Source organism: Bos taurus, chromosome X, assembly GCF_002263795.3.
Source record: "Bos taurus isolate L1 Dominette 01449 registration number 42190680 breed Hereford chromosome X, ARS-UCD2.0, whole genome shotgun sequence".
Classification (NCBI taxonomy): domain Eukaryota; kingdom Metazoa; phylum Chordata; class Mammalia; order Artiodactyla; family Bovidae; genus Bos; species Bos taurus.
This window is the reverse complement of record NC_037357.1, coordinates 105,572,600-105,644,688: the sequence shown is the minus strand read 5'-3', so window position 1 is coordinate 105,644,688 and position 72,089 is coordinate 105,572,600. Positions and strand designations below refer to the sequence as shown.

At 40.8% G+C, this 72,089-nt stretch overlaps 1 protein-coding gene and 1 long non-coding RNA gene across 2 annotated transcripts; one reads left to right on the top strand and one right to left on the bottom strand.

The window, feature by feature from the left end:
• The first annotated feature begins 11,681 nt into the window (after positions 1-11,681).
• On the top strand, positions 11,682-44,609 carry CYBB (cytochrome b-245 beta chain). Its single transcript, NM_174035.4, has 13 exons — positions 11,682-11,794; positions 13,953-14,048; positions 15,422-15,532; positions 22,485-22,569; positions 23,359-23,504; positions 25,929-26,119; positions 30,018-30,147; positions 32,530-32,622; positions 35,292-35,545; positions 36,825-36,987; positions 38,923-39,069; positions 41,560-41,684; positions 43,124-44,609. Exons 1-13 carry the CDS (start codon positions 11,750-11,752, stop codon positions 43,248-43,250), a joined length of 1,713 nt encoding a protein of 570 aa, NP_776460.1. The 5' UTR covers positions 11,682-11,749; the 3' UTR covers positions 43,251-44,609.
• On the bottom strand, positions 26,118-34,030 carry LOC107132077 (uncharacterized). Its single transcript, XR_009493599.1, has 5 exons — positions 33,398-34,030; positions 28,802-28,849; positions 27,587-27,765; positions 26,560-26,596; positions 26,118-26,222 (listed from the first exon to the last, which is right to left on the bottom strand). It is a non-coding gene; the product is annotated as an uncharacterized lncRNA (long non-coding RNA).
• Positions 44,610-72,089: the final 27,480 nt, after the last annotated feature.

Genomic DNA, 72,089 nt, shown 5'->3' with positions numbered 1-72,089 from the left:
TCTGATTAGAGGAAACAAAAGCAAGCGCTTGTGCCAGTCCTTCATGGAACCCCTAGACCAATCAAAACAGACAAATGCTGTCCTTGGGATTAAGGTCTGCTCTGGTCTCTCCACAACCAGGTACCCACAATGGGAATGCAGGCTGCTGTCTTCAAAGTCACTGCCATCCTGCACAGGGGGATGGGACTAAGGTAAATTAAAATGCCACAAAGCTCTCCTACTGTGTTCTCATGGCCTTTCTCTTAGTTAAGTATTCACTTGTTGCTGTAAACATTTCTTTATCATCCAGTGTTCTGATGAGGTTTCTGCTGACACTTTTTCCCCAGGTTTTTCAATGATTCTGGGCATGGACAACCTCCCCAGTTTCCTTATTATACCTGTATTAATCTACTCAGGCTGCTAAAACAAAATACCACAGACTGTGTGGCTTCAGTAAGTGAATTATTTTTTTTTTTTGCACAGTTCAGGGGGCTAGAAGTCTTAAGGTGCCATCAGGGTTGGTTTCTGGTGACGCTTCTCTTGCTGCTTCCTCACTGTATCCTACATGGACTCTTCTCTTGCACACAGGGGAGAAGAGAGAGCTCTCTGGTGTCAAAGTCTTCTTATGAGGACACCAGTCCAATCAGATTAGGGCCCCATCCTTGTGGTCTCATGTAACCTTAATTACCTCCTAAAGTCCCTGAGTCCAAATACAGTCACAGTGGTGGTTAGGGATATAACAGATAAGCTTTATTTTTTATTTATTTTTTTAAATTTTATTATTGGGTTATAGTGCTTTACAATGTTGTGTTAATTTCTGCTGTATAACACCATGAGTTGGCTATTTGTATAATAATTCCTTCTTTCTTAAACCTCCCTCCTACCCCTACCCCCAGATTTTAGAGGGACTGAATTCAGTCCATAAAACCACTATTTTCCCTGACATCATCCTTGACTTCATTATTATTACAGTTTTTCAATAAAAGGAAATTTTTTCCCTGTAATGTCTTACCTTCCATTCTCCTGGAAGATACTTTGTAATTTTTGGCCATGCTGAGTTTTCATTGCTGTGCACTAGCTTTTCTCTAGTTGCAGTCAGCAGGACTACTCTTCATTGCAGTGTGTGGGCTTCTCTTGCTGAGGAGCACAGGCTCTAGGTACATGGGCTCGGTGGTTGTGGCACACAGGCTTAGTCACTGCACGGGCAGGTGGAATCTTCGTGGACTAGGGATCGAACCCCTGTCCCCTGCTTTAGCAGGTGGATTCCTAACCGCTAGACCACCAAGGAAGTCCTGGAAGATTATATTTTAAAGTCAACTTGCGAGGAAGTTTGGGAGCTTCCAGAGACCTTGTATTTGTTTTTATTTCTGTTTTTGTTTTCATTCTCTATATTGGGAGGCAGTGGGGGAGAAGGGAATTAAGAAAATCTTGAGAGTAATGAAAACAGTGCCTGCTGTGCTGGTATTTAACAGGTTAAACCATCCTGGGGAAATGGATCGAGTTAGAGAGTACCTCATTTTGACTCTGAGTTTGCATTGCTCATGGTGCCTCTTTGATTTCAGCTATTTCATTAATGCCTGCAATGCAGGAGACCCAGGTTCAATCCCTGGGCTGGGAAGATCGTCTGGAGAAAAGAATGGCTATCCATTCCAGTATTCTTGCCTGGAGAATTTCATGGACAGGGAAGCCTGGCAGGCTATAGTCCGTGGGGTCACAAAGAATTGGACATGACTGAGCGACTAACACTTTCTCTTCATTTCGTTAATAATTGCAATTTTATACAGTCACTTAAGACCCAAACATTGTTCATCATTGCACCATATTGCTAGATATTTTATGAGAGTTTTAGCATCTAGAGACACATATTTCCATGGACACTATCAGCTTTGATGGGCATGTGTTGTTTTTAAGCCCAATCAGTGCTTTTAAAACTGAATCACACTCTCAGGACTGATATTTATCCAATTATATGTGTATAGATATAGACATTTAAATTTCTAAGGCAACTGAATAAATGTTAAATAGCATCCAGAGTCATCAAATCTTTTTTTAATTGTGGTTTCATTTCCACAAAAATGTTTGCCTTTGTTCAAACTCATGAATCCATTGAGTCCAGGGAAGTTTAATAAGGGAAATAGATGTGCTCTCTGAATTATATAACAGTCTGAGTTGTGTCTGAATATCTTCACTTCCTTGAACTGACAACAGTATTTCACATTTTTAGCCTGCAGTTTCAAGTTCAGTGTGTGCAGATGTCTTCTCACATAAGTGAGAAAATAAAACTTCATGGTTCATTTGAACTCTTGTTGTAGAGCTTCTTTGACTTTTTAAATTCCTGAAATCTCAGTGTCAAGAAAGCAGTGCAGTAAATCTCACAAGTAACCACAAATTAATAATCTCACTGTGCTAAAATCAAATAAATAGTCATTACCTGCCTTCTTATTTTTACACATGGTCCCTAAATTAGCAAAGTTTGAAAGTGCACACAAAGGAATATTCTCATTCTTGATCCACCTCATATGCAAGGGATGAATTTGCCTAAAAAAATCATTATTCTCCTGGTGCTTGTTGTAGTAGAAGTTAGGCACACCAACTCTTCCTTTGGACTTGAATAAACCACTCAAGCATATTTTTTTAACCATTTATTGTACATGACCCACATGTGGCCAATGAACTCTACTTTCCTATATATGCTCACATTCTCTAGAGTTCTGCAATTTTCTTCTCCTTAACAGCCAAATCACTACAATTCAAACACCACAGAATGCCTGGAAGTCCAGTGTCTTTTCCCAAATATTTCCAGGAATTTTTCAGACTGTTGGTATCCTCCTGATTGTCTCCTGCTCTTCCTTTCACGTCTGATCATCTCATCTTTTTTTTTTTTTTTTCTCCTTTCTGCCTCAAGCCCTCCTAGTCTATTTCACCACATGGCCAGCTTCCACTTTATCCCTCAAGATGACCATTAATTCAAGGCTGATGCTATGTCGTGCTGGTTTATCAGCTGTAGTGAAGACAGAGGAACAACATAAAGGAATGACACTATAGAAAAGGGAAAACCAACAATCATTATCATGTGGCCCCGTTCTCACAGATTATTACCATGAACAGGAAAGTTCCTTATTGCCCATGTCCTCTTTCTCTTTTTAAAAATTAGATGACTTCCCCACCCCCACCCCTGCCCCCACCCCCCGACCATGCCACAAGGCATGTAGAATCTTAGTTCCCTGACAAGGTATCAAACTGGTGCCCCCTGCATTGGAAGCATGAAGTCCTAACCACTGGGATACTAGGGAAATCCTGCCCATGTCCTCTCTTGGGCCAGATACTCTGTTCTGTTCTTGGGCCTGTTACTCATCTCTGTGAGAAACACTTCTGTCCTCCAGGACATTCTATTTCATGGTCTCCAGTGCAAGCCTCATATCAAGGTAACACTGTAAGTTTCTCCACTCAAGGACATCATCCTTTTGTTGTATTATGCTAAGCAGCTTAGCTTTTCTCTGGCTCTACCTCTAACCCCTTGACCAGGCAATACCTTTGAATCACCAAGAAGCCCATTGAAGTGCCTTCCCTCACAAAAAGCAGCATCCACTCCCCAAACCAATGCTGTCCCCAAGTGCCAGAGCAATCTGTACACACTGAAGACAGCTTCTAATATGTCAGATTTTTAAGCTGCTTTATTTAAAAATGATGTCAAGCCTGCAGTAGAGTTATCAGAACAGGACAAAGAAACCCAGTGTGCTGTTGACCCAGATTTATCAGCTATTACCATTTGGTCAGATTTCCACGATCATGGTTATTGTTTTTAAACCATTTGAAAATAAATGGCCTACATTTACTCTTAAAGATTTCTGTGTGTATTGTCTAAGAGTAAGGTCATCATCAGCAATGTGACAGACTGACATCATGTGCCTCCCTGATGTGATGCTCTAACAAGGACACTTGCCATTTCTAGCATATTCCCACCCAAAAGGCGTAAATTGAGTCTGCTGCTACTGCTAAGTCACTTCAGTCGTGTCCGACTCTGTGTGACCCCATAGACGGCAGCCCACAAGGCTCCCCCGTCCCTGGGATTCTCCAGGCAAGAACACTGGAGTAGGTTGCCATTTCCTTCTCCAATGCATGAAAGTGAAAAGTGAAAGGGAAGTCACTCAGTTGCATGTGACTCTTCAAGACCCCAGGGACTGCAGCCCACCAGGCTCCTCCGTCCATGGGATTTTCCAGGCAAGAGTACTGGAGTGGGGTGCCATTGCCTTCTCCAAAGTTGAGTCTAGTCATAAACAAATGCAGTACCTCAAAAGGAGGGACATTCTATGCAATAACCAGCCTATATTCTTCAAACATGCCACAATCAGGAAAAATTAATAAATAAAAACTCAGGAACTGGTCCAGATTAAAGGAGCCCAGAGATAAATGACAACTATATTCCGTACATGATATTAGACTAGATTCCAGAGCACAACAACAAATCACAAAAAAGGCAGTTGGTAAACTCCATGAACTGTAGATTACACAATAATATTGTATTTGTATTGTATCTCCTAATTTTGACAACTGTACTGGATTATATATCTTAACAGATTTTTGCATGTGGCTACAAGTATTGACCTGAAATATTTTCAGTTTCTCCTTAGCAAGCAGTCAGATCCTATTATTAAGTTTTGTTAGGCTAGACATTATTTGGTGAAACTGTCAAGGGAACTAGACCTCAGGCTCACATGAAATGAAGATGCTTTTTCTCTTGGAGAGAATCCTATTTCAATGCCAGTGGTCCTACAAGAACTGACACTTGCTTGTCTCATGTGGCTGACACTTATGATGACAATGATGATGTTTAGTTGCTCAGTCATGTCTAACTCTTTACGACCCTATGAACTGTAGCCCGCCAGGCTCCTCTGTCCATGGGATTCTCCAGGCAAGGATTTCCTGACCCAGAGATTGAACCTGCATCTCCTGCATTGGCAGGCAGGTTCTCCACGCTCTGAGCTACCTGGGAAGCCCGGCTAACACTGAAGTGACTGATTAGCATCTTCTCCAGAATGAACCCTTGCTAACTGCTGCAAGTGGGGCTATGAGAGCTCAGATACCTCCTGGGGCAAGGAAAGGTGATAGCAGAAACACAGAAACAGAGGGTGAAATAGGCAGAAACTGGTAGTACGGAGTCACCCTTGTGGCTCAACAGACTCCTTCAGGCTTCTTGGGTGGAGCCAGTTCTGCATGCCAATGGTTACTGCAGGAAACCATCTGCAACATCTAGACTGTCAGAGGGAGACTGGAAATCAAGGGCAATTCTGGTCAGTCCTAGGTGGGAGAGCCATGTGTTGCAAACTAACAGCAGGATAGCAGAGTTCAATCCAGGGATCTTGGGACAGCAGCTGATGCTCCAAAATAAATGATTTTATTATTGACAATGAAAACCTAGCTTTACAAAATGATTCTGGAGGTGCGAATAAGCAGTGATGCATCAGACTGCCTGCATTCAAATCTCAGCTCCAGCATCAAGCAACCGTGTGATTCTGGGCGAGCTACTTTATCTCCTCACGGCTCTTATCTCTGGTCTTTAAAGAGGGATGTGAGTCTTCTATTGCTGCTGTAACAAATTTCCACAAACGACTGGCTTAAATCAGCACAAACTTACTTTCTTGCAGTTCTGGAGGTCAGAGGTCTGGAATCCCTTTCATGGGGTTAAAATCAAGGTGTCAGCAGGCCTGCATCCCTTCTGGAGGCTCCAGAAGAAAATCTCTTTCCTTGCCTCTTACAGATTCTAGAGCTGCGTTCCTTGCATTCCTTTGTTCAGGGCTTCTTCCTCCATCTTGGAAGTCAGCCACATAGCATCTTCTCTGCTCTCTGAATTCTAGCTCATCCCTCACATCCTCTCTCAATGCATCTGAACCTCCTGCCTCCTTCGAATAAGGGCCCTTGGGATTACATTGGCCTACTCAGAATAATCCCTAATAATTTCCCCATCTCAAAATTTTTAACTCAATCATGTCTTCAAAGCAAAGTTAAAGTTACTTTAACCATGTAAAGTAACATATTCATAGGTTTTGGGAATCAGTACCTAGACATTTTGGCTGGGGCGGGGGGCAATACCTTCCCTGGTGGCTCAGATGGTAAAGAACTCGCCTGCAGTGCAAGAGACCTCATTTTGATCCTGGGTCAGGAAGATGCCCTGGAGAAGGAAATGGCAACCCACTCCAGTATATTTGCCTGGAGAATTCCATGGACGAAGGAGCCTGGGGGGCTACAGTCCATGGGGTCGCATAGAGTCAGATGCAACTGAGTGACTAACACACAATATTCATCCTACTTCATATGGATATGATAAGTTTGCACACTTCATAATAAGACTGTGAAAAGTGAATGAGATAAGGCACATCAGGCACTTGGCATGTGTAAAATGCTTTACAAATGTTAGCTATTGTTAGGACCTAGCTAAAGTCTGTAAAAATAGATTTTTTTCAAGAAAAAAAATTATTTACTCAGGAAGCGTCCTCGCAAGTTTTAAATTCAAATCAGTGATTAGTGAGAGAAAATAGGTAAGCTTTCCTCATTTTCTTCCTTATTCTTGTGAATAAATGTATACAAATCACAATCTAAAGAGTTAAATTTTAAATCATCACCAGACATTTTCACTTTCTAATAAATAAAGTATCAGGTAAAACCATGTTCTTAATGCCTCTAATCACCTACATCAGTAAATTACCCCTTCCTCCGTGTCTCTTCTTTTGCTCTTTTTTCCCCTTCAAACAAGAAATAGAATATCTGGATCCCATTCCAGCAGCCTTATTCAACTTTCACTAACCTTTGAGCCTGTGGTTATAGAATAAAAGTGGTTTCCATTACAACATGCTTTAGTAGGAACCCTTCTAGGTATAAGTGGTAGAAAGCCAACTCAAACTGTTTTTTCTTCCCCTTAAAAATAGGAATTTATGGCTTGTGTAACTGAGTTGGATACTATAATGTGGCAACTTCAAAAGTGAAAGACTTAGTCCCCTGCTGTCTACACCTCCAGGGAGTGTCTTAGTGAAGAGCAACTGTCTTGCCCAAGATCATCCAGTCATCGCAGCTTCACTTCTCCCCACAGGGTTGCTGAGGCCTTCTTATGACCACATGATAATTCAGCTTCTCCTTCTGCCCACTGCTGTTTTCTTATTTTTCCTTCCTTTATGTGGGTGCGTGCCTCCAAAGACACTCTCAGATCAAACTCCTCAGCACTAATCTCCAACTTGTAATGTACTTCCAGGGAACCCAATCTGTGAGAATAACTGAGATATCCAAGTGTCTCAGATAGATCAGACCCAGAAAGCAAATGCTGTTATATTTGTCTCCAGACCTCTCACTCCTTCCCCAACTACTGATCTGATTTTGTGTTGGCATGATTCTTATGCAGCTTCTTGGCACAAAGTAGTAGAGATGGTCAGTGGCAGCAGCAGACATGCATATTCACAAAGAACAAAGAAAGAAGAGCTTCACTCTCTCACCTCCATAGACCCTAAAAATTCCCTCATTGTGCAAAAAGAACTCTCATTGACCTCATTTGGGTCAAGTGCCCATCCCTGAGACAGTTACTATTTCCAGGAGGATGAGGTCCTCTCATTAGTCACCCTTAAGCAAGGGAAGTGGGGCCACATACCTCATGGATGGATAGCGAGTGGGAACATGGTAGTTCTGAAAAGAATAGTTTGCACGGTAGAGATAATCCATTTTTCATCATTACCAGGAATGAAATTTTTCAGGAATCTTGGTGCAGTAACATACCTATCTTTCTTCACCATTCCATACATCCTTCTGGAAATAACTTTAGTATACTTTTTTTTTTTTTTAATTTGACAAAGCTTCCCTGGTGGCTCATACAGCAAAGAATCTGCCTGCAGTGTGGAAGACCCAGGTTCGATCCCTGGGTCAGAAAGATGCTCTGGAGAAGGGAATGGCTACTCACTTCAGTATTCTTGTCTGGAGAATTCCATGGACAGAGGAGCCTGCCAGGCTGTAGTCCATGGGGTCACAAGGAGTCAAACATGACTGCACAACTTTCACTTTCACATACTTTTTTAATTTGACAAATCGGGAAAGAATTATACTCAGAATGCAAAATCTAGGGATCCCCTAGAGACATGGGTCTGTCTCTCTTTTTTCCCTCTGCAAGAGGTGTCTAGGATTTCAATCACAAGCTGATGGTGTTGGTCATTGTCATTACTGCCTGCTAGAAGGGTTGAACACTTTCTTGCATTTATCACAGTCTAACTTGACACTAACAGCTTAGGAGGCAATGGAAACCCAAGTGACCGGGAGAAGATAAACTGTTAGCTGATGCATAGAGGTTCAATTTTCTTCATTCTCCATGTCCAGTCAATACCAGTCAGCCAATACCTGTTGCTCCTTTATCAAACTTCCTGCTTGTCTTTTCAAGAGCAGAGAACATTGAAATTAACTTGAACAGTGTTCTCAAAAGGGAAGTTACTTGCTATAAAAGAAAGATTTCACTCTTCATTGCAACTGAGCTCTCTTCCTCCAACTGTGAAACTGATTGAGGTTCTTAAGTCTCTCAAGACATCTCTACTCACAGCCCTGTGATTATTTTTATAAAGGAGAAAAAAGAAGCCATAGGAGGGAATGGTTGATCACCCATAAAAATATTCTTTCTTTTTTAAATTTTCTTCTCAAACTGTGGAGGGAGGAGAAAGGAGTTAGGAAATGTTCAAGGAGCATTATTTCCTAGTATATGAGTATCTATGGTCCCCTTGCAATTGCTGCCCCAGCAGAGCACGGTCCTTGGGAGGTAGATGACAAAATGTGGGAGAGACTTGAAGTTTAAGATAGGTAGGGTAAAGGGACGATCAGCCAGTAGGTTAGAAAAGAGAGAAGCAGGGAGGGGTGGAGAGGGGAAGACTTTGGCAAGTTGTTTTTTTTTTTTAATTGGGGTATAGTTGCTGTACAATGTAGTGTAGGTTTCTGCTGTACAATGAAGTGAATCAGCTATATGTGTGTGTGTGTATATATATATTGTCTCTCTCTTGGACCTCCCTCACACACACACCCCCTCCCCCTCTAGGTCACCAAGACCTAGACCACCTCAGACCACCAAGCTGAGTTCCCTGTATGGCAGCTTCCCACTAGCCATCTGTTTTACACATGGTAGTGTATATATGTCAGTCCTAATCTCCCAATTCATCCCGTCGCCCCACCATGTCCACTCGTCCAGTCTCTACATCTGCATCTCTATTCCTGCCCTACAAATAGATTCATCTGAACCAATTTTCTAGATTCCACATATATGCATTAATATATGATACTTGTTTTTCTCTTTCTGACTTACTTCAGTCTATATGACAGACTCTAGGTCCATCCACATCTCTATAAATGACCCAATTTCTTTCCTTTTTATGGCTGAGTAATATGCTTCCCTGGTGGCTCAGATGGTAAAGAATCTGCCTGCAGAGGAGGAAACCTGGCTTTGATCCCTGGGTTGGGAAGATCCCCTGGAGTAGAGTATGGCAACCCACTCCAGTGTTCTTGCCTGGAGAATCCCATGGACTGTATAGCCTGGTGGGCTACAGTCCATAGCGTCACAAAGAGTCAGATACAACTGAGCAACTAAGCACAGCACAATATTCCATTGTATTTATGTAGCACATCTTCATCTGTCGATGGACTACTTTGGTAAATTTCAAAGACCCTGATGGAGCAGGAATCCTCCCTGTGGAAGAGTTTGAGAGTGGCAGGAAGAGAGAGAGCAGATTTTAAGGTGTTTATTCCTCTTTAGGCATACATGCCTCACTTCTTTAATTCCATGAGAAAATGAGTACAGGTCTGAATTACTTTCTGTATCAGGCAAAGTTCAGTCAGAAAAACAGAAACCACCCTGTTTCAACAGAGGGAATTTCACACCAGGGATTTGTTACATGGATGATGTGAAACTGGAGAATCCCAACGTGGGTACAGAGGCAACATAAAGATTAACAGCTACAGGAAGTGGTGACCACCCTCCAGGTTGGAGGGAACCTGGGAGGAGTTGGTGTAACTCAAGCCCAGAAGCGATGGCCATCTGGTAGGAGCTGGACCTATATTGGTGATGGCCAGCAGGAGCTCAGGCCACAGGGAGAAAGGGTGACTGGTGGGAGCTGGAGTTTCTGGTTAAAGGCAAGCACTTCTGAGACCCCTCTTGAAGCTGAAAGCCAGGGGAAGAAGCACTCTGACTCCTCGCCTGCTCCTCATCCTCCAGTTTAATTGAACATCCCAGAAGCCAGTGGGCCAAGGAGCCTGGCAAATACAACTCTCTCTAAAACAGAACAGAACAAGGAAAGGGTGAGGAATAGATCCCAGAGCAGAGAGGCAAATTACTGACACATAACTTGATTGTCTGTGTTTCTTTGAATTCATCTCTGTGTGTAACTGAACCATGAAGCTGATTGTCCTTGATGTGGGTTACGCATGATTCAAGAGCCATGCAGAAAGTCACGGTTGAGTACCTTTCCTTAAATATTAAAAGGTGAAAAATAATTACTTTACTCATGGTCACAATTCTGCAGGTTGTCTCAAGTGCTTCAGTAGACACCAACCCAAATAGTTCAGGCCTCTCTCTCTCTCTTTTTTCTTCTTTTTCCCTTTTGCTCCTCCAGTTTCTTCTTTTACCTCTCTACTCTAGCTGTTCTACAATTAGTGCAATTAGTCAACTTTGAACTCATAGTGGCGTTACCACCCTACCCTTGTCTCTTTCATGTCCTGAAGACTGGGTGGGAGTCAGGCGGGGGTTGGGGGGATGCTAAATCTGACTTTTGACATCCACCATGTCGAACATACCTTTCTGACCCTGTTTACCTACCCTGCCTAGAAAAATGACCTGTCAACCTGGGACTACTACAGCCATCCAAACATTTTGGCCTATTTGTTGTTTTCTTTACCCATAGTTGTATTGGAAGTGATTTGGGATGAGGTGCCACTGTCAGGCTTTCATGGTCAAAAGATGGCCAAATGACTTGGCTTTCAAGTCCCAACTCCACAGTTTCTTAATTGTATGACCTTGGCCAAGCAACTTAACTGCTCTGGGTCTCAGTTTCCTCATATGTAAATGTAATCATAATAATAGAGACTACTTTATAAGGTTGAATATTAGAATTAATTTATTTACATACTGAATTTATATATGTGTGTATATGGGTGCCTTTGTGTGTAGACACACACATAGATGTGTATCAACTTATATATATATATGTGTGTGTGTGTATGTGTATGTACATACACATACACACACATATGTATCTTAGAAAATTGGCGTAATGTAAGCATGGTATAAATATCAGCCATCACTATTGTTATTATTTTTCTCAGTAAGATTATAAATGCTGCTCCAGCCTATCAAAAAAGATCACATCTATCTAATTTTTTTTTTTAACCTAACACGAAATCATGGCTAGTTGGGTGACTTTTTAAAAATTGCCATTTGCTAACCAGTCAGTCCAAAAATTAATTCACTGTGTAATTCACTATGAATTACACTGTTATTTGTCTTTAAGTTGTAGAAATTAGTTTCATTTCTCACTATGTTTAATTGTGATTGGATCATTGTAGACTTTTTTTCTGTCTTTTTTTTTGTGGTTTAAAAATTTAAATTTGTTATGGAAACAAGCTTTTCAGTTGACCAATGATTAGCTAATTTCTGATAATAGAAAAGGAAACAGATTGCCCCAAGGCTGCTGTTTTCATTTCCTCATGGGAAGAAGAAGCATAGCAGAGAAGAAAGGCAAACTCAAGGCATTGAACCTCTGCTACCATGGGGAACTGGGTTGTGAATGAGGGCATCTCCATCTTTGTCATTGTAAGTACCAATAAGAAAGAAATTACAAATTCTCTAACTTGTCTATGTTCTCTTGAAAATGAAAATAGAGCAAAGCTTTATTTCATTCATTTGAGAAATTGTGTTGAAACTTATTTATGTGAACATGCATCCATCTGATGGATATAGAATGAGTCCATTCTTCCAGATTTACTCATGGAAGGAATGTATCTAGGGGCTCACTTTGCCTAGTTTATTTCTGGGATTTTTTAGAAGTACTAAATTAGCCAGCATTTCACAGTGGGAGTAGAAGACATTTCATGATGACGATCCCTGAATATGAATTGGTTACAATGTTTACTTAGAAGCAAGTTTTTCTATTTTTTATGTACTTATACCACCTAAAAATGGGCAATTGAAACTTTATACAGTTTTCCAAATAACAAATACAAGATTGGCTGATGTACGGGAAATTGGCCTGTATTTTCAGTAATTACACCAAAAATAATTGAATTTTTCAATTTTCTCTTTTTAAGAAGTATCTTCTTTCTTCTGAGGTAAACTTTAGTTATTTATGAAGTTTTTTTTTTTTCTAAGTCAAGGAAAAGGAATTGAAGTAAACTATCTAGATGTATGTGTATAATGTATGTATGATATATATTACACAGTTATATATAAATTAATATAATCTATCATGAGAAACAACTTTTAAGTAAAGATATGGCGATTTTTCTAATAGACATGTTGATTTCTTTAGTTTTTAACATAACACGTATTAACTATTATTTTAAGGTGGTGGTCTCAGCAAAGCAATCACAGATGGTTGGGAAGATAGAAATATGATTTATAAGTAGCTTTTCCAGTAGCCAATGAAAGTATTATCCAGATTTTTTAAAAGGACACCTATGAATGAAATTTTTGAAAGAATTGTCATTAAGTAAATATGACTTTTTTAGCTGGAGAGGTAGAAACAAGTGGCACAAATAAAATAAAAGCCACAATATTTTTTTCATTAAAAAATCCAAATTAACACTAACAAAATACAGAATTGTTCTGAGGACTCAAAGCTCTTAAGTTGATTTCTCATTTCTGTTTTAAGAACAGATGACTCCTATAGAAACTAAGTTCAAATTATACTTTTAGCCCTTACCACAGTTTTCCCAGGGAAATGACCTCCATCTAAATTATGCATTCATATACTTGAAAGTGAAGACACAGCTTGGAAATCAAGAGTAAACATGACAAAGTTAGGAAATGGAGAAGTGGCTTTAGCACCTTCTTCTTTGTAAAGAGAGACTATTTTCCAGCATTGAAGGACATTAAATAAACTGAAAGCTCAGTTAAGAAAAGATAGCCACTGGGGACCTGAAGGTGGAGCACCGGGCAGAGTCATTGTTGGATGCAGTCAGTGCTTGAGATGAAATCAACACTCACAGTCTAGAAGAATCTCCTTTTAATAATAATAATAATAAATCCCATGCCTCTCATCCCCTTGGGCTTCCCAAGTGGCTCTATTGGAAAAGAACCTGCCTGCCAATGAAGGAGACACAAGAGATGCAGGTTCATTCCCTGGGCTAGGAAGATCTCCTGGACGAGGACATAGCAACCCACTCCAGTACTCTTGCCTGGAGAATCACATGGACAGAAGAGCCTGGCAGGCTACGGTCCATAGGGTCACAAAAAGTCAGATACGACTGAAGCAACTTAGCATGCAGTCATCCCCTCATTGATGCTCACTTGAAGCAAAATTCATCAAGTAGAATTAAAGACTTGCCACTAACTGGGGCAAGATGCTGTGTGATGGAGGGAGATCTTCCACCTGTGAGAATTGAGAATCAAACACAGAGTCTTCCTGATGTGAGAGACAGCATAGTAACAGATTCCTTTCCCTTCAAGTCACTTGCTATCATCTATCAACCTAAGAGAAGGAGAAACAAGAAGAGATAGACAGATAATAACGGCATAGTGGCCAAGTAATAGAACAATCACAGGGGACAAGACAGAGTGGAAAGGTTACTACCAAAGTGCAGAGACACCTTTGCAGGAAAGAGCTGGTTCGAAGCTGGTTCCACCCAGCTTTGTAACCACCTTTATTGAGAGCTGTCCATGGGGAGGTCTTGACCCTGGTCTGACTCCAACCTGGTGTGAAATCTGCCTGTTGAAACTTGAAAACTTTACGCAACCATTTCTATTTGTGCAGCTGGTATGGCTGGGGATGAACGTCTTCCTTTTTGTCTGGTACTACCGGGTTTATGATATCCCAGATAAGTTCTTTTACACTCGAAAACTTCTTGGGGTAAGTATAAGTTCCATTTCCCATGGTATTGACTGGCTCCCATGTCTAATCAGAGATTCTTGTTCCTATTCCTCTTAACATTTTAAAGAAATATTCTGACCAACCCAACAGCACCATTGGCCTCAGTCCCTCCATTGCAACCCCCTGAGCAAGAGTCTTTAGGTCTTCCAGTGTGGGACAAACAAAAGGGTGGCAGAAGGTCCCAGCAGCAACCTTCCCCTCCCAAGAACTACTGTGCACCTGTTTAGCTTAAAGGAGAAATCTAATACTCACTCTGGAATAGATGGCCAGGTTGAAGAGATCCATCCAGGGTGACACAGGTAGCACAAGTGGGACTTCCTGTATTCTCTAAATCATCTGATTCCTACTACTTTTTTCATGAAAAGCCCTAGTGACATGTTATGAAATAATCTTCAGGAAATAAGCCTCTCCCTACATATGGAGCCTTTGAGGAACTTGCCCAAAGGTCACATCCGTTGACTAGACTGGCGGAGCAAAGGCCCCTGCGTTTCCTTGGGTCCACTAGCATTCTCAGTTTCCTTGAACTGCCAGAGTTCTTCTTCATAAACAAAATAATTACAATTAGGGCTGCCTCAGAGGATGTCATTTGTTACATCATGCTGAAACCACAAATTGATTACTTAATGATACTAATTATAATACGTATTATGCATCATATGCATAAATATTATAGCATATAATTATACTATGTTATTATAATTGTTGTTAATTTATTCAGGTTGATGCTTAAAAGGATGATTTCCTTTTGCATTTTCCTCCCCCCTATTTAATTGCATATATGCAGTTTCTTTAGGCATTACAAGGAACAGTTTTAATGCCAAAGCATTACACCATACCTACTTAGTTACTGTTGAGGTTAGTCTAAGTGCTAAGAAAATCTTCTTTACAAAGCCCCAGTTTCTATATTGAACTCTAATTAATGATATGCATACCAAAGTATTTAGGAGGAAGTGAACTGATGTCTGCAACTTGGAAATGCATCAAAAATAAGATGCACTGATGGATACAGAGGTAGGCAGATGAATGGATAGATTAATGGACATGTGCTAAAGCAAGCTTCATAAAATGTAAAAGGTAGAATCTGGGAAATGAATAAACAGGTATTCATTGTGAAATTATTTCAGATTTTCTTTGTGTTTGAAAATGTTCATAATAAAAATGTTGGGGTGGGGAGCAAGACCTTCAAAATAAATCCTTGGCTTTGAAGAACCTTCGTTCCCAGATAACTTGATGTCTCTGGAGTGTGGTCCTCATGTTTGCTGGGAAGCCTGGGGGTTGGGGGGCCGGAGTGAGATGGGGGGGGGTGTTCTGGGCTCACAGGAGTCACCTGCTTTTCATCCTGCCCTTTCCAGTCAGCGCTGGCCCTGGCCAGAGCCCCTGCAGCCTGCCTGAATTTCAACTGCATGCTGATTCTGCTGCCTGTCTGTCGAAATCTGCTCTCCTTCCTCAGGGGTTCCAGTGCGGTAAGAACCAACGTTTACAAAGTTTGAGTTCCTCAAAATTTCGAAGGCCATCAAGCTCAACGCCCTTTTATAGGAAAAGCAAACCAAGGGTTTATGAGAATTCCAACCACTGTATAATATTCATTATACAAGCAAGCCATGCTTGATTCTCTAGTTTATTTTTATATTATCTGTCGATGGAGCTCCCTGAGACAACCTTTTAACCTGGAACAGACATTGAAAACAAAACAAACCCCCCAAAAAAACAAAACAACCAATCTACCTATACCTCCACAATAGCAAAAAAGTACATGTACACACACACACAGATATACATAATATGACATATATATATATGTATACATATAGAAATTAATGAGACTGATGTGAAATTTGGGGATTAATCTCATAGTGTCATGTTTTTAAAAATGTTTAAGTCAGAGAAAATCTCTTTGGTGGATAATATACCAAGAAGATGGGAACAATGAGCCATGAGTCACTGTGCAATGAATGTGACAGGTGTTTGGTCCATGGAATTGAGGAGTTCAGAGCTTTCTAAATGCCCCAGGCTCCTTCACCCTCGCTTCAACAGTCTACTGAACCCCTAATATACTATGCTGGAATAAAAAAAGATTATGTAGGAAGGACTTTTGTAATCTGTAAAATGGTATACAAATTTCTTATTGTTATACAAAGATGAGAAGCAAGGAACTTGGAATCTACATACATACTCAAATATTATACAAAGCAAAATGTGATGGGTCCCACAAAATGTTACAAAGAAGGAGCTACAGGGAATCAAGCAAAGGCAAAGGAAATTGTATCAGGTGGTGCAGGGGATGAAAAAAGAATTCTTAGAGAAGGTGGCATCAGATATGGGCATAAAGGATAAAAATAAGCCTGTAGAAGATATAAAGCACAGGAAATGGTGAAGAAATCATATTGAAAGTCCTGTGTGATCATGACTTATGGCTTCTCTTTGGCAGTGTTGGCCATTCCTGACCACACCACAGAGGGTAGCTCTTCCAAACTTAGGGACTGATGCCTGGGAGGACCCATTCCACTGCTCATTAGTGACTAGTTGCCTCTGTTTGGGGGCTTCCCTGCTGGCTCAGTGGTAAAGAACCTGCCTGCAATGCAGGAGACCCAGGTTCAATCCCTGAGTCAGGAAGATTCTCTGGATTAGGAAATGGCAACCCACTCCAGTATTCTTGCCTGGAAAATCCCACGGACAGAGGAGCCTGGTGAGCTACAGTTCATGGGGTTGCAAAGAGTTGGACATGACTTAGCACGCATGCAGCCTCTGTTTTTCCTTTTAATAAAATGTTCCTTTTATATTAAATAGCTTTTTAAAAAATTACCTATTAAATAGAAGTCATTTATAGTGGAGAGAAGCAAGCAATCTACTTTGATGAGAGTGAAGGATTTTAAATGGTAGATACCTGAGGTCAAGTTGGAGCTTTGCTAGTAAACTTGGATCTGAAATGTATAGCTTAGGTGTTAATCTTAATTGATAATCAGTGACTCTGTGGGGGAAGGAAAGTGATCTAAACTGTCAATAACAATTAGAACTTGCCTTGAACTCTACCTCGCTTTTCCTTAGTCTTACTAAATTCACATTGATCCTAAGGAGATTTTTTTTTTTAAGAACAATACAACACTTGATTTACAAATATAGGGTTAACAAGCCATAACTAACACATTGATCACAAGGATTTCTAAAATAATCTTCTCAACCTAAGAAACCACAGAGGTAGAACTCCATTTGATGGAAAAGTTTTCTTTTTTATTGAACTATAATTGATTTACAGTGTTGTGTTAATCTACACTGTATACCAAAGTGACCAAGTTATACATATATATACATTCTCCTTTATATTCTCTTCCATTCTAGTTTATCACAGGACACTGACTATAGTTCCCTGCTCTCTACAGTAGGACCTTGTTGTTCATCCATTCTAAATGTAATGATTTACGTCTGCTAGTACCGAACTCCATCCCTCCCCAACACTCCTCCCTTTTGGCAACTGCATGTCTGTTCTCTATTTCTGCAATTCCATTTCTGTTTGTAGATAGCTTCATTTGTGTCATATTTTAGATTCCACATATATGGGGTTTTTCTTTCTCTTTCTGACTTCTTTCACTTAGGATGATGATCTCTAGGTGCATCTAGGTGCATCTAGGTGCTGCATTTCGTTCTTTTTATGGCTGAATAATATTTCATTGTATATGTGTACCACATCTTCTTTATGCATTCATCTGCTGATGAACATTTATTTAGGTTGTTTCCATGTCTCAGCTACTGTAAACAAATGCTGCTGTGAACATAGGGGTACATATCTTTTTGAATTATAGTTTTGTCTGGATATATGCCAAGGAGTGGATTTGCTGGATCATATGGCAATTGAAAAGTTTTCTTGAAGGGCGGCCTGTAAAGTACAACATCTGGACATTTTCTAAATGAAGTTCAAGGACTGTAGCTGTTTTATTCTCCCCCAATACCTCCTGTTCAAATAGTTTCTATTTAGAGGAAGTAAACCCTGAGAAACAGGCAGTGTTTTCACCAGGACAGCCTGTTAAGAAATCCTTGTTACTCCACAGGCTCAGATTGCACTGCCATTTCGTGGCTATGATCAGCACATGTTGTAATGGCCACTTTTAGGGTTCCTGTGACCTTAAGGGAGTGAAGATTCTAATGAGGGTCTCTAAAGACAAGGGTGAAATGAGGCTGTTCTTCAAGTTGCAGAGAAGTTCAGCTCTCTAACGAGAGAGACCTGTACATCAAAGAACGCATTTTTCAAAAATGAGGAAGTCACATTCTTTTATAGATGGGGTGTGTCTTCCTTCCAGATTTCCCAACCTGAAATGTGAACTTGGCAAAGAACCTTCTTTTTTGATTAGGATTAAAATGAGTGGACATACTGTGACTCATTGGAAATGGTAACAGCTGCCACTTACTGAGTCTTCATAAAATTACCTCCATGAAATCTGCATGTCAGGCCAGTGAGGTGGGGATGAAATTCAGTGAGAGTGTTGAGGTTCCAACCCAGGTGTTTGTGCCCCCCAGAGCCTGCTCATTTTCCCACTTGCCACCTAAACTCAAAACTCTTGTGGTGCTGTTATAGCCTTAGGAAGTCCATCAAATATATGAATGTTTGGGCAGGCTTAATAACCTAACCTAGAAGTGGCAAGGATGTCATAGATTCAAGGATTTATTAGTTGGCCTTTATGAAAACTAAACAGTCACAGAACTTCAGTGTCCAATGGTCTTACTCCTTTAGAGCTGGTTTTATAATCCTTCTGGTTAGCTGGAGAAAGAAAACCCCAGGGTTGGCCTTTCCCAGGGAAGATAGGGATAAACACTCTGAGCCTGCTCTGTTGAGGGAAATGGGGAACAGTGGGATTCAGCAGACAGACGTCCCTAAAGAAACCTTAACAACCTCAGCTTGGATGGAAGTTCTAGTCTGAAGATCAGAAAGAAATAGAAATGTGAGAGAGTGAGCTCTTTTCTATAACCTTATATAGCCTGAGAGTCAGAAGCTCTCAACGTAGCCCTCTATCCAACATGTGATCCAGGGCAAGGCTCTTAGACTTCCTGTCTCATAGTCATTGTTGTTTTTTTCCTCTTTGTTGTTTTTAGCTAAAAAGCAAATGAAATAATGTGAATGTAAGAACAGATATGAATGATATTCTAAAATTGTATTAATTGACTAAGTCTGTCAACTAGTGAGTTGTCACTGAACAAATATTTGTTGAGTGCTAACTATGTGCTAGGCACGGGGACACACAGTGAGTAGAGGATAAGACATGGATGAGCCATGAGCTCAGAGAGCTTAGAGTTTTATGGAAGGGATAGAAGATAAACATGGATTTTAAAATTATAGACAGTGCTATATGAATCCAGTGGTGATCTTCATATTTATCGCACATTCTAATGCTTCCAGGTTTCTGTCAGCTTCTTTGCCTGAGTTCTGTAGAGTCAAGGCTGGCTTTGCAATTTCTCTCAAATTGCATATAGATATCTAATTCAGATTCATTTATGGCATTTGTGGTGAGACCAGGTGAACATAAAATAGAACTTTAAAGTTTCCGTAACACTCATGTTACAGAAGCTTATGTTACGCTCCATTAAATATGCACTTCTTTGTAGTTCTGTTTCTCAACTTTTTAAAATTTTTTTATGCTTGCAGTTTGAATCAAGTGTAGAAATCTGCCAAGGTGACTCAGTAATCTCGCTAGCACTTGAATGTTAGCTTACTGAGATTGAGCAAGGCTCTAGCTGACAGTAACAGAGGGCCTCCCCGTTATAAGTCAATGGAGTGGAAGTTCCCTGATGGTCCTGTAGCTAAGGCTCCATGCTCCCAATACAGGGGCCCAGGATTCAATCCCTAGTTAGGCAAGTAGATCCTGCATGCCTCTACTGAGGATCCCTCATGCCACAACTAAGACCCAGCACAGCCAAATAGATAAATATTTTTCTAAAAAAAAGAAGTCACTGGTCATTCAGTGAAGAAGCTATGGTGCATGATGGAAGCTTGGGTCATTAGTAGGTGGCTGGTGGTAATTCACAAGTGACTCAAAAGCATAAAAATGGTATCTGCATGGTAGCGAGGAAGAATAAAGCCCTGGGCAGTCACAGGCATCAAAGCCCTCCCTTCCCAACCAACCATCTCACCACCACCCCTCCTTGTCAGGAAACAATGAGGAAATTGTATCTGGAAGCCTGGTATAATCATGATATATGGCTTCTCTTTGGATGTGTTTGCCATTCCTGACCACATTATAGAGGGTGGCTAGGAAAAAAATGAGGGATTGGTGCCCTAGTAGGACCCCATTTTACTAACTCATTAGTGACTACAACTCTCTGGTTTTCCTTTTAATAAAATGTATATGGTGGTGGTTTAGTCACTAAGTCATGTCTGACTCTTACAACCCCATGGACTATAGCCCACCAGGCTCCTCTGTCCATGGGGATTCTCCAGGCAAGAATACTGGAGTGGGTTCCCATTCCCTTCTCCAGGGGATCTTCCCTACCCTGGGATCAAAGCCAGGTCTCCTGCTTGGCAGGAAGTTGTTTTTTTTTTTTTTACCACTGAGCCATCTGGGAAGCTTCAGTTTTGTTATCTGTAAAATGAAAATAGTAATATTTATCTGGTTATATTAAATGGTGTAGTGATTATGGATAAGCTGCCTGTCTCATAGAAGGCACTCAACAAAGCCTAATTGTTTTTTTCCCTTTTTCTGAAATAGTAATATTTATCTGGTTATATTAAATGGTGTAGTGATTATGGATAAGCTGCCTGTCTCATAGAAGGCACTCAACAAAGCCTAATTGTTTTTTTCCCTTTTTCTGGAATCATGCGTCTTCCTTACTAGTATTTCTGCAGTTTCAGGAATCTGCTTTCATGATCCAAACAGCCTGACCTCCCTAAATGTAACTAACTCCAAGATAGTGGAGTAAGCACAATTTTCCATATAATTCTATTTTTTCTGTAAAACCAGAATATTTTATTAAAAATAAGTAAGTCAAATATTTAATACCCCTGTATTGAAATTAAACATGTTTGCTGCTGCTGCTGCTGCTGCTGCTAAGTCGCATCAGTTATGTCCGACTCTGTGCGACCCCATAGACGGCAGCCCAACAGGTTCCTCTGGCCCTGGGATTCTCCAGGCAAGAATACTGGAGTGGGTTGCCATTTCCTTCTCCAATGCATGAAAGTGAAAATTGAAAGTGAAGTCGCTCAGTCGTGTCCGACTCTTAGCGACCCCATGGACTGTAGCCCACCAGGCTCCTCCATCCATGGGATTTTCCAGGCAAGAGTACTGGAGTGGGATGCCATTGCCTTCTCCGTAAACATGTTTAGAACCAGTTATTTATAATACCTAAGTTTTTTGTTTTGTTTTGGGGTTTTTTTTGCTTTGGTCTCCTTAAAAGTTTTCTGAATCTATATGCCAGTACATCTACCCTTGGAAACAAAGCAGCCAGAGCGAGCACTTGACCCCTTTTCAGGAAAACAAGGTTCTGATTCAACCAAAAAGCAGAATTTTTCTCTATTTTGGGCGATGACCTGAATCCAGATTGAAGCATTGAAACCCACAGCCTCTAACATATGTTCATAAGAAAACTACACTAACCAATTGGCCATAATTCCATTGTAATGCCAAGGTAATCATAAAAGGTATGAAATATCAGATTGTTGATATCTCTAGCATCAGGGAACTGGGGTTTAGACACCAGCCAACTCTGTCACTTATTAACTATGAAACCTAGGGGAAGGTAACCTCTCTATGCCTATCATATGGTGATAATAATGGTACCTCCCACATAGAATTAATATAAGAATGAAATGAGTCAATGCATGTAAAACACTTCCGCACAAGCTCTTTGTAAATACCCTTGGCTATTATTATTTTTGCTGTGATTGCTTTAATGATTTCCCTTGTTTTGTTGTCTCTATCAACATGTGCAGGTGGACACTTTTCTACCTCTCATAGTGTGTATTTCCTGGAAGGGTGCTATTCTAAAACTATTCACTTGTAGAACTGTTCATTTGTCTGTGTCCCCACTGGACCTTCAGATCTTTTGAGGGCATCCCTGTCCTTATAGAATTTCTATATCCTCTCTTTATTGAATAAATTAATCTGAACTAGAAGCTATGTAGTTAGATGCTTTCTGTCCAAATTCATATTTTATACAATTAAGCAATGAATTCCATGCGAGGCTTTTTATGTTAATAGTATGAGAACCTAAAACATTGCTTAAGCCAACCATGCTACTCATTGGCTATTTGACCTATCTGAGCCTCAGTTTTCTTATCTGTCAAATGGGTAGGATGATATAGGTTTGGTTTTGTTTGTTTGTTTGTTTTTTAGAGAATTGGTTGTAATAATTATATGAGAAAATATGTGTCTAATATCTGGCACAGAGAAAATTTTCTTGTTAACAATTACTGTTTTTCCCTTTAATCCAAAGTGCTGCTCAACAAGAATTCGGAGACAACTGGACAGGAACCTCACCTTTCATAAAATGGTGGCATGGATGATTGCACTTCACACTGGTAAGTTCATTCAGATATTTGAGATTGCAAAGAAAACTTGGAACCAGAGTTTTCCCTCTAAGATACTTTTAAAATAAGAGATCAGCCTTTGCAGGTAGGTTGAGGTATTTTTTTGAACGAGTTCTGTTAGAAAAATATTCAACACTCTTTCTGCCATCCCAACATTAGGATTTATTCCTTCAAGTCTTAAAACGTTATTCCCTAAGGCTCTTCTGATAAAATCCCAGTGCACTCTCCCTTTTCCACACTTTTTAATGTAAAAATTGTTTGTTAGTTCACATATAAGAGTTTTGTTCATTCATTTTTAAAAAAAATACTTGGTTGAACATATAGATTCATGGATTTCTTGCAGTAACCCTACAAGGACCATAGCCCATAAATTGAGAATCTAAGATAGAGATTATAAGCTAAATGTTTTATTTTTATTGTTTTTATGTATGTATATATCATAGTATTCATGTATTTATATGTGTTAAATATTTTGTTTTATTATTATAATTATTAAGAAAGTGGTGTTAGTGTAAGAAGGGATCCTTATCAAATCTCCACTACTTTATTATAGAGTCAGGAAATGGCAACCCACTCCAGTATTCTTCCTGGAAAATTCCTTGGACAGAGAAGCCTGGCAGGCTACAGTCCATGGGATCACAATGAGTCAGACATGACTGAGGGACTGAGCACCACACAGACACACACACACACACACAGGGACTGTAGCCAGAAACTCAGCTCCAAATAAAATTATGTACACCACTCACCCTCTTTGTTTCTCTTCTCTGCTCTCTTTAGCAATTCATACCATTGCACATCTATTTAATGTGGAGTGGTGTGTGAATGCCCGAGTCAACAATTCTGATCCTTATTCAATAGCACTCTCTGACATTGGAGATAAGCCTAATGAAACTTACCTCAATTTTGTTCGACAGAGAATCAAGGTAAGCCTCTAATTTCCTAATTCAGATGTTCTCTAGACTATTAAAACTGAGGATTCGATTTCAGTGAGTGAACAGTTTTACTTGATCAGAACAGCAACAATGACAAAAGTAGACCAACTATATCAGAGGGCCGGGTCTGTAGGTTCTAAGAATGTGGGCACAGAAAAAAATGCCTCCCATACTCCTGATGCTAAATGTGGAAGGTCACGAGATGTTTTCCAGTTTCTTAAACTCACCTGTAAGAACAAGTATACACGAAGCCTGGAGCAACTCAGGCTTATCCTTGACAAGGCCCAGCAGTCAAAGAAAGCCAGGAACATCGTCTAGTCAAACAAACTTGGGTTTATTACTTACTGCAGCAAAGAAACCTCACACTCTGAGGAAATCTGGGGTTTCTCAGGAGGATGTTGAGAAAGGCTTGTTGTGGGATTTGTGTCAGATGATTTGGGAGGGGTTTCAGAAAACAAGCATTTGCTCTGGGTCAGATTCAGTCCAGAATTGGGGATAGTTCCAGCATTAGGTATCTTAATAATTTTTTTTTTTAGGAGGCAGAAGAATGGGGCTAAGTCTGTAATAGGCTAAGAAGCAGCAGTCTTGCATGTGTTTGTCTTGACTGGTCTTGAATGACAAGGTCACAGAATGACCTTGTTTGATGTTGGTGTTCTATGAAACTGTTTATGTGAAATAGGGAAGCTTCTGGCTGAGGTGTTAATACCAGGTCAGCCACCAGCTGACACCCATCAGCAATGCTTTTCCTCTTCCTTGCTTACAACATCTGAGAGGTGGCCTCTGTCTGCTAATTGCTCCAGCAGCAGCCATATGGGCAATCCATAGGCAAGGATTTCTTCCTTTCCAGTAGTTGCTAGAGCCTTCTACACTCAGAGGGGAGAAGGTCAAAATCATCTTCATGTGCCCAGTGGTTGGGTAGGATAGCTAAATCAAATCACTCACTGTACACTGAATTCTAAACACATTTTCTTGTCTGTTAGATTACCAAAAAAGTCCTTTAATTTTGCAGAAATCATTATCCTCAGGCTGATATTAAAAAACATGATCTATTTAGGGACAGAATTAAACAGCATCAAATAAAATAGGAATTCTTTTCTCTGATGTCTTGGATGACTTTTCTTTTATGTATACAATGATACATAGAGGTGGCACTGCGAACATATCCAGCGAGCTGGCACTGCAGTGCTGGGCCCAGATCACTCTTCTGATGTCTGTGCTCCCCCGCCCTTCTGTGTGCTTTCATTTTCAATTGTCTGTATTTGTGTTTCTTCCTCAGAGGAAGGGGCTACTGGAGGCCCTTTGCCCACCAGCTCCAAGATCTGAAAGGGCCTAGATAGCTATCTTGCTGAGCTGATCTTAACCAATAACTGATGGGTTCGGGCCACAAAAACCCAGCTTCTTTGCCTCTAGTCAGGCTAAACACTGAGGTGTGTTTGACCCTCTGCAGTTTCCCTGCAGCATCAGGCTTAAGATTTGGCCCAAGATCACCCTCTCGGAAAGGACCCTGATGCAGGGAAAGATTCAAGGCAAAGGAAAAGGAGGCAGCAGAGGATGAGATGGTTATATAGCATCACCGACTCAATGGACATGAATTTGAGCAAACTCCGGGAGATAGTGGAAGACAGAGGAGCCTGGTGGTCTGCAGTCCATGGGACATGACTAAGCCACTGAACACCACCACCCTCTTATTTGATTTGACATGTTCCTCTTTCCTGTCCTGTTAACCATTCTCTTACCAGTTTCTTCAGGAGCACATTCTTTCAAAATCACTTACCCATGAATCCGCATCTCAGGATCTGCTTTGGAGGAACATAGCTTAAGATGTGGCATATGCCCAGAATATTTTTACAAGCTAAGCATTATGACACTTTCCAAATCAAAGTGGGAAAAGAGCTTCTGACCCTTTTAAGACATAGAGTTGACAAATGTCCTTTTTTTCTGATACTGAGAACTACTTCTGTATATCAGTTGATATTTCCTATGACACTTCAACCATGTAAGACTTTTAATTTGGAACTATCCATTCTAAGTCTATATGGACTTCCCTGATGGCTCAGCGGTAAAGAATCCTCCTGACAGTGCAGGAGACATGGGTTCGATCCCTGAGTCAGGAAGATCCCCTGGAGAAGGAAATGGCAACCCACTCCAGTATTCTTGTCTGGAGAATTCCATGGACAGAGGAGCCTAGTGGGCTACAATCAATGGAGTCACAAGAGAGTCAGCCACAGCTGAGAGATTAAACAACAACAATTCAAAGTCTATACCACCCTGTTGAGGGATGGTTAGGATTATCTAAAGAGGGAAAGAACATACCTATTGCCCTATTCATTGGACACTGTATAGATAGGGAGTCCTGCATCTGAGAGCATACAAATAATGTGTGTGTGTTTGTGTCTGTGTCTGTGTATTTTACAGAATCCTGAAGGAGGCCTGTATGTGGCTGTGACTCGGTTGGCAGGCATCACTGGAGTCGTCATTACACTGTGCCTGATATTAATTATCACATCCTCCACCAAAACCATCCGGAGGTCTTATTTTGAAGTGTTTTGGTACACACACCATCTCTTTGTGATCTTCTTCATTGGTCTCGCCATCCATGGAGCTCAGTGAGTATTTAAACTCCAAGGCCAAGTACTTTATGCCCCTCAGTTCCCAGATGTGGTGCTCTGTTAGAGGCACAGTGACCTTGTCTTGGTGTGATCAGCCTGTCTGTTGAGAGAATAAGAGGTGAAAACAGAAGTCACTTTGATAAAAACCACTGAGTACCACTTTAGTTTCTGGTATGCAACTCATAACTATTCATAGTGCAGTTATTTATAGCAAGCTTGAAAAATACACCAAAGTTTTGAATATCTTTGCAAGCATATATAAAGCATGCTGAGAGTGCTGGTAGAGTCTTGGATGTCCGCAATGATGTTTCCCATGGCTTAACCCCTCATAAATTAGACAAACTCCCAAACCAGGGAGGGTAATGATTCATCAGGTGAAAGGGTCTGCTGTAGTTCAATGAGTTTTGATTCAAACCAATCATTCACTGATTACCTACCGTATATGAGGACCCATCTCAGACACAGTGGGGAATACTAGAACGAGAAACACATGGTTATTGCCTTCAAGCATCCTAACATAATAAAGGGAAGACCTAGCTTCTATTGAGCATCTGTGACAGCCATGTTTCTTTTAACCTGTAAAAGGGAGACATGCTCTTACTGTCCTCATTTCCTGGGGAAATGATAGACAAGGAAACAGACTAAAAAAGGGTAAGTACAGGGTTGGCCAGAAAGTTAATTTGGCTTTTTCTGTACCATCCTATGGACAAACCCAAATGAACTTTTTGACCAACCCAGTATGTAGCCAAGCGATCACCAGTTTATCAGTGGTTTAGATGGGATTGGAGCTCAGAGGGGCTAAGGCAGGCAGCGATGAATCTGTCCTAGAGACACTCAGTGCCTGGATGTGCGGTTGAGAGAGTTTGCCTTATTGGGACCCCTGTTTCATACCAGGCTTCCTTTTTCTACTGTTTCACACTAGCCTATTCTCCCACCTGCACGCAAAAGCAGGCCCGGGAAGTTCCCCAGTGGGTACGGGGCTGCAGATAACTAAGAGTAGAGGAAGTAGGTGCTCAAGGCTCAGTGACTCTGCTCTGAGTCAAGTCAGCCTAAAAGTGGCTGAGACTTGGGTATGAAAAGGGGAAGAGTGGGGAGAAGCAGCCTGTGGCAACCCCTCATGTGCATTCTTTTTTAAAAAATGTTTTATTGAAATATAGTTGAGGTACCATGTCATGTTAGTTTCAGGTGTATGGCAAAATAATCACTTATACATTCTTTTTCATCTTCTTTTCCATTATGGTTTATTATCAAATATTGAATATATTTCCCTCTCCTCGTGTGCATTCTTGATCAACTTGCAGACCCTGACCCCTGGTCATCCCTTTCTAAGCACTGAAAAATCTGTATAGACAAAGACTCTTTCAGTTCAGTTCAATCACTCAGTCATGTCCTACTCTTTGTGACCCCATGGACTGCAGCATGCCAGGCTTCTCTATCCATCACCAACTCCCGGAGCTTACTCACACTCATGTCCATAGAGTTGATGATGCCATCCAACCATCTCATCCTCTGTTGTCCCCTTCTCCTCCCGCCTTTCTTTATAGTGCAAGTCTCACATCCATCCATGACTACTGGAAAATCCTCTTAAACCAATGAGTATCTTTAAATGGGACTCGGTCATCATCCAGTTGTTTCAGAGAATCCTAGAGAAAAAAAAAATTAATCTCTTCCCCTCTCTAGCTGAGTAATTCCGCCACTTTACATTTGTATAGATTCATAGATTTGTATCTTTTTTTTTTTTTGTGGCCACGGATCATGTGGTGTCTTAGTTCCCAACCAGGGATTGAAACTGTGCCCCCTACATTTGAAGTGCAGAGACTTAATCACTGGATTGCCAAGGAAGTCCCTCACAGATATGTATCTTACTGTGGAGCAGGCCGAGGACAGATATGTTCCCTGTTCTCCACCTGAGGAAAATCTGCCACTTACACTGGTTGACTGATTACTTATTTTCATAGCTAGGTAGCAGCTGAACTGGGATTAAAATGCAGGTTTTCTGACTTCCAGTCTTGGCACTGAGAAGAGAAGAAAGTCAGATTTTTTTTTTTCTATCACTCCCCATGTGATCTTGAGCATTAAGAACTCTAATAGCTATCATTTGTTGGATCAATACTTTGTGTATGGCGTCTTATATGCATCATGCCAATTGATTCCTAAAATAAACTTTTAATGAGGTACTTATGCCTAATCTTATGGGCTTCCCAGGTGGCATTAGGGGTGAAGAACCCACCTTCCAATGCAGGCGACATAAGAGATGCAGGTTCGATCCCTGGTTGGGAAGATCCCCTGGAGGTGGGCATGGAACCCACTCCAGTATTCTTGCATGGAGAATCCCATGGACAAAGGAGCCTGCTACAGTCCATAGGCTCACAAAGAGTCGGGCATGACTGAAGAGACTTAGCACGCACGCACATGCCTATCTTACAGCTGAAGAAACTGAGGCTCAAAACAAGTAAAATAACTTGCCCAATTTGCCACTAAATTAGCAAGGGTGGATGTGGGATGTGAAACCAAGGCTGTCTGGCTTGTGTCCAGAATTGCTTTCACCAAATCATTCTGCTCCTAGTTACCTGGTCTCTCTAAGCCTCAGGGTCCTCATATGTAAAATGAGGGTGCTTACATTTCAGGCCTGTTATGAGAACCAACTGAAATAATTTGTGTACAGTGCCTTTCCCATACCTGGCACATGACAGATGTTCAACACCTGGTAATTCTCTTCCCTAGGACCTAGGGATAGAAAGCGATGGTTAATGACCTTGAAGTACAACATCCTCTGAATATACCAAGTGGCCCAAACTTTTACAAAGGGCCTTCTATGTGTCATCTTATATATTTTGAAGTGTTAGTGTTAGTCACTCAGTCATGCCCGAATCTTTGTGACCCCATGAACTGCAGCCCGCTGGGCTCCTCTGTCTATAGGATTTTCCAGGCAAGGATTCTGAAGACCTTGCCATTCATGTTTCTAGAGACCAGAGACCTGACTCTTTCAACTTTGTGCGTCCCTCCACCTGTTCCTACTCAACCTGCATTGTCTTATGTTATAGCAGTTGCTCAATTAATACTTATTGAAGTGAATGGGCTCTGAGCATTTCAGGGAGCATACTATCAGTGTTGATGTCTGTGAGAATGGCATAATCTCCACAAAGTCATCTCAAGTGAATTTCAGCCTTTTGATTTAATTTAGACAATTTTGAAAAAACAAATAAAGTAGCCTCAGGGCTACTGTAGATGGTTGTATAGGTTGTCAACTACACAAGCGTACCTGGCCAATGGGAATGAAATTAGTCCATGCTCTGCTGGCCAAACTCTTTGCCTCTAGGACTGTCCTCAAAAAGGTGGGACATCTTGTTCTAATTTTCAGAAAGACCCTGTACCTGTCAGCAGTTGCTCTTTTAGATTTGCACTTTTTCTGTTTTTGTTTCTAAATGAGAATAATATTTGAAACAGAAGCACAAATGTTGCACTTCAGAAAACATGTATGGATGATCCAAAACTTACCCTGTAGATGTAATGTGACATATAAATATCCTTTGTGCCACCATACATGTTTTTCCTTTTTATTCTTTTTCTCTTTTTTTGGGCTATGCTGTGGAGCATGTGGGATGTGGGATCTTAGTTCCCAGACCAGGGATCAAACCCACATCCCCTGCAGTGGAAGCTTGGAATCTCAGCCACTGGACTGGCAGGGAAGTCCCCATATAATTTTTTTTTTCTATTGCTAAAGATCATGCATTTTTCCCTTCCTCTAATCTATTTGGAGGGGACAATAAGATATTGCTTGTAAATGAAAAGTATAAGACCCATATTAGAATACTAAAAACATGTCCAGAATCTCAAAAAATTAAGAACTTAATGTCTCATTTCTAAATGGTCAGGTCTTACATTTCCTCCTCAGGCGGATTGTACGTGGGCAGACTGCAGAGAGTTTGTTGAAACACCAACCAAGAAACTGTTATCAAAACATCTCACAGTGGGGAAAAATAGAGAACTGCCCAATCCCAGAGTTCTCTGGGAACCCTCCTATGGTACGTACAACCCATTGTTGCTATTATAGTTTCATTACCAATAATCTTCAAACTGCATCTAAGAAATAATACAAATGTCATAGAGTTGTCCATTATGAATGTCATGGAACTGCTAGGATAAGTATCCAGTGTTTTTCTGCTATGCTAATTGTCTAGAATTAGTTCTTGAAAAGTAACCTTTACATTAGTCTGTTATGAGCATCCTGATATAAAACTTGGAAAAGTATTGTTTTTTTAAAGTGCATTTGGATTCAAGAACTTCTATTTCTTCTGGATATGATGGTGATGATAATATCAGTTAATGATTTTCAGAGGGATTCCATCCTGAGCTGAATTGGAAAGCTCAGATAATGATTTATAATATAAGGAGCCAGGAGCCTCCTCAGATACCAGGAAATAAGATTTTCTATCCCTCTTTCAGAGCTGGGTGGAAATTTGTTAGATGGTACATAGGGCTGCCATTAGGCATCAGGAGGTCCTGTCTGTGAATAAAGGAGACTGGAGAGCTAGGTTCATGCCAACACCCAATGGCACTTCATGGTAGAGCAGGAGTGTGGCAAGGGTGACCAAGGGAAAGGATGCTAAAATATTTCTCTTTTGTTGGGAACTCTCAAGAACTCCATTTCTCTGTTCCATAGAGTGAGAAGTGAACCCTATGATTTTCATACCTTTTCCCCCCATTGGCAAGCAATACACATAGTTGGTTATTATGTTAGCTATTGGTATAAAACTAAGCAAAAATCAACGTTTGTATAGGTCTTCTGAAAAGGATCAGTAATTGTGTCCTTAAACACAGTATAATATAAAGGCAAATTTCCCATCCCATTTCTCCTTCCTTTTTCCCTACTCTCCTAATATGAGTACTCTTCCTCTAGAAACAGCATGCTGTCTGAGGACTTAACATCTTTCAGCATCCTTACTTATTAATGAAAGTAACCAGACACATCACTGAACTACCCCCACTACATAGAGACATCAATTGTTGTTGTTGTCGTTGTTTTAGTCACTCAGTCTCATCTGACTCTTTGCGACCCCTATGGACTATAGCCCGCTAGGCTCCTCTGTCCATGGGATTCTCCAGGCAAGAATACTGGAGTGGGTTGCCATTTCCGTCTCCCGGGGATCTTCCCAACCCAGGGACTGAACCCACATCTCCTGCATGGCAGGTGGATTCTTTACCGCTGAGCCAACAGGAAAGCCCAGAGTCATCAATAGAAAGGATTAAAAGGGAACTGTATTGCAGGTCCTCTTCTGAGTTGGGGAAGGCACATTTCCTTGAAGACAGCTGGAGTCAGAATGCTACTACCTTAACAGACACGTACCTCAGAAATGCTCCTGGGGTTCTGGGAAGATTAGAGGCGATGTCCAACACCTGGCTCCATTCAATGTGGCCCCAGGTCGCCCCCAGGAAATAGATGGATAATGCTAGATGGTTTGAAAAACCTGACCCATGAAATTGAAGGCCAGTAGCAGAGAATTTATGACCTCCAGGCAGATATTTTTCAACTTTGATTGGAGATAGGGCTATTTGGGTGCTCTCAACTTCCAACAATAAGTTTCTTAAAAATTTTCATAGGAAGATCATAAGTGAGAGTATGGAAAGTCCTCTGGGGTTTCTTCCCCTCTTGGAATCCCTTCTGGAATGTCATATTTTAGATGATATCACCTTCTAAAATTCTTTGCTACTTCAGATATTCAACTAGGAACCTAACTGACTGAATCCCAGGATGGATCTGTTTGGTCTAAATAATTTTGGACAGCCAACAATGCCACAGAGTAATTCCAGTGGTCTGAAACATTGCAGATTCTGACAAGAGGGGACTCTAGAAAAAGCTAAAACTCTCTGGATCTGTCCCTATTCAGCAAGTACATTGCTCTGAGAACTTGCAAGAATATTGGAGAAACAGCTAAATTCTTACATGAAATTTCTCATCTTGTGATGAGTTAAGCTTTGACTACGTGACTAAGAGAAAGTAATTGCAATGTTACATTAAAAATATGATGTTGTTGAAATGCTATCCTTTAGAGAAACGTTAATTCCGAAACCAACTTTACTCTGCTGTAGGATTATTGCAACTCCTATTGCAACAGTAGGAGGAAATCCCATTCTTGGGGCAGTTCCTCTTGGGAGAGTTTCATACTGTAGATATAGTTCCCCAATGTGACCAAAGAGAATGTTCATTTTTACTGGCTCAGAAATTTATTTTAACTTCAGGTATTTTCATGCATTCTTTTATGGAAGAAATTTACTAATATAATATCAAATATTTAAACAAGCCCACAAATGTTAGTTGCATTTCTAAAATGTTTTGTCCTCGTGAATCTTTTATTAACTACCACCCCTTAACACATGCTTTTTTTCATTGTTTGTTGTGATTACAGACTTGGAAATGGATAGTGGGTCCCATGTTCCTGTATCTCTGTGAGAGGTTGGTACGGTTTTGGAGATCTCAACAGAAGGTGGTCATCACCAAGGTAGGCACTGGCTTAGGAATGACTATCTAACTATATCATGGACAAGTCTACCCAAGTTCTCTACAACACTGTCAGAACTGTCTTTTACTTGGTTTCTTTTGATTAAACTTAGGGCAGAGCGATGACCTATGGTTTGTTTCAATGCCCCTAGCCTGATAGTCAAATGATTGGACCTTTTCATTGGGGAAACTAGAATTTAACATTTTCTGTTGAAAAATGAATGAAAATGTTTTATGTAAATGAATTTGCGTTGTGTGTGTGTGTGTGTTAAGGGGAGAGGCATGAGGGATGATGTGATTAGTTAAGAGTAAAGGAGCAAAAGAGATGAGTTCAAAAGGTCACAAAGGTCATTTATTGAGCCTTAAAATATTCAGATGCCGAAAAAATCAGGGAACCAGGGCAGGTCTTACTGAAACAGAGATCATTCCCCAGGTCCTCTTTGCCTCCTTCTCTGCTTTGTATGTAGTAACAGAATGTCAGAGTTAATGTCCTCAAAGTCTTCAGTAAGCTAACTAAACTTCATTGAAAGTTGAGTCTGGTAACTTCAAATATATATCAGTTTATTCCCCTCATGTCAATGCCACTTCTTATCACTAAATAAATAAATATCTAACTAAATAAATAGAAATAGAATCCCCTTATTATAGTTTCAGGAAACATCAGACAAGACTATTTTTATCAAATAAAATTGAATTCAATTCAGTTCAAAAAGTATTTACCAAAGTTTACAATGGGTTGCTTTTGCAAAACACACAAAACCTTCCTGTCCACCTACCTCTTCTTTCTGGACCTCTATGGCAGGTCATAGGAACGTAGTCCAGCTGGCAATGGAGATCTTGAAATATAGGAAGCCACAACAGTTCTCCTTTTATGATATTTATATTGTATGAGGAAAAGCCCACAGATCAGCAAAAAGATCAACCACAAAATTTCCCTTACTAGACTAAAACGAACTAACCAGACAAGTATTTCTGCTAGGCCTATTTCTAAGGCAAACTTGTTTTCCTGTGAATAAAATGAATATCCATTTTCTTCTCATGTCAACACATGTAAGAAACGAAGTACTCTCCAAAAGTATTTTGTGACTGTGTTGTCCACTAGGACATTTTACTCCCTCCTATCCCAGCGTCGCCTGTGGTGGCAACATTGCGTTATGGTAAAAATCATGTTCACCACACAAAATTGCAGTGTGAGCAGCATAATTTTCGAAGTCATTTTCATCAATCTTTATTTTCTGTTTTCAAAATGAAGCTTTACACCTCCTTAATTCAGTGATGAAGGGACATGGGTTGCAGCCTTGTCATTTAAGTTATATTTGAATCACAAATTTTGGAAACATTTGACAATTTTTCTTAAAAGAATTTCGTATTCTCCTACTCCTCACTCATGAAAAGAAAAGCTCAGCAGTATCAGTCAACATTGTGCTCAGTCCCTTCAGTCGTGTCCGACTCTTTGCAGCCCCATGGACTGTAGCCTGTCAGGCTCCTCTGTCCATGGGATTTTCCAGGCAAGAATACTGGAGTAGGTTGCCATGCCTTCTTCCAGGGGATCTTTCCAACCCAGGGATTGAACCAGTGTCTCCTGTGTCTCTTGCGTCACAGGTGGATTCCTTACCACCGAGCTACCAGAGAAGCCCCTCAGTCAACATTAGGAGACTGCTATTTTGTTTCTATTGATTTTCCTTTCCTTTGATGTCCCTTGGTTTGTTTTCTGTTGTACATATAAAGTCCTCCTGAGATCTCAGGAATCATCACGGGAACAGCATATTACAATGAAAGCATTTTGTTGTGTTCTATTTTTATTTTTATTTACCAACTCACCAGTTGATGGGCATTTAGACTGTTTCCAAATTATTTTGCTATTGTAAACAAAGCTATTATGAACATTCAGGTACATGGAGAACGAACAATGGGTGGATGGGGCCTGGCTTTGGGAGAGATGGACAGTGCACTCCCCAAGTAGGAAGAAACAGAAACAATGCATGAAATCAGGCAGGCTCAAGGTGGGACGTGGGACAAAGACAGACCAGCACCTTAGGCTTGGTTTGGGGGACGTTGCTATAGAACTGTGAATGGGGTCACCTTCTGCCTCTGTCTGGCTGCTAAGGCTCTTGATCAATCCCCCTGGGGAAACAGGAAAGCTGAATAGGAAACCATCTCTTCTTCCTGTTTCTAGCTACTGCCTTGATTTCTTAAAGGAAAAAAAATCACAGTAAGTCGGAGTCTTAGGTTGAATTCCCTAGCCAAGACTCAGAGACAGAGAACTGCATGCAGAAGGCTTATCCGGGGCGTGTTCTCAGGAGATGAACTTGTAAAAGGAAAAAAAGGCAGGGCTGGGGGAAGAAAATGGGTGGCTGTCAAAGTGGTTGCAACTGCAGCCTCAGCTGATCCTACAGGAAGTGCTAGAGCTGGGATGGCCCCTGGGAGTTGTCCCAAAGTGAGGAGAAGGGCCAGGCCTTTGGGTCCCTGCATCAGAGCTCATTGTGGGCCACTGGCTACAGTCAAGGGCTATTCCCAGTTAGAGATTCATTTGCTGAAAGAACTACTCTGTTGGCCCTGAAGAAGGAACCTGGGTGGGGCCTCTTAGCTCAGCCTCTTATCCATACAGACACTGACAAGACAAGTACTGGGAGAAAGGGGCATTTCCAGAGACATGTTTTATTTCCATAGGTGGTCACTCACCCTTTCAAAACCATCGAGCTCCAGATGAAGAAGAAAGGATTCAAGATGGAGGTGGGCCAATACATTTTCGTCAAGTGTCCCGTGGTGTCCAAGCTGGAGTGGCACCCTTTCACCCTGACCTCTGCCCCTGAGGAAGACTTCTTTAGCATCCATATCCGCATCGTGGGGGACTGGACAGAGGGACTCTTCAAAGCTTGTGGCTGTGATAAGCAGGAGTTTCAAGATGCCTGGAAACTACCAAAGTGAGTACAGAGTGCCTGTTACAAAGGTGCATGAGTTCAGGAAAATATGTCACTAAATAGTTTTGCTTCTCCCATCTCTTACTCCAGTAGCCCCTGAGTCTTAACAAAACACACAGATTCTGCAAACAGAGGTAACGATCTCTGTGTTCCCCATCTTACATGTGGTGAAGCGTTAGTCTCTCAGTCATGTCCGAGTCTTTGAGACCCCAGGCACTGTAGCCCACCAGGCTCCTCTGTCCATGGAATTCTCCAGGCAAGAATACTGGAGTGGGTTGGCATTCAGTTCTCTAGGGGATCTTCCCGACCCAGGGATTGAACCCTGGTCTCCTGTGTCTTCTGCATTGCAGGTGGATTCTTTACCATCTGAGCCACCAGGGAAGCTGTTTATGCATATCTGTATAAATCTTATGTAAAATATAAAATATTTGAATCATATGTTAATCATGAATATTCCCTAATGCCTTTACATTTGTAAGGGTCAAGGTCAAGGTATATTAACTTTCAATCAAAGCTATACTTAAAATTTAATTGCTATACATTATTTGAAGGGAGATATGTCTCCAATACAGGAGACATAAGACACTCTGGTTCCATCCCTGGGTCGGGAAGATTCCCTGGAGGAGGGCATACCAACCCTCTCCAGTATTCTTGCCTGGAGAATCCCATGGACAGATGAGCCTGGCGGGCCACAGTCCATAGAGCTGCAAAGAGTCAGACGTGACTGAAGTGACTAAGCATGCATGCATGCCAGATATTACTCAGTTGGCCTCCTTCTTCGCACATGCCTAACATGGCGTCAGGCGTTAGTAGATGCTGAAGAAAAGTTGGTCAAATAACTCAATGACTAGACAAATGAAAAGTGGAGATAATAAATTCATAAGATATTATAGCATGGAAAACTTCTCACTTTAATGTGCAAGAATTTCAAGTGTGGGCTGCCCTGGCAAAACACAGACATGTGTGTGTGAGTGTGTATGTGAGTGTGTGTGTGTGTGTGTTTGATGTGTGAAGGGAGGTACAGGAAAAAATACCCCCGAGAGTTACCGCATATTTTAGCTAAATATTTAGTTAGCTAAAAATTCCTCTTCTTACTTCCAACCCCAATGTTCACACCGAGTTGGTTACTTGAAAGCCGTCTCACAGAAGAAAGTGCCACATCATCAATACATCTTCCCGGTTTGCAGTGACGTATTGCACACCCCCAGTGATAATGTGTGCCCCCTCTGCCTGTGAAGAGCAAGACATCTGTGTAACCATCTCCCCCCATACTTCCCTCCAGGATAGCTGTTGACGGGCCCTTTGGCACTGCCAGTGAGGACGTGTTCAGTTACGAGGTGGTGATGTTAGTGGGAGCAGGGATCGGGGTTACGCCCTTTGCATCCATCCTCAAGTCGGTCTGGTACAAATATTGCAATAAAGCCCCAAATCTGAGGCTCAAAAAGGTAGGTTCTTTCTTTTTTTCAGAGAGCTTGGACTAGTCATCACACTCTGCCAAGTGAAGCCTCAAAGAGCCGTCAGGGCAGTGGCTGGCAGAGATCAGACGAAGTGAAGACAAGTTCTGGGTGGTTTCAGAGAGGCAGGCTTCTCACAAAAGGGCTATTTGATAAATTAAAGGTGTCTCTGGGACTTACCTGGTGTTCCAGTGGTTAGGACTCAGTACTTTCACTGCCAAGGGCTTCAAGTTCGATGCCTGGTCAGGGAACTAAGATCCCGCAAGCCTCGCAGCACCACCAAACAAACAAACAAATAAGTGTGTTTCTATAGAAGCAGGCCTATTATTGAAAGTAATATACCATAGAAGCAGGCCTATTATGGAAAGTAATATACCATATTTGCATGGTATTACTAGAAATTCAGAAGAGAGAGAGCTAAAGTGTTCACAATCCCAATCCAGTAATTCTCCTTTTGGTAAATTCTCTTCCAACACTTTTCCACTTGTTTATATATTTTTAGAAAGCTGCATATATTGAGTATGTACAATTTCATGTCCCACCCTTTTGGAAACATATAGTGTTTTTCAGTGTTGTCACAAGCTTGCTAATAATCATTTTTGATGAGTCCTTCATGTTCCGTTGAGAGGATATAGAATAATTTTTCTATCATCTTATGTTAGATATTGAGGTAGATTCCATTTCCAGTCACCCCTCCCCCACATTTATTTGCAGGGGGAGGGCAGGAGACATGTCCTTTCATGACACTTTTACTTTATATGACTGTCTCCTCAGAGTAAAGTCCCAGGGGAATTTTTGGTCCCATGTAAGTTGGGTTTCATTGCCTGAGAAACAACATCTTTAATAAAGCTTGAGTCACTCTAATGACTGTTGTTGTTTAGTCACTAAGTTGTGTCCAAGTCTTTGTGACCCCATAGACTGTAGCCCAGCAGGCTCCTCTGTCCATGGGATTTCCCAGGCAAGAATACTGGAGTGGGTTGCCATTTCTTTATCCAGGGGATCTTCCTGAGAGATAACCTCTAATAGGCACATGGAGCTGACTTTGACTTTCATTCTCCCTTCCCCTCTTTTCAATATTGAGGAGGTGTGGGTAGAACTACTTTTTCCCCTAGAACTCAGAGGTGTCTGGTGTAGCAGGCAGGGAAGTTGCATGGTGGCAACCATGGCTCATCTACATCCTACTGATCTTTCTGAAAGGAGAGTCCAAGGAAGTGAGGAATTCTGAGAGGGCAAGAGCAGCCCCAGGGGGCAAGTGGTGGGTTCATGTTTTCTTCTTAAGCTACAGATTTCTAAGAACAAGCTGTTTATTTACTATCCTGCTGTGTAAAGGCCAGAACAGGTTCATGCAAGCTAGTTTGTCAAATATCTAGAGTTTTCTAAAAACCTATGTTTCTAGGCATTCTGAGCAACAGGGAAAAGTGGAAGGTGGGAGGGTAGAAATCCATATGTCAATGCTGATAGGTGTCTATTTAAATATAATCTACTTAAGTCACAGATATAGAGAACTAACTGGTGGTTACCAGTGGGGAGAAGGGACAGGGAAGGGCAACATAGGGGGAGAGGATCAAAAGATACAAACTATTAGAAATAAAATAAGCTACAAGGATATACAGCATGGGGAATATAGCCAATGATTTATAATAATTATAAATGGGGTATAACATTTGGAATTGTTGATCACTCTCCTATACACTTGTGATTTGTATAATACTATACATCAACTATACTTCAATTTAAAAATAAAATATATATATATAATGGTTGGATGGCATCATCAACTCAATACACATGAGTTTGAGCAAAATCCAGAAGATGGTAAAGGACTGTGAAGCCTGGCATGCTACAGTCCATGGGGTTGCAAAGAGTTGGACATGACTGAATGACTGAACAGCAAATAATCTGCTTCACGGTCTGTTCCCCTCTCAGATCTACTTCTACTGGCTGTGCCGGGACACACATGCCTTTGAGTGGTTTGCGGACCTGCTGCAGCTGCTGGAAACACAGATGCAGGAGAAGAACAACACGGACTTCCTCAGCTACAACATCTGCCTCACTGGCTGGGATGAGTCTCAGGTAAGGACAAGATCCCCAATCTCAGGTCTGTCCCATAGCACCCAGGGCTTACCGACTTCCCTTTGGCTACTGGAGTGTCTTGTGTACTGGTTTTAAGAATAGTCAGTGGGTTCAGGTGATCCACCGCATTCACTCTGACTCAGTATGCCCATATGTTCAGACTGTTGAGACTAAATTCAAAGCTGGTATCTGTGGGACAGGTCAAAGCTAGGGAGCCTACAAAGAAGTCAGAGCCATGACTGTGACCTTGTTAGAGCAATGCCCCACCCAGGGGTATTGAACCAGTTGGATAAGATGATCCACTGGGTTATGGGAGAAAAGAAAATATTAGCTTTCTCTCACTCTCTTTCTGTGTGTGTGTGTTAGTGTGTATGTATGTGTGTGTGTATATATATATATATATATATATATACATATATATATACACATGCATATGTATGTTGCTGTTGTTTAGTCACGAAGTCATGTCCGACTCTTTTGTGACCCCGTGGACTGTAACCCTCCAGGTTCCTCTGTCCCTTGGATTTCCCAGGCAAGAATACTGGAGTGGGGTTGCTATTTCCTACTCCAGGGGATCTTCCAGACCCAGGGGTCTCCTGCATTGGCAGGCAGATTCTTTACCGCCAAGCCCCCTGGGAAGCCCATAAATACACATGCATATATATGGGTATGTATATGGGTATATATTCCTTTAATTTGTATTATGTATGTTTTATAATATACATAATATATTTAATAAGGAGTCATAATAACTGGTAATAATTCTTAAGCATATGCTTGTGCCAAGTATTCTTCTTAGTGTTTACATAGATTGTCTAATTAAATCCTCACAACCACCTTATAAGTAGCTATTAGCCTTATCCATATTTTACAGATAGGGAAGCCAAGGCCCAGAACAGCTTAGGTCATTTGTCCAAGAGCATCCAAGTAATAAATGCTCCAGGACCTGCACTCTTAGCCACTTCCAGTAGTTCATGATAATCATTTGCAAATAAATCAGTATATATCTAGTGAAGGTGATATATGTATGTATATATGTATACATGGGTGTAGTACACATATGTATATATACTCCCTCCTGAGACATTTAGCAATGAAATTGTGAATTTTCAATGGATAAAACAATTACAGCTACAAGTATTGATAAGATAACAATTCACGAGACAACCCCCCACAACAAAGAACTATCTGGCCTCAAATGTCTAAAGTGGTGAGACTGAGAAACTTAGAAACAAGTTAGTGATTCCTAGCAGGTAACGTGTTTCTAAATAAGCAAACATTAATGACTTGGCCCAGAAGCAGCCTAACTGTCGTCCTGAGTGAGGAGCTAAGGCAAGAGTTTCTGGTCACTGGCTCAACTGGCCACACCCATACACTGGCTCCTCATCAGAGACATTTTTCACATGTGCCTTGTACCTGTGAAAACTGACTTCTTCTCATTCAGGTTTTGGCATATTGCCTATCATAAATTCTCCAAGTCTTCAGAAAGTTTTGTAGGTCCCGTAGGTCCCACAAACATAGGTCCCGGGCCACATGACCATGAAAATTGCTGCTCTAGAAAAAGTGGTTTTAGGATGTCACTTCTCCAATTTAAAGACAAAGCGACAACAGACTTTGATAAAAATGAAACCCAGGGGGAAAAATGTATAATATATAAATTGCTCTGCAGTTCTGTTTTTTTCAAAAGCCAGTTTTTTGTTTTTTTTTCCCCCCAGTGGGAAATTTTTTGCATTGAAAAATAGTTATCTTGCTTTGCAAAACTTTGTGTGTACAGGATTATTAAACCAGGGAAACCACCCTTCTTAACCTCTTCCATCCCCATTATCCATCCCCTGTCCAGTAAATTTAAAATCTGATTTAATTGTTAAATTTAATTAACCATTTTTACCAAAAAATACCTGTGGTTCAAACTGAGGCTCCCTAGAATGGTAACAGAAAGCAACCCCCCACCCCCCCCAACACACACAATTAATAGCTTTAGGCTTGGTTTGATGTCTCATTACATTAGCAAAATATGAGTGTATTTGAATCTATGATTGTCTTAATTCTTAGTGATTCTCTCAAAACAGTGGGAGTATATTCAGGACAGACTGCTAGATGTACTGCAGAGAGAAAAACAGTGAAACAGAATTTAAATCGTACCCACACTTTAAAGTCTGGCTCAAATGCTGCCACCCTGAGACATATCCTCCACTTGTCCTCCCTTCTTTGTTCTCATGGAGATGTTTGTGCCTCCTCTATGGCATTCATGGTACCTTAGTCTACAAACAGGATTGCCCACCTTTTTACTTCAAGGTCTCCCTTTCTAGACTATAAATGGCTTGAAATCAGTGTGTTCAGTGTTGTTGACCGTCTAGCTTCTGGCATAATGCCTTGCTTCATATATGTACATTTAGAATGGGTAGAGCTTGGTTTGTGGGATATGTTAGTCTATCTGTGTGTGTTTATAGAGCATGACTCTTTTTTCTGAATTCATGTCCTTTCTTGCAGGCCAGTCACTTTGCTATGCATCATGACGAGGAGAAAGATGTAATCACAGGCCTGAAACAAAAGACCTTGTATGGACGACCCAACTGGGATAACGAGTTCAAGACCATTGGAAGTCAACATCCCAAGTAAGGAGTTCCCCCAACAGAGTATTCTTGAGGCTTACGGTCTGTGTAAAGCAGCAGGTCCCAAACACAGCTAAATTTATATATTCTGGAAACTAAAATATCTAGATAACTATATTCACACTCATAAAAGGTTCTAAATATCTCTCACTTTAAGAAGTCTTTAAATCACACCCAACATTGACTGGTGAGTTCCAAACAGATTCCTAGGCCCCACCTCAGGCTTTCTGAACCCTGCTGCCCCCAAGTAGGCCCATAACTCAATTCTTTGCTTTTATCTCCTAAATTTCACTCATGTATCTGCTTCTATTAATTCAACAAGATTTATATTGTTTACTAAGGAGACACTGGCCCCATTTTCATGTATAGCTTTTGGGTCCTAGATCATAAGTTGACAGATACCCCAGGTCCTTCCTGCCCTCACTAAAGCTTTAGTCATTATGAAGCTTTGAGGAGATCTTTTCTCTTGTTAGAACACATGATAAACTCAAGAAATCACCATAAATACACTCTTTATGTCATTGCTTCTTACACTTTAATGAACATGTAAATCACTTGGAGGAGCTTTTTAAAATGCTGATTTAGTATATGTGGGGTGGGGCCCAAGAATCTCCATTCTTGGCTTTGAATGGCTTTTTGAGTTTTCTTGAAATCTTAACATGAACAAGGAATTGGAAATACAGTCACATCAAAAAACAAATTATCACAGCTTTGACATTTAAGCCAAACAGATATTTTAGGGCAGATTTGAAAAAATTGTGAAGTCATAACAATTTAAAAACACAGCTGACCTACTTCAATAATATGAATTCTTGAAAAGCTGACACCAGGGCTCTGGTCTGAAACCACGGCTAGAGGAACAAGGCTTTAGAGTCTAAAAAGTTGAAGGACAAAGCCACACCAAGTTGTTAGCAGAGTTGCCGTTCCTAAGGCGGGTTTGTTCCTGATTTTAAGGCACTGGAGGGACTTCCCTGATGGTCCAATGGTTAAAAGTCTGTGTTTCAAATACAGGAGGGTGTGGTTCGATCCTGGGTCAGGGAACTAAGCTCTTACATGTCCCATGGTGTGGTCAAAAATAATTTTTTTTTTAAAAAGATGCTGGAGTGTCTGAGAACACAGAGCCCTGAAAGGAAGTAGACCACAGGCTCACAAATTCACCACCATTTTCTCTGTGGTAGAAGTTTCCATAAACCTTGCTTGAATGTCATTTTTTTTTTTCAATAAAGTCAGCTGCCTTTTGAAGTAGCCAGCTGCCCCCATAAATAGGACCAAGCCACCCTTCCAAGGGTCACCTGAACTCTGTCATTTGTGGAAAGACAAAGGAGCTGAGGAGACTCTGCTCTGAGGCCTAAAATCAGTAGGAAATCTCCTCATGTGCTTTGTAATTGATCCCATCCCAAAGCCTAAAACTGTCTTTTTCTTTCTCTTTTTCTCCCCAAAAGTACCAGAATAGGAGTCTTCCTCTGCGGACCGGAAGCCTTGGCTGACACCCTTAATAAGCAGTGCATCTCCAACTCCGACTCTGGCCCCAGGGGAGTGCATTTCATTTTCAACAAGGAAAACTTCTAACTGGTCTCTTCCTTGAGGAAATAAATGTGGGTTGTACCACTGAATAACCAAGTAATGCTAGTGGATAATATAAGTTCCTCCCTTTAAAAAAAAAAGAAAAAGGAACTATGATGTGATGATTTTCCCTGAGAGGAATGTCAAAGATTTTTAATGGTGATAAATTTGCATTTGTATGGAGCTTTATGGTTTTCAGAGCAATTATATAAACTTTTTTTTTCCTTTTTTTTCCCCTTCACAGTAATGCCAGAGAAAGGTAGGGCAAAGATTCTCAGACTCACTTTTCAGGATGAAAAAAAAAAAAAGGTTCAAAATGGTGAAGTAACCTCCCTAAGATGAGACTGGCTCTAGGCCATCTGACTCTAGGTTTGGTGATCTTTCAGCAATAGCAGGTTGCCTGGAAATTGGTTTGCATGCTCCCCCAAAGAAGAAGCAAACCAGGGAATAATTATTCATATTCCCTTTTGTGTCATCTTTGTTATCATTATTGTTCTATTGAAGGAAACTTTCCAAGTAGGAGATAATTTATGTTGAGAATGATTCATCACTTAATAGTGATGACATCCTCCAGTTTACCAATATAGCAGCCTAACTGGGTCAGAGATTTCTCCTAAAAAAGAATATTAGACTGACTGGATGTATGTATGACCCACCATTTACACTGGTGCTTGGCAGAGAGTGGATACTCATTGAAAGTTAGCTGAATGAATGAGTGAAAAGACATTTAGAACCATACAGTGCCAAGGTAGAATCAACGGAAAGCCTTAAACAGTATTATCTGAGGAAATCACTTCTGATACTCTAGTTGACCAAACGAGCCTCATTCTCTTAAGGGTACAGAACAGGCTAAGGTTAGTAACCAATGGGTTGTCCTGTCCAAACACTCTTATTTGAAGCATTGCACCAAAGGGAGATGGAGGCAGAGAAATGAACTCCTCTCATAACTCTGGCTGGCTCCTTTAGTCCTGCTCCTGATGCTATGAAAGAAATGCAAACTAATTTATTGCCCAAAACGGTCCTCTCCAGCCAGCACTTGTGAATTTGAAATTAAGAATTGTGACAAGTATGTATCTGACAGCTGCTTTAAATAGCATCCACCCTTTATTTTACTTAAATACACATGGAAAATTGATCTTACTAGTGTAACTAATGATTTATCCTTCTATCGTCATGATCATAATAAAATTTACATCCCAGAAACTAAATCCCTAGCTCCAATAGAATATTCTGGATATTCATGAGTTCAAGAATCTCTAAATCACTGTTAATGTAACTGCCCCTACTTCTGGGAATGAAAAACAGCTTTATTTGTTATATTCTCTGCAGCCACAGATATTTAGAAGTAATCAACTTTAATAATGAGAAAGAAGGAGAAAGGAGCAGAGGGGAAGGGCAGAAGGCCAGGTTAGGAGGAAAGGGGAGGGAAGGAGGAAGACAATAGAAGGAAAGTGAGAGAAAGCCAAAAAAAAAAAAAAAAGGCAAAAGGGAAGGGTAGGGGAAGGGGGTCATTTTCTACCCCAGATTTCTTAAAGTCTTGTATGTATTGAATGTAATTGCAGGAGCCATACACATATTCATTTTAGTTTGGTCACATAAGGTATTGAATCTGAAATTCTAGCCACAAATTTGATGCTGAGTGGACCTATTCAGGGGACCAAGCTGAACTAGAAAGAACTCAGTTGTTCCATTGGGTCCCCAGGATGCCCAGGGCACTGAGGGCATCAAGTCAGGCTTGCTTTGGGAAGGTCATTTCCCCACGATGTCCAGGACTGTTTCTTCAAAGAGAAACTTAGGTCCACCCCATTCACACTGCACCTGAGGTATCAGTTCATTCATTCAACAAATTTGTATTGTGCTATTGCTATGACTCAGGCTCCATGTTTGTGGTTTCATTTCTTTATGCCAAAGTGCGAGCCAGAAGGGGGACCAGGGTTACAGGGAGTCTGAGAATCTGGGCCCTTGCTCCCTATGTGGCATAAGTAAAACCAGCTTCATTTGTTGCTCTGAAAATATTTCTCCAGGGTTTTCTATTTTTGACACACAGAGAGTTACGCCCTGTGTTATCCTGGTTATAAGATGAAAAATGAGTATAAATGCGCTTGTCATTATAAGAGCTTCCTTCCTGTTCCCCAGCCACCAGCTGCCCCTGCAGCCTTTTTAGATTTAGTATTTAGCAACAGTTACTGAGAGAACAATTAAGCATTATTTTTAATCTCAAGGCTATGAAGGCGTTTCTTATTTCTTTTGCTTTTGCAACATTGTGTTTATTAATTTGAATACTTGTAGATGTTGTGTGTGAATAGTTTGGGAGAGGGGGGGGGCCTGGGAGATAATTCTTGGGAAGAACTATCAAAATTGCACTCAATTATTAAAATGAATGAGCTCTCTCTGTGTCTGTGTTATTGATCTTCGTATTCAAGGATGGACTCAGAGGGCATAGATTTTCTCTGCCCCAGTGGGATTGAAATTCTCTGTATTTTCGTAGATGACATGTCAAACATGGCACAATTTCTGGATTGAGTAGGGAAAACTAAGTACTGAGTTCCGTACTGATATCCGGGTGACACTCACAACACTGATACAAGGAAATGGACAAGAGAGTATCACCTGATATTGTAGATAGAATTTCAAATGCAAAGAAGCCCTAGTATAGCAACTTCTTTTTTTTTTTCATTTCCACTCATCTTTTAGGTTCTAACTTTGCAGTTAGATGCCATCAAATCAGGTTATGAATAGATATACAGTTATGGTTCTGTGTTGGTAATTGTTCTAAATGAGTCATCCAATTATGATCCCCACATCTAGGAAAGGTATAGAGATGTGGGCATATGTTCCTGTGGGGATCAGCAAATGCTGCCATGGAGGGAAAGGTCATTAACTCAAACAAACATCAGCAACATAAACAGCTAATCTTTAATAAACACCTTCTACTATGTCAAATGTTTTAATCCCTCAGGATTTTGCAAGTTAGTTGTGTGCGTGCGTGCTAAGTCACTTCAGTCCTGTCCGACTCTTTGCAACCCTATGGACTGTAGCCTGCCAGGCTTCTCTGTCCATGGGATTCTCCAGGCAAAAATGCTGGAGTGGGTTGCCATGCCCTCCTCCAGCGGATCTTCCCAACCCAGGAGTTGAACCCCCATCTCTTAGCAAGGTAGCTATTTTAGCTCAGTTTTGTTGATTAAAAAAACTGAAGCTGAGAGAGAATAACTGATAGGCTCAAACTATCCCACAACTACTGGGCAACTGTATCAAAATTAAGTCTGTATCAGATCAGATCAGATCAGATCAGTCGCTCAGTCGTGTCCGACTCTTTGCGACCCCATGAATCGCAGCATGCCAGGCCTCCCTGTCCATCACCAACTCCCGGAGTTCACTCAGACTCATGTCCATCGAGTCAGTGATGCCATCCAGCCATCTCATCCTCAGTCGTCCCCTTCTCCTCCTGCCCCCAATCCCTCCCAGCATCAGAGTCTTTTCCAATGAGTCAACTCTTCTCATGAGGTGGCCAAAGTACTGGAGTTTCAGCTTTAGCATCATTCCTTCCAAAGAAATCCCAGGGCTGATCTCCTTCAGAGTGGACTGGTTGGATCTCCTTGCAGTCCAAGGGACTCTCAAGAGTCTTCTCCAACACCACAGTTCAAAAGCATCAATTCTTCGGCGCTCAGCCTTCTTCACAGTCCAACTCTCACATCCATACATGACCACAGGAAAAACCATAGCCTTGACTAGATGAACCTTTGTTGGCAAAGTAATGTCTCTGCTTTTGAAATTGCTATCTAGGTTGGTCATAACTTTCCTTCCAAGGAGTAAGCGTCTTTTAATTTCATGGCTGCAGTCACCATCTGTAGTGATTTTGGAGCCCAGAAAAATAAAGTCTGACACTGTTTCCACTGTTTCCCCATCTATTTGCCATGAAGTGATGGGACCGGATGCCATGATCTTCGTTTTCTGAATGTTGAGCTTTAAGCCAACTTTTCCACTCCCACTTTCACCTTCATCAATACGTATAAGTCCGTATATTTCTAGCTAAAAATTTCATGTTCTTTATGCCACGCTAGCAGATTAGACAAGGTATAGGTAACCAAGGATTTTTTTTAAAGCTATTGTGCTGCTGCTGCTGCTGCTGAGTCACTTCAGTCATGTCCAACTCTGTGCAACCGCATAGACGGCAGCTCACCAGGCTCCCCCATCTCTGTGCTATTGTGCTAGGTACAGATAATGCACTAAGAAGAGCTGAGTAACAGTGGTGTATAAACCCTTGGTTTATACTATCTAAGCATCTTGGTAACTTAATTTAGAAATATTGGTTAACCAGATTCATGCTAATTTTTATTTTAATGTTCTCGGCTTTGTTTAGGTATAGTTGACAAATAAAATTGTAAGATATTTAAAGCGAACAACATGATGATTCACTGAACGTTTTTCCAAAGAACAACTTTCAGTTATATAACCACAGTGCAATGAATCAATCCAAGAAATTTAACACCAATACAAAACTATCATTTACTATATAGTCTATGTATAGGTGACGTTGTATCCTTAGTGCATTGCATTGGGAGGTAGGTATTATCAGTTTGTCCTGTTATTAGTGGTATTAAGTTTGACCACCAGATTTTTCTGTTATAAATCTAAAGGTATTATTTTACTTTTGTAATCAGTAATTAACATTTAGGGAATACTTCCAATGATACCAATATCATTTTCTCCGATAGTCTTTCACCCAGGCATTTTAAGATACATTGATGAAATCACATTGAATTGATTTTTATAATGATGGTTACTGAATATCTAGATTCTTAATAAAACTAGATATTTTATAAATATCTTAAACCTCAATAACCTACCAATTTCTTTCCCCTCCTCAGATTTATTGAGATATAATTGACATGGAACATTGTGTAAGTTTAAGATGTACAACGTGTTGATTCTATACATTTATATATCGCAAAATGATTACCTTATTAATTAAAGTGTTAGCCTTAGCTAACACTTCCATCCTGTCACATAATTACAATTGCTTTATTGTGGTAAGAATAATTAAGATATATTCTTTGCAGTATCCCAGACATTTTGACATATCGCACTTCCATTTTCATTTGTTTTGAGATATTTCTTGATTTACTTTGATTTCTTCTTTGACCCATTGGTTGTTCAGGAACATGTTTAATTTCCACATATTTGTGAATTTTCCAGTTTCCTCCTGTTACTGGTTTCTGGCTTCATACCATTGTGGTCAGAAAAGATACTCATGATTTCAATCTTCTTAAATTTACTAAAACTTGTGTGAGACCTATCATTTACTGTATCCTAGAGTATGTTTTGTGTGTGCTTGAGAAGAATGTGTATTCTTTGTTGTTTGATGAAATGTTCTATATATGTCTGTTAGTTCTATTGGTCTGAAGTATGTTTCAGATTCATTTCCTTGTTGATTTCCTGTCTGAATAACCTATCCATTGTTGAAAGTGGAGTATTGAAGTCCTCTACGATTATTGGATAGTTGTCTATTTCTCCCTTCAGATCTGTTAGTATTTGCTTAATGCATTTAGGTGCTCTGATGTTGGGTGTATATATATTTATGATTATTATAGCTTCTTGACTAATTGCCCCCCCCTTATCAATATATAATGACTGTCTTTGTCTCCTTACCATTTTTGCCTTAGAGTCTATTTTGTCTGATCTAAGTATAGCTACTCTTGCTCTCTTTTGGTTTCCACTTGCATGGAATATCTTTTGCCATCCCTTCACTTTGAGTCTATGTGTGTCCTTAAAGCTGAAGTGAGTCTCTTGTGGGCAACATAGACTTTTTGCGACCCTATGGACTGTAGCCCACCAGGCTCCTCTCTCTGTCCATAGGATTTTCCAGGCAAGAATACTGAAGTGGGTTGTCATTTCCTTCTCCAGGGGATCTTCCCAACCCAGGGATCAAACCCAGGTCTCCCACATTTCACGCAGACTCTACCATCTGAGCCACCAGGGAATCCCATATAACATTATAAAACAGTCTACCTTACAGTGATAATTTCAGTTTAATTACATACAAAACCTCTTTTTACTACCCCCTTTTATATTCTTTATGTCACCATTTACATCTTTTTATATTGTATAACTAAACAAATTGTAATACTTTTGTCCTTTAACCTTTATACTAGAGTTAAGTAGTCAACACATCACCATATTACAGTGTTAAGGTATTCTGAATCTAACCTTATGCTTACTTTACCAATCAATGTGTTGTCTTATTTTCACATCTAATTAGCATCCATTCATTTCAAGCTTGAGGAGCTCTTTTCAGCATTTCTCTTAGGGCAGATTTACTGGTGAGAAATTCCGTTTTTGTTTGCTAGGGAAAGTTTTTATTTTGCCTTCAATTTTTTTTTTAAGATTTACTTATTTTATTTATGGCTGTGCTGGGTCTTCGTTGCTGGGCATGGGCTTTCTCTGGTTACAGTGAGCAGAGGCTACTCTTCGCTCCAGTGTGCAGGCTTCTTCTCATTGCAGTGGCTTCTTTTGTTGCAGACTACAGGCTCTAGACCCAAGGGCTTCAGGAGTTGTGGTTCGTAAGCTCAGTAGTTGTGGCTCCAGGCTCTAGAGTGCAAGCTCAATAGTTGTGGCACACGGGCTTAGTTGCTCTGCCGCATGTGGGATCTTCCTGGACCAGGGATCAAACCCGTGTCCCCTACATTAGCATACAGATTCTTAACCAATGGACCACCAGGGAAGCCCTTGCTTTCAATTCTGAAATACAACTTTGCTGGCTAAAGTTTTCTTGGCTGGTAGTTTCTTTCAGCATCTTGAGTTTTCAGCATCCTTTAGCATCCCATTCTCTCCTGGCCTGCAAGGTCTCTGCTGAGAAATCCACTGATAGCCTTATGGAAGTTCCCTTGCATGAGAGATTTTTTTTTTTTTTCTTTTGCTGGTTTTAAAATCTTTGTCCTCGGTTTTGGACAGTTTTGTTATTACATGTCTTGGAGAAGATTGTTTTGGATTGAAATTTTTAGGTGACATTAGCTTCATGAACTTGGATGTCTAAATCTCTTCCCATGTTTGGGAAGTTCTCAGTCATTATTCTTTAAATAAGCTTTCTACTCCTTTCCGACTCTCTTCTTCTAAAACTCTAATGGAGTATACATTATTTTTTATCGTGTCCCATAATCCCCCAGGCTTTCTTCATCCTTTGCCATTCTTTTTTTTCTTCTTACTCCTTGATTGGATAATTTTACTTGGTCTCTCTTCTTGTTCAAAGATTCTCTCTTCTGTTTGCTAAATTCTGCTGTTCTATACTGACTTCTTCAATTATTGTATTCTTCAGCCCCCCAAATTCTGTTTGTTTGTTTTTTTCATTTTTTTCTATCTTTTTGTTGAACTTCTCATGTTGTTCTTGTATTTTTTCCTGATATCATTAAGTTGTTTATCTGTGTTCTCTTGTAGCCCTCTGAGCATCTGTAATTATTTTGAACTCTTTATCGGGCAATTCCTAGATCTCCATTTCTTTGAGGCCAACTACAGAAATTTTACTATATCCCTTTGGTGGAAGCATGTTTCCTGATTCATCATTCCTGCAGCCTCAAATATGTGTCAGCATATTTGAAAAAGCAGTCGCTTCTTCCAGACTTCATGAACTGAGTTTAGGGAAGGAAGCCTTTTACCTGAAAGAGGGACATACTGGATCATATGGTGACTCTGTGTCACCTGGTCCAGGGTCCCGAGCATGGGGGTATGTTGCAGTGCCCAGTCTGGGGAAACACGATGTCTCTTCAGCTCAGGCCACTGGACTCCACAGTACAGAAAACTGTGTGGTCCTTGGTGAGTACTGCATGGGGGAGAGGGGTTCCGTAGTGGCTGCTAAACAGTACCTCCAGTTCTGCTAGCTAGTGTAGGCAGTGGGGATGACCAGAGCTGGTGGCATACACACACTTGGTTGTGGCAGCCAGCTGCAGTTCCCATGCAGTGGCAGAGGCTCCTTGCAGACACACTCGTAAGTGATAGGAACCAGGGCTGGTAGCGAGGGCCAGGCTAATCATGTGCCCTTAGTAGCTGCTGGGGATCTGGCTGTTGACACGTTCTCTTGCAGCTGCAGACATTTCCCTGCAGGGTATACACTGCAGTGTAGACTGGTGATGGGTTCAGGCTAGGGGCATGGAGCAAAGCTGGAGGTGCTAGGTACAGGTGGGCAGGGTTGTGCTGGCCAGTGACAGAACATGGCCGGGCCCCAGTTCACAAACTGCTGTGGGAGCCTTGGTTGTTGGTGCACTCACCCATGGCTGAGCACACTCCAGCTTGCAGGCTGCAGTCAGAGGCCAATGACTGGCGTCAGGCCAGTGGTATGCAGGTGCACAGCTGCAGGGGCTCACTTCCAGGGCAGGCCCGGCAGTGGGGTCACTGAGGGGTGGGCGCTAGCCTGGCTGTGAGCCTGACTCCAGGGCACTGGTGAGGGTGGGGAGGGACTCGGGCGGCTGGTATCTTACACTTGCCCAGCCACTGAGACCTCAGTGCCTGCAGGTGTGACCAGCTTCTGGTGGGGGTGGGGTGGCAGTGCTAGGGTAGGGGGCGGGGCAAGACTCAGGTGTTAAGCATCACTGAACAGACTACCTATGGGGCAAAGACTGGAGACATTAGCAGGGCGTCCACGCAGGTATGCTGGCATTGCCTTCATCAGTGGAGAAACGTGCAGAGTTTTTCTGCAGAGTGGGTCTCCATGAACCACACTCTCTCCCACTGCATGTCTGCTAATAGTTAGCAGCTAGCCTCTGCCTTTCTTCCTGGTTCATAGCCGACTGTATTAACCTCTCAATTTGGCCAGTGGGGTGGGGATGAAACTGAAGCAGAAGCTTCCTGCAGTATCGCAAGAACCCAAGGAAGCTGTCATTCACCCCACTCTTAGGGAAGGGGTGAGTTCCTGGTGAGGGCAACTCTTTCTAACTGGGAGGTTCTTTCTTGGCCCTGAACAATGCCTGCTTGGGAAGGGGGCGGTGGCAGGGAATGATGTGGGCAAAATGAATTTGTTTTTTCTTCTCTTTTTGTGTGATGACTCCCAGGTGTTTTTGTTGTTGTTGTTCCACAGTGTTGCTAACAGTTCCTAAGTGGACTCCAGATGTCTCCCAGAGCTGTTTTTGTTCAGGAAGAGTGTCCAGTCATTAATCTTTGCAGGGAGATTAGAAAGCTGGGTTCTCCTATGTCACTATACACTAATTTTTGGTTGGGTTCTCCTTGCATTGTGTGGACCTTCTCTAGTTGCAGCAAGCAGGGGTTGCTTTTCTTTCCAGTTCGAGGGCTTCTTATTGTGGTGGCTTCTCTCGTTGTGGAACAGGGCCCTAGGGTGCTAGGGCTTCGGTAGTTGTAGCAAACGGGCTTAGTTGCTCTGCAGTATGTGGGATCTTCCCTGATCAGGGATCAAACCCACATCTCCTGCATGGATAAGCAGATTCTTTACCACCAAGGAGACACAAGAGAGGCGGGTTTGATCCTTGGATCGGGAAGATCTCGAGGAGAAGGAAATGGCAACTTACTCCAGTATTCTGGCCTGGGAAATCCCATGGACAAAGGAGCCCAGTGGACTACAATCCACAGGATCGCAAAGATTGGTACGTGATTTAGCGACTGAAACAACAAGCAAACAATACCAGGGAAGCCTCCTACGTCACTATTTATCCCATAACCTAATTTTCACTTTAGAATGGACCTATTAAGAAATGGAATTATTTTGCTTGGAGAAAAGGCTTCAAAGTGATTCAATAATATTTATGAAATCCATGTTTTTAATATTTATTTTATTCATAAAGGATTTCTGACAGAAAAGGCCAGTTATTGTCAATATTGTTGTGTGTGTGTTATGAAATAAAATTGCATGAGGAAGAAGCCAGTTTTGAGTTTTAATCCAGCTTTTCCACTTTCCTCTTTCACCATCAAGAGGCTCTTTAGTTCCTCTTTGCTTTCTGCCATAAGGGTGATATCTGGGGTTATTGATATTTCTCCCGGCAATCTTGATTCCAGCTTGTGCTTCATCCAGCCTGGCCTTTTGCATTAAATATTCTGAATATAAGTTAAATAAGCAGGGTGAGAGCCTTGACATTCTCCTTTCCCAATTTGGAAACAGTCCGTTGTTACATGCCAGGTTCTAACTGTTGCTTCTTGACCTGCATACAGGTTTCTCAGGAGGCAGGTCGGGTGGTCTGGTATTCCCATCTATTTAAGAATTTTCCAGTTTGTTGTGATCTACACAGTCAAAGGGTTTAGCATAGTCAATGAAGCAGAAGTAGATGTTTCTCTGGAATGCTCTTGCTTTTTCTATAATCCAACAGATGTTGGCAGTTTGATCTCTGGCTCCTCAGCCTTTTCTAAATCCAGCTTGTACGTCTGGAAGTTCTCGGTTCACATACTATTGAAGCCTAGCTTGAAGAATTTTGAGTATGACCTTGCTAGCATGTGAAATGAGTGCAATTGTGAAGTAGTTTGAACATCCTTTGGCATTGCCTGTCTTTGGAATTGGAATGAAAACTGACCTTTTCCAGTCCCGTGGCCACTGCTGAGTTTTCCAAATTTGCTGGCATATTGAGTGCAGCACTTTCACAGCATCATCTTTCAGGATTTGAAATAGCTCAGCTGAAATTCCATCACATCCACTAGCTTTGTTCGTAGTGATTCTTCCTAAGGCCCACTTGACTTCACACTCCAGGATGTCTGGCTCTAGGTGAGTGATCACACCATCGTGTTTATCCAGGTCATTAAGCTCTTTTTTGTATGGTTCTTCTGTATATTCTTGCCACCTCTTCTTTTTATATATATATATTTTTAGTATCAGTGCAATATTTTTTTAAAATAATAATCATGCAAAAGAATCCTGAATATCAAAACTCTAAAGGACAAGATCAGTATGTTACAGTTTCTCCTGGTCTGTTTATCTTAATAACAGGTCTATTGAGCTATAACTCACAGACCATACAATTAACCCATTTAAAGTGTAGACTGTAGTGGTTTTTAGTCTATTCACTGAGTTGTGGAACTGTCACCATAATCAATTTTAAAACACTTCATCACCCTTTAAAGAAGCCATGTACCATTAACAGTCACTCCCCATTTCCCCCTAATCTCCCCAGTCTTAGACAACCATCAATTTACTTTCTGTCTCTATGGATTGAATTTGCTTATTCTGAGCTTTTCTTATAAATGGAATAATTCAATATGTAGTCATTGGTGATTAACTTCTTTCACTTGGCATAATGTTTCCACCTCTTCCTAATATCTTCTCCTTCTGTTAGGTCCATACTATTTCTGTCCTTTATTGTGCTCATCTGCATGAAATGTTCCCTTGGTATCTCTAATTTTCTTGAAGAGATCTCTAGTCTTTCCCATTCTATTGTTTTCCTCTATTTCTTTGCATTGGTCACTGAGGAAGGCTTCCTTATCTCTCCTTGCTATTCTTTAGAACTCTGCATTCAAATAGGTATATCTTTCCTTTTCTACTTTGCTTTTCACTTCTCTTCTTTTCACAGCTCTTTGTAAAGGCCTCCTCAGACAACCATTTTGCCTTTTTGCATTTCTTTTTCTTGAGAAATGTTTTGATCACTGCCTCCTGTACAGTGTTAGGAACCTCCATCCATAGTTCTTCAGGCACTTTATCACTAATCCCTTGAATCTATTTGTCAATTCTACTGTATAATCATAAAGGATTTGATTTAGGTCATACCTGAATGGTCTAGTGGTTTTCCCTACTTTTTTCAATTTAAGTCTGAATTTGGCAATAAGGAGTTCATGAGCTGAGCCACAGTCAGCTCCCGGTCTGTTTTTGCTGACTTCTCCATCTTCGGCTGCAAAGAATATAATCAATCTGATTTCAGTATTGACCATCTGGTGATGTCCATGTGTAGAGTCTTCTCTTGTGTTGTTGGAAGAGGCTGTTTGCTATGACCAGTGCATTCTCTTGGCAAAAATATGACCTGTAGAGTTTTCTAAATACTAGGCAAAAGATCAACCAGGTAGCCTGAGATTCTTTAAAAACTGTAGTCTTTATTATCCTGTGGTGATTGTTGGGAAATAAAATAGCCTCAGGAATTGGATATTCCAGTTAATAATAATTAATACCAACAGATTTGCAATCTTCAAGGAATTGGGATACTTTATAAAGTAGAAGAGGAAATTCAGTCCTGATATATACTAGTTTGTGGACAAAAGGAGGTACCAATAAAGATTATAATACATGAATAGTGGCCTCTCTGAGTTTATTTTCTTGATCTTACTCTGAGAACTATTAACTGTCTGACTTTGGGAAACGGTCCAAAATATTACATTCTGAAACTTCATCTTTCAGAGAATACTACTAAAATCTGATTTATATTTTAAAAAATGAGGCTCAAAAATCTTAAGTTTTAGAATTACATGAGAATATTAAGTAATCACCAAGTTTACCATTATATTAGATCACTTGCTTGCTTCCTCTTTCCAGTCATGCAATTCCCAATTAAGTAACAATAAAAATCACTGGCTCTCCCACTCACATAGAAAAAGTGAAACATCCCTCTTTCACATCAGATGGAGGGAAATTCAGGGCAGAAGGAATGAACCACCTTTATCTTTCCTGAGATTCCAGAGGAAATTTCAGATCTCCTTGCATTTATTGATAAGAAAAAAGAATCATGCTTCTAAACATCTCCCAGGAATAGTTAATGTGCCTGTATTGGCTGAAAATCACCGGAGCATACAATTCACATAGTAATTCTTCCATATGTAGCTAATGAAGTTTAGCTGACCTCTCTGATGATCCTGTTTTTCGGCTGGGGGCTCAGCAGCACCCACCCATGGTTAAAATAGTAAAGCCAAGTATCTCTGTTGTCAGCTTCCTGGTGCACTTATTACTTGGTGTTCCGTTCTTCTAGGGCCACTGTGCCTGTTAACTTGACAAACCAAAGGCAACAGCGGGTTTGACCACATCCAACTCACAATGTAATTATACTGTCAACCTCCTTTTAAGAATATGAGTTTTTGCACCTTTTTCCTTTGTAGAAACCATTCAGCAAATTTTACTTTCCATGTGCTCGGTAGAAAAATGCATTTTAAGAAGTCTTCCTCTTTAAGATATCGTATATCAAAGAATGTGGAGATGGAAAGAGGGGAAAAAAACAAAACATCACTAGATGATACCAGCATTAATTAGAAGGAGTGAAATAAAATAGGGAATATTACAATAAAATGGAGTGATTTTTTTCCTTGCTTTTAAAAAAAAAAAAAAGTAAATGTTTTCAATGATCGCCATTTGGCCCTGAGTTTCCACTACTCTCTGTATCCATGTCCTCTGCAATGTGGCTTCACGGTATTTTCCAGCAAGAGCAGGAATCTATTCACTCACCCCTTAAACCTCGGCTATCCTTATGACTTGGCACTGACCAGTGGAATGCAGTGAAATTGATGTGTGAGTTCCAGAGTCTAGGCCTCAAGAAACCTGGCCTGCTTATCTGTTCTCTTTTGCCCTCTGCCTTTTCCATGGCAGTATGCCCAGGCTAGCTTGCTCAAAGGTCAAGTGTGGAGAACAGAGCAGATCCAGCCTAGTAATGCCAGCCAAGATACCAGACATACAAGAGCCCAAGACTAACAAAACTTCTTAGGCAACCCACTACTGACTGTGAATGTATAAATGAGCCCAGCTTAAATCAACAGAATCACCCAAATGACCTCTAGATGCATAGAAAATAGTAAAAAGTTCTTGTTTTAAGCCTCTAACTTTAGAATAATTTGTTACATGACAAAGCTGCTGACTAGACAGGTCTAGGATGAGAGTTGAAGGTGATAATATACTTGTTGACACTGCATGAGAAATTTTTTCTGGGGATTACCATAAAGAACATGTTGGCTTTACTGAGTAAAAACACAATATCCTCTGAATTATCATGACTGATGTGGAGTTATACTTGCTTGGAAAATCCCTGGGATTATGGATCCCGAAGGTGTTGCCATGTAGAAAATACAAGTAGTTTATTTTAGACATTTCTAACCCAATAGATAGCATCTTGTCCTGTCTATGCAGCAATAAGCTATCAGACAGTCTATCTGAAACAGAAGTAAAAACTGGGGATGAGGGCAGGAGGAAGTGTATGAGCCGCCAAAATAGAACTAAAATCCACAAACAGTACGTTTAACTCTGCCCAAGCCAATCTGAAATTCACTCAGAGCGTTTTCATACTTGCCATAACAAGCTTAGTGATCTTGGTCCCAAATCCATAGTTGATGAGAAGTGGCAAGTTAGAAGAAGAAGTGGGCGGCAGAGGATGAGATGGTTAGATATCATCACTGACTGAGTGGACAAGAATTTGAGTAAACTCTGGGAGATAGTGAAGGATAGAGGAGCCTGGCGTGCTGCAGTTCATGGGGTTGCAAATAGTCGAACACGACTTAATGACAAAAAAACTACAGGAGAGAATGGTATCAAGTGACATCGGAGAACCTAAAGAAAGGGCAAAGAAAGACATGCTACAGCAGAGTCAAAAACTCAGAAGCATAGCAATCTGGAGTCATGTAACGTAGGGGAAAAGAGGTCCATATACTGCAACAAAACATAAAGACATCATTGTATTGTATTTCCTTTTTTTGTACTGTATTTCTTCATTCATTCATTCATATTCAACACATGATATATACACCGAGCGTTTTCCTCTGGTCATTGTACTGGCCAGAACCTAAAGGGTGGAGAATATTAATTAGAACCTACAATTTGACACAATATCCTGTGTGATGGCAGTGATGTTTTTACTGAAAAGTGTTAGTTGCTCAGTCATGTCTGACTCTTTGCGACCCCATGGACTGTAGCCCACCAGGCTCCTCTATCCATGGGATTCTGCAGGCAAGAATACTGGAGTGGGCTGCCATTCCCTTTGTCAGGGGATCTTCCTAAACCAAGGACTGAACCCAGGTCTCCTGTGTTGCAGGCAGATTCTTTACTATCTGAGCCACCAAGGAAGCTCTACTCCATTCAAAACAAGAAAAAAAAAAAAAAAAAAAAGAGTTAAGTCATGCTAGCCAGCACATGCACAATGGTTAAGATTTTTGTCTCTGATTAAAGGGTAGATTTTCACTTATCTGGAAAGTTCAGACGTTGAAAATGACTCATTGAGGGTGTTCCTAGATGGCTTAAGTTTTGCATTATTGCTATGTCCAAGTTATGTCTAATGTGGGTTTTGTATAGTTAGTGTATCCCTGTCCATTATAGGAATGTCCACATTTCTTGGAGAAAGACAAGGAAAACTTGTGTAGATTTTCCTTTAAAAAGTAAACTTTGTTTATAATTAAAGATAAAAATACAGAATCAGATTGCTTTCAAAGTGGGGAGGGGAAAACAAAGTTACGTGATATGTAAGACATTAAAAGAAGAAAAATAGTTTTATTCTTCTGAAAATAATGCCTTAAATCTTCTGCTGAAAATGAAAAAATACAGAATACACTAACAATTTTTTTTTTTTACTTTTCATTTTCTTTTACTGGTATTTAAAAACAAAATTAGTTATTTTCAGAAATGAGGAAGTTTTGACCTGCTGGATAAAGTTCTGCTGCAGGTGGTGTTGATTGCTTTCAGATGGCAGAGAATGGTAAGCTCTTCTCTGCTGCTGCTGCTGCTGCTGCTGCTGCTAAGTCACTTCAGTCGTGTCCGACTCTGTGGGACCCTAGAGATGGCAGCCCACCAGGCTCCCCCATCCCTGGGATTCTCCAGGCAAGAACACTGGAGTGGGTAAGCTCTTCTCTAAGTGAAGATTAAACTGGGAAAATGAACCCAAAGCATGCCTAGCACTTAGGGAAAAAAAAACATGAAACTCACAAGTCACATGGAAAAGACAGATTCAACTACATAATAAAAATTTAGACACTTCCAGTTCGAGATGAACTGACCCTAAGCAATTTTCTTCCTCCTTCTCCCAAGACTTATAAAGCACATTTAAAAATAATAATAGTATAACCGGTGCAAAAAGAATAAAAGAGGGCCATCAAGGGATAAAAGATTTCAGTATATTCCTAGAAGCTGGGTAATTGGCAAGGAAGTGGTAATTCATGAACTGGGATGAAGAAAACCAAAACCAGAATTCTGTGAATAGGAGGCTAAAGCTCAGGAAGATGCCTACCTGTCCTGAAGGATGCCAGAGGGTTTCAATTCTGTTCAGTCACTCAGTTGTGTCCAACTCTTTGCAACCCCGTGTACTGCAGCATGCCAGGCCTCCCTGTCCATCACCAATTCCCAGAGCTTGCTCAAACTCATGTCCATTGAGTCGGTGATGCCATCCAACCACCTCATCCTCTGTCATCCCCTTCTCCTCCTGCCTTCAATCTTTCCCAGCGTCAGGGTCTTTTCCAGTGAGTCAGTTCTTCACATCAGGTGGCCAAAGTATTGCAGCTTCAGCATCAGTCCTTCCAATGAATATTCAGGACTGCCAGAGGGTTTAGGGACATGGAAATACCAGGTATAAAGGAAGAGAATAGTGACAACTGTGACTAAAAAGAGTAGAACATCATCCAACTAATGAAAATTCCAGAAAGAGTGCAGAGATAGCAGGTGGGAGAAAAGCATCAAAGAGAGAAGATAATTTTTCTGAGCTAAATAACACAAGTTATCATGCTGATAGGATCCCACTGAATAACCAGTACATTGAAAGCCAATCCCCACATCTAGACACAGTGTTACAAAATTTCAAAATATCAGGTTAAAGCAAGATGGAAACAGCCTACACAAAGCACAATCAAACAAGTCAAAACACAGCTAACCCATAATGTAGAAAGAATCAGTTTCTACCAACACTACAGACTTGAAGATCCTGAACTTCCATACCTCCTCATAGTTTTGCTACAAGTTATATTCAACTTTGAGTTCTATTTGGTCTCAGACTAGGTTCCCTTGAAAGCAGAGTTTAAAGCAAAGATTAAAGTGCAAGAGGTGTGCTCTGCCATCTGAGCCACCAGGGAAGCTGGGTCAAGTTAAACAAAGTATGCTTTTCATTTATTTCAGATGGGACTGAACCTTTAATTTGTGAAATCTGTTGATAACTCCAGATATTAATAGAGGGTACCAAAACTGAGTTGAGTTGTAGGACACCCAGTTGGTGTTAGAGAATTGGTCAGTGTGGGGCAAAATCCATCCATACATTTGGCAACCAGAAGTGAAATAGTGAGAGGAGAAAGACTTTCCTTTTCATCACCCTCCTCCCATCCCCCCAGCCTCTAACCCATGCTTTTGTACTGTATGGTCCAGCCTCAGTGACACGAGAGAAACAAGATGTCATGCTTTGTGTTGGGACATTTCATTGAAGTCTGGGGAGAAAGGAGCCACCCCACACAGATGGGGCTCTGACATGAGGGAAAGAAAGGAGACATTTGAGAGAATCAAGGAGGAAGCACACAGTTCATGTTCTATAAGCCAGTTGGTGTTCAGGCGCCCAGTCATGTCCAACTCTTTGCATCCCCATGGACTGCAGGATGCCAGGCCTCCCTGTCCCTCACCGTCTCCCAGAGTTTGCCCAGGTTCCTATCCATTGCATTGGTGATGCTGTCCAGCCATCTCATCCTCTGATGTCCTCTTCTCCTTCTGCCCTCAATCTTTCCCAGCATCAGGGACTTTTCCAATGAGTCGACTGTTTGCATCAGACGACCAAAATACTGGAGCTTCAGCTTCAGCATCAGTCCTTCCAGTGAGTATTCAAGGTTGATTTCCTTTAAGATTGACTGGTTTGAAGAATTGAAATAGACACGTGTACCCCAATGTTCATCACAGCACTGTTTATAATAGCCAGGACATGGAAGCAAGCTAGATGTCCATCAGCAGATGAATGGATAAGAAAGCTGTGGTACATATACACAATGGAATATTACTCAGCCATTAAAAAGAATGCATCTGAATCATTTCTAATGAGGTGGATGAAACTGGAGCCTCTTATACAGAGTGAAGTAAGCCAGAAAGAAAAAAGCCAATACAGTATACTAACACATATATATGGAATTTAGAAAGATGGTAATGATAACCCTGTATGCAAGACAGCAAAAGAGACACAGATGTATAGAACAGTCTTCTGGACTCTGTGGGAGAAGGAGAGGGTGGGAAGATCTGAGAGAATAGCACTGAAACTTGTATATTATCATATGTGAAACAGATCGCCAGTCCAGGTTCGATGCATGAGACAGGGTGCTCAGGGCTGGTGCACTGGGATGACCCAGAGGGATGGGATGGGGAGGGAGGTGGGAGGGGGGTTCAGGATGGGGAACACATGTAAATCCATGGTGGATTCATGTCAATGTATGACAAAAACCACTACAATATTGTAATCAGCCTCTAAAATAGATAAATTTAAAAAAAAAAATTGACTGGTTTGATCTCTCTATAACCCAGCTAAACAGTCAATTGTAAGGCAGAATAAAGACATTTTATGACTTCCATTTTTTTTCTTTTTCAAATCACTTTTTGATTATATAATGTATGTAAAGCTAAGTGTATAATGGACACTAATCTTAAGTGTACAACTCGAGCCATTTTTTTACATAAGTAGGCACCATGTAACACCACGCAGATTGAGATCCAGAACATTTCTAGAAACCTGATTTCCCTCTTGCCCCTCGACAGTCAATACCCTGACCCTTAGAGATAATCACTGTTCTGACTGCTAATATATACTTGTTTTTTGCAAGCTCTGAATTTCATATTCATAGAATCCTGTAGTATATGCAGTTTTGTGCCTTCTGTTCAAAGTCTTCCTGTGAATCATTCATGTTGTGTGCAGCAGAAGTTTGTCCTTTTTTATGGTGGTGTTACCTTCAGTTGTGTGATGCCACTAAAATTCATTTACCCATTCTTCCATTAATATCTGGTTTGTTTCAGGTTTATTTCCAATTTTCAGTTATCGTGAGTAAAGCTGCTCTAAATATTTTTGTATATCTTTTGGTAGACATATGCATATATGTAGGAGTCAGATTCCTAGATCATAGAGTAGTGTATGGTGTTTTGTTTTGTTTTTACAGATTTTTATTTATTTATTCATTTTTTTGGCCCTGGCTCGTGGCATGTGGGATCTTGTTCCTCGACCAGGGAACCAACCTTAGTCCCCTGCATTGGAAATGAGCACTCTTAACCACTGGACTGCCAGGGAAGTCCCTGAGTAGTGTATGTTTAGACTAATAGACACTTCCAGACTTTTCCAAAGTGGTTGTCCCAATTTATAATTTATAGTCCTGGACTTTCCTAGCAATCCAGTTGGCTAAGACTCCATGCTTCCATGGCAGTGGACACAGATTCAATCCCTGGTCAAGGAACTAAGAGCTCACATGCCATGAGGTGTGGCTAAAAAACAAGAAATAGAAAATATATAGTCCTACTAGCATACTATGAATGTATAATAATTAAGACAGTGTGGTATATTTTATAAAATAGGCTATATATTTTTCAAGTTTATATAGTCAAGTTAACATAAATGTATATAAATCATAAATATATATAAATCAAGTTAATATATATTCATGTAAACCAAATGTACTATTTCACTTAAGGGAGAGGTTGGTCTTTTCTATAAATGATGCTAAGTGAAGTGAAGTGAAGTTGCTCAGTCACGTCCAACTCTTTGCAACCCCACGGACTGTAGCCTACCAGGTTCCTCCATCCATGGGATTTTCCAGGCAAGAATACTGGACTGGGTTGCCATTTCCTTCTCCAGGATAAATGATGCTAAAGCAATTACATATCCATATGAAATAATATAAACCTTGACTTCTATCTTACCAGAAAATTAGAGATTAGTATAGACTTAAGTGACCTAAATGCAAAATGTTACTAACAAAACATGTAGAATAAAATGTAGATTATCTTTATGATATAGGGGTAGGCAAAGGTTTTATAAACAGCATATAATTAGCATTAACCATAAAAGAAAAAAATTAAAAATCAGACTTTATAAAATTAGGAAATTTTGTTCATTGAAAAATATTAAAGTGAAAAGTCACAGATGGGGAGAAGATAATTGAAATACATATATCCATAAAGGACTCATTTTTTAAGTATATAAAGAACTTGTACAGATCTATAATAGAAACAAAGATATTCAAAATGGACAAAACACTTCAACAGTCACTTCTCAACAAAATATATCTACATAGCCAATAGCCATGAAAAATTCTCAACTTCGTTAGTTATCAGGAAGACACAAATTAACATCACAAGGCAATACTACCTCATATGGACCAACGCAGCTAAAATTTTGAACTTTTGGTGTTAAGGGGGACATGGGGCAATTAGGACTTTAAGACATTTTCATTTTTTTAGGTACACTAAAATTAGCCTCCCATTACTCTTTCTTGAGAAGTCACTTGAGGCTGTATTTTTTGAAAAATGAGGAAGTAGTATAAAACAAACGAGGAAATAGGATCTAGAAAGCAGTGGTTCTAACCCAAGAGAGCAGAGAAAGAATATTGCAGGATTATGACTGTGGACTATTTCAGGCTGAGAAGGTATTTCGATCAAAGCTACAGGAAATAAATGAATGGGATGGAATACATAAAGTGATGGGCAGTTGGGTTTCTTGAGCATATGGGAAAAACATTTAATGGGAGCTTGGATAAAAAAGGAATCAATTCAGACATCACTCTAGGAATATCTTCTTTTTAGTAGCAAGGACATGACATTAGAGCCATAGAAAAGGAAAAATATACTAGCACAACTCAGCTCAAAATTAATAATAATAAATAATGAACCTGGAATGTTAGGTCCATTAATTAAGACAAATTGGAAGTGGTCAAACAGGAGATGGCAAGAGTGAACATTGACATTTTAGGAATCAGCGAACTAAAATGGACTGGAATGGGTGAATTTAACTCACATGACCATTATATCTACTACTGTGGGAAAGAATCCCTTAGAAGAAATGGAGTAGCCATCATAGTCAACAAAAGAGTCCAAAATGCAGTACCTGGATGCAATCTCAAAAACAACAGAATGATCTCTGTTTGTTTCCAAGGCAAACCATTCAATATCACGGTAATACAAGTCTATGCCCCTATCAGTAATACTGAAGAAGATGAAGTTGAATGGTTCTATGAAGACTTAACACCCCAAAAAGACATCCTTTTCATTATAGGGGACTGGAATGCAAAAGTAGAAAGTCAAGAAATACCTGGAGTAACAGGCAAATTTGGCCTTGGAGTACCGACTGAAGCAGGCCAAAGGCTAATAGAGTTTTGCCAAGAGAACGCACTGGTCATAACAAACACCCTCTTCCAACAACACAAGAGAAGACTCTACACATGGACATCACCAGATGGTCAACACCGAAATCAAATTGATTATATTCTTTGCAGCCAAAGATGGAGAAGCTCTATACAGTCAGCAAAAACAAGACTGGGTGCCGACTGTGGCTCAGACCATGAACTCCTTATTGCCAAATTCAGACTTAAATTGAAGAAAGTAGGGAAAACCACCAGACCATTTAGGTATGACCTAAATTAAATTCCTTATGATTATACAATAGAAGTGAAAAATAGATTCAAGGAATTAGATCTGATAGAGTGCCTGAAGAACTATGGATGGAGGTTCATGACATTGTACAGGAGACAGGGATCAAGACCATCCTTAAGAAAAAGAAATGCAAAAAGGCAAAATGGTTGTCTGAGGAGACCTTACAAATAGCTGTGAGAAGAAGAGAAGCAAAAGGCAAGGGAGAAAAGGAAAGATATACCCATTTGAATGCAGGGTTCCAAAGAATATCAAGGAGAGATAAGAAAGCCTTCTTCAGCAATCAATGCAAAGAAATAGAGGAAAACAACAGAATGGGAAAGACTAGAGATCTCTTCAAGAAAATTAGAGATACCAAGGGAACATTTCATTCAAAGATGGGCACAATAAAGGACAGAAATGGTATGGACCTAACAGAAGAGGTGGCAAGAATACATAGAGCTGTACAAAAAAGATCTTCATGACCCAGATAACCACGATGGTGTGATCACTCACCTAGAGCCAGACATCATGGAATGCGAAGTCAAGTGGGCCTTAGGAAGCATCACTATGAACAAAGCTAGTGGAAGTGATGGAATTCCAGTTGAGCCATTTCAAATCCTAAAAGATGATGCTATAAAAGTGCTGCACTCAATATGTCAGCAAATTTGGAAAACTCAGCAGTGGCCACAGGACTGGGAAAGGTAAGTTTTCATTCCAATCCCAAAGAAAGGCAATGCCAAAGAATGCTCAAACTACTGCACAATTGCACTCATCTTTCACGCTAGCAAAGTACTGCTCAAAATTCTCCAAGCCAGGCTTCAATAGTATATGAACCGTGAATTTCCAGATGTTCATGCTGGATTTAGAAAAGGCTGAGGAACCAGAGATCAAATTGCCAACATCTGTTGGATCATCGAAAAAGCAAGAGAGATCCTGAAAAACATCTATTTCTGCTTTATTGACTACGCCAAAGCCTTTGACTGTGTGGATCACAACAAACTATGGAAAATTCTTAAAGAGATGGGAATACCAGTCTACCTGACCTGCCTCTTTAGAAATCTGTATGCAGATCAAGAAGCAACTCTTAGAACTGGACATGGAACAAGAGACTGGTTCCAAATTTGGAAAGGAGTACGTCAAGGCTGTATATTGTCACTCTGCTTATTTAACTTATATGCAGAGTACATCATGAGAAATGCTGGACTGGATGAAGCACAAGCTGAAATCAAGATTGCCGGGAGAAATATCAATAACCTCAGAGATGCAAATGACACCACACTTATGGCAGAATGCAAAGAAGAACTAAACAGCCTCTTGATGAAAGTGAAAGAGGAGAGTGAAAAAGTTGGCTTAAAACTCAACATTCAGAAGACTAAGATCATGACATCTGGTCACATTACTTCATGGTAAATAGATGGGGAAACAATGGAAACAGTGAGAGAGTTTATTTTCTTGGGCTCCAAAATCACTGCAGATGGTGACTGCAGCCATGAAATTAAAAGATGCTTGCTCCTTGGAAGAAAGGCTATGACCAACCTAGACAGCATGGGCTGGTACACTGGGATGACCCAGAGGGATGGTATGGGGAGGGAGGTGGGAGGGGGGTTCAGGATGGGGAACACGTGTACACCCGTGGCAGATTCATGTTGATGTATGGCAAAACCAATACAATATTGTAAAGTAATTAGCCTCCAATTAAAATAAATAAAATTTTTAAAAAAGCAGAGACATTACTTTGCCAACAAAGGTCCATCTAGTCAAAGGTTTGGTTTTTCCAGTAGTCATGTACGGATGTGAGAGTTAGACTATAAAGAAAGCTGAGTGCAGAACTCGTGTGTTTGAACTGTGGTGTTGGAGGAGACTCTTGAGAGTCCCTTAGACTGCAAGGAGATCCAACCAGTCCATCCTAAAGGAAATTCAGTTCAGTTCAGTTCAGTCACTCAGTCGTGTCTGACTCTTTGTGACCCCATGAATCACAGCACGCCAGGCCTCCCTGTCCATCACCAACTCCCGGAGTTCACTCAGACTCACATCCATCGAGTCAGTGATGCCATCCAGCCATCTCATCCTCTGTCGTCCCCTTCTCCTCCTGCCCCCAATCCTTCGCAGCATCAGGGTCTTTTCCAATGAGTCAACTCTTCGCATGAGGTGGCCAAAGTACTGGAGTTTCAGCTTTAGCATCATTCCCTCCAAAGAAATCCCAGGGCTGATCTCCTTCAGAATGGACTGGTTGGATCTCCTTGCAGTCCAAGGGACTCTCAAGAGTCTTCTCCAACACCACAGTTCAAAAGCATCAATTCTTTGGTGCTCAGCTTTCTTCACAGTCCAACTCTCACATCCATACATGACCACTGGAAAAACCATAGCCTTGACTAGATGGACCTTTGTTGGCAAAGTAATGTGTGTGCTTTTGAATATGCTATCTAGGTTGGTAATACCTTTTCTTCCAAGGAGTGAGTGTCTTTTAATTTCATGGCTGTAGTCATCATCTGCAGTGATTTTGGAGCCCCCAAAAATAAAGTCTGACACTGTTTCCACTGTTTCCCCATTTTTTTCCCATGAAGCAATGGGACCAGATGCCCTGATCTTCATTTTCTGAATGTTGAGCTTTAAGCCAACTTTTTCACTCTCCTCTTTCACTTTCATCAAGAGGCTTTTGAGTTCCTCTTCACTTTCTGCCATAAGGGTGGTGTCATCTGCATATCTGAGGTTATTGATATTTCTCCCGGCAATCTTGATTCCAGCTTGTGCTTCTTCCAGCCCAGCGTTTCTCATGATGTACTCTGCATATAAGTTAAATAAGCAGGATGACAACATACAGCCTTGACGTACTCCTTTTCCTATTTGGAACCAGTCTGCTGTTCCATGTCCAGTTCTAACTGTTGCTTCCTGAGCCGCATAGAGGTTTCTCAAGAGGCAGGTCAGATGGTCTGGTATTCCCATCTCTTTCAGAATTTTCCACAGTTTGTTGTGATCCACACAGTCAAAGGCTTTGGCATAGTCAATAAAGCAGAAATAGATGTTTTTCTGGAACTCTCTTGCTTTTTCCATGATCCAGCGGATGTTGGCAATTTGATCTCTGGTTCCTCTGCCTTTTCTAAAACCAGCTTGAACATCTGGAAGTTCACGGTTCACGTATTGCTCAAGCCTGGCTTGGAGAATTTTGAGCATTACTTTACTAGCGTGTGAGATGAGGGCAATTGTGCGGTAGTTTGAGCATTCTTTGGCCTTGCCTTTCTTTGGGATTGGAATGAAAACTGACCTTTCCCAGTCCTGTGGCCACTGCTGAGTTTTCCAAATTTGCTGGCATATTGAGTGCAGCTCTTTCACAACATCATATTTCAGGATTTGAAATAGCTCAACTCGAATTCCATCACCTCCACTAGCTTTGTTCGTAGTTATACTTTCTAAGGCCCACTTGACTTCACATTCCAGGATGTCTGGCTCTAGGTGAGTGATCACACCATCATGATTATCTTGGTCATGAAGATCTTTTTTGTACAGTTCTTCTGTGTATTCTTGCCGCCTCTTCTTAATATCTTGTGCTCTGTTATACAGTGGAAGTGAGAAATAGATTTAAGGGACTAGATCTGATAGATAGAGTCCCTGATGAGCTATGGAAGGAGTTTCGTGACATTGTACAGGAGGCAGTGATCAAGACCATTCCCATGGAAAAGAAATGCAAAAAAGCAAAATGGCTGTCTGAGGAGGCCTTACAAATAGCTTTGAAAAGAAGAGAAGTGAAAAGCAAAGAAGAAAAGGAAAGATATAAGCATATGAATGCAGAGTTCCAAAGAATAGCAAGAAGAAAAAGCCTTCCTCAGCAATCAATGCAAAGAAATAGAGAAAAACAACAGAATGGTAAAGACTAGAGATCTCTTCAAGAATATTAGAGATAAAGGAAATTAGTCCTGAATATTCATTGGAAGGACTGATGTTGAAGTTGAAACTCCAATACTTTGGCCACTTGCTATGAAGAATTGACTCATTTGAAAAGACCCTGTTGCTGGGAAAGATTGAAGGCGGGAGGATAAGGGGACGACAGAGGATAAGATGGTTAGATGGTGTCACCAACTCAATGGACATGAGTTTGAGTAAGCTCTGGGAGTTGATGATGGACAGGGAAGCCTGGCGTGCTGCAGTCCATGGGGTCGCAAAAAGTCGGACATGACTGAATGACTGAACTTAACTGAATGATCTCTATTATCACAATATCATAATGTCATAATAATGTAAATGTTTATTGGTTTTCTGATTTCAGAATTATTATAAGCATACATCATTTTATTGTATTTTCTTCTATTGTGCTTTACAGATACTGTATTTTTTTACATATTGAAGGTTTGTGGCAACCCTGTGTGGAGCAAGTCTATCGGCACCATTTTTCCAACAGCATTATTTTTAATGAAGGTATGTACGTTGTTTTCTTAGAGATAATGCTATTTGCACATGTATTAGACTATCATATAATGTAAAGAAAACTCCTATATGCACTGCTGCTGCCGCTAAGTCAGTTCAGTCGTGTCCGACTCTGTGCAACCCCATAGACAGCAGCCTACCAGCCTCCGCTGTCCCTGGGATTCTCCAGGCAAGAACACTGGAGTGGGTTGCCATTTCCTTCTCCAGTGCATGAAAGTGAAAAGTGAAAGTGAAGTCGCTCAGTCGTGTCTGACTCTTAGCGACACCAGGGACTGCAGCCCACCAGGCTCCTCCATCCATGGGATTTTCCAGGCAAGAGTACTGCAGTGGGGTGCCATTGCCTTCTCTGCCTATATGCACTGGGAAACCCAAAATGTGTGTGACTACCTTTATTGAGATATTCACTTTATTGAGGTGGTCTAGAACTGAAAGGTCTCTGAGGTATGCTTGTAGACAAATCACAAAAGAGTTAGGCATGTATAAACAGGTTTGAAATTATGTGCACCAAAATCTTGCTATGTTAATCTGAGGAAGTAAGAGGGGCTTGGGGTTGGTGAAAGGCTGTTCTCACTTTTATTCCATGTTGTGTTATGCTGTGTTGTGTTATTTTTTGGATATTTTGATCAGATTTCACATGATCAGATTCATGCTTAGATTTTGTTTATAAAACAGCCTATTCTAAGTTTTGGTGGGAAATGGTCAGCCCATCTTACATCTTTCCTCTTTTGAAAACTTTTCAAGGCTTTAGAGCCCTGACTTTGTAACATGACTTAAAAGGGACTGTGTTTACTTCTTTGGCTTCACTTCTTTACTTCTTGATTTTGTACCTAATAATATTGATATTATGAGGGCTTCCCTTGTGGCTAAGATGGTAAAGAATCCACTGCCAGTGCAGGAGACCCAAGTTTGATCCCCGGGCCAGGAAGACCCCCTGGAGAAGGGAATGGCAACCCACTCCAGTATTCTTACCTGGAGAATCCCATGGACAGAGGAGACTGGGGGGCTATAGTACACAGTGTCACAAAGAGCCAGACACCACTGAGTGACTAAACAATACAACAAACAACATTATACCTAATATTGGGTGGGCTGGAAAGTGCCATCCTGCCATATGCCTACAAGTCATACTGGGTACTTGTGAAGAACACAACTATTTCATGGTCCTTTTTGTGTACAAAATACACTCAACCTTTGCCTAAGGCTGACAACCCCAGGGTTCTTCCTTCCTGTCACAGTATTAAGCTCAAAGTCCAGGTATGTTGGTTGATACCCAGGAGTTACTGTCATTTCTACCTGCAAGCCAGTCAATTCTCAGGTAGCAGCCAGGATCTCATTGCCAGCATTGTTTTCCAACTTTCCCTCCTAGATGTACAGGTTTAATACATACAGGATTTTCTTCCCAAGGGACTGCGAACAACATGTTAACACTTTGTCTGTTGCCTCACAGAGATCTTCACTTTTTTCAGTCTTCAGTATCTGCTGCTTCGCTACCCACCAACAGATTGCTATGTCAAACTCATTTATTTTAGGCTTGCTTATGCTATGCCCTACTTTCTATCTCAATTTCTATGTCAGTAGTTAGTATTAGACTCTGCTGCAGTAACAAACAACACCCATATCTCAACAGCTTAAAGCAATGAAAGTTTACCTCTTGCTATACTACATGACCATTGCATGTTGGCTGGGGGTGACTGGCGACTCTGTTAACATTATCCTATGTGGACCCAGGCTGGGGCAGGCTCCATCTTCTTGCTTCTATGTGCTACAGGTGCTATATGCTTCATTTCATTGAATCCTCACAATTATTCCTGCTTTTCAGAGGAGGAAATTGAGACATAAAGATATCAAGCAATTTTCCCAGGAAAATTGCTTTCCTAAGAAACAAGGCAGTTAGGATTTCAATCTGATTGGTTTGTCTCCCACCAAACTTAACTACTACTCTTCATGCTGTTTCTTCATAGAATAGTGATGAAGGATCAAGGTAAATGGATGAAGAGACTGAAGTTCACTGGGATGAAGGGGGGCAGTTTAAATTCAAAAGATGATCTTGGAAGAATTCTTTTTAAAATGTATTTATTTATATATTTTGGCTATGCTGGGTCTTCATTGCTACACACAGGCTTCCTCTAGTTGCAGCGAGCAGGGGCTACTCTTGGTTGCTGTGTGCAGGCTTCTCTTGTTATGGAGCACACAAGCTTCAGTAGTTGTGGCATGCAGGCTTAGCTGCTCTACAGCATCGAACTTATGTCTCTGCATTGGCCAGCGGGTTCTTAACCACTGGACCCCCAGAGGAGTCCTTGGAAGAGAATTCTGCTTTCAAACCCAGAAGTTTAATTAGTGACAATATATAAGAGCAAAATTGGGTTATGATGTTAAAAAAAAACAGTTAACAATTGAGTGAGAATAAAGTGCATCTATTTTAGTAATTTCATTTACTTTGACAAGATACTTAAGATATAATCCTAGAATACAGTGTGGTTTTGTACCAGATCTAGGGCCACTGTGAATCCTGGAGTACCTGTGATTATCTGGGGAGATTGGATGTGAGAGGTGAATGGCCGTGGAAAGGGTTGGTGTTGCTTGAAGCCCTAGGAGTCCTGTGGATGGTCAACCTAACTGAAGCAGCATTCTGGGTGGAAAAGAACCACCCTGAATTGAGAAATCTGTGTTCCTCTTACAGACTTGTGATGTGTTTGCTCATCTCCCACTGTGGGATTGAGAATTCAGCTGTTTACTGTCTAGTAGAACTCGTAGAAGTGCAAAACTGAGAACAGACATAGAGAACAGCCATGTATTGAGGCTGGATATGAAAATTGTCTCTGGACTTCTGTGGCAATCCAGCAGTTAAGACTCCGCACTTCCACTGCAGGGGCGCGGGTTCAATCCCTCTTTGGGGAACTAAGATCCCACAAGCTACGTGGCATGAAGTGAAGTGAAAGTCAGTTGGATCCAACTCTTTACGACCCCATGAACTATACAGTCCATGG

Bases quoted from the DNA above. Each gene is read 5' to 3' on its own strand.
- CYBB (NM_174035.4), top strand. From the start codon at position 11,750: ATGGGGAACTGGGTTGTGAATGAGGGCATCTCCATCTTTGTCATT. The intron at 14,049-15,421 runs GTAAGTATAAGT...TGCCCTTTCCAG, and splicing joins ACACTCGAAAACTTCTTGGG to TCAGCGCTGGCCCTGGCCAG. The intron at 41,685-43,123 runs GTAAGGAGTTCC...TCTCCCCAAAAG, and splicing joins ATTGGAAGTCAACATCCCAA to TACCAGAATAGGAGTCTTCC.